This window comes from Salmo salar, chromosome 01 (genome assembly GCF_965601325.2).
Source record: "Salmo salar chromosome 01, fSalSal1, whole genome shotgun sequence".
Taxonomy (NCBI): Eukaryota; Metazoa; Chordata; class Actinopteri; order Salmoniformes; family Salmonidae; genus Salmo; species Salmo salar.
The window spans coordinates 129,804,763-129,874,397 of NC_138291.1; the positions used below are offsets into that span (position 1 = coordinate 129,804,763).

The 69,635-nt window shown below is 52.1% G+C and overlaps 2 protein-coding genes across 3 annotated transcripts; both read right to left on the reverse strand.

Moving 5' to 3' along the window:
- Positions 1–10,475: 10,475 nt before the first annotated feature.
- LOC106591283 (transcription factor A, mitochondrial) lies at positions 10,476–22,273 on the reverse strand. 2 transcript variants are annotated; one of them, XM_045712887.2, is made up of 7 exons: positions 22,029–22,273; positions 17,089–17,216; positions 16,927–16,997; positions 15,549–15,698; positions 15,269–15,364; positions 14,732–14,788; positions 10,476–10,766 (listed from the first exon to the last, which is right to left on the reverse strand). In XM_045712887.2, exons 1-7 carry the CDS (start codon positions 22,106–22,108, stop codon positions 10,545–10,547), a joined length of 804 nt encoding a protein of 267 aa, XP_045568843.1. In that variant the 5' UTR covers positions 22,109–22,273; the 3' UTR covers positions 10,476–10,544. The 2 variants fall into 2 exon arrangements, with proteins under 2 accessions (XP_045568843.1, XP_045568844.1); XM_045712888.2 differs by having other exon boundaries at positions 10,476–10,797.
- Positions 22,274–24,226: 1,953 nt separating this feature from the next.
- Positions 24,227–33,320, reverse strand: LOC106560770 (ubiquitin-conjugating enzyme E2 D4). Its single transcript, XM_045712889.2, has 7 exons — positions 33,125–33,320; positions 32,468–32,531; positions 31,254–31,285; positions 31,032–31,109; positions 30,767–30,872; positions 29,522–29,615; positions 24,227–24,960 (listed from the first exon to the last, which is right to left on the reverse strand). Exons 1-7 carry the CDS (start codon positions 33,146–33,148, stop codon positions 24,915–24,917), a joined length of 444 nt encoding a protein of 147 aa, XP_045568845.1. The 5' UTR covers positions 33,149–33,320; the 3' UTR covers positions 24,227–24,914.
- Positions 33,321–69,635: the final 36,315 nt, after the last annotated feature.

Below are 69,635 nucleotides of genomic sequence, written 5' to 3' on the forward strand. Positions count from 1 at the left end.
AACTCATATGGCAGGCAAAAACCTGAGAAGATTTCATGCAGGAAGTGGCCTGTCTGACAAGGTGTCGTTCTTCTTGTCTCTGTTTATTGAAGAGTGAGGATCTTAGCTGTCCCGTGACACTTCCTACGGCTGCCATAGGTTCTCAGAAGGCGGCAAAACGCTGAATCGTGGCTTTGCAGGCTCTGGCTGAAAAAAAGTAGCGCGTTTGGGTAGTGGCTGGTTACAGTACTGTGAGACTCAGGCTCGTGCCCGCGTCGACCGAAAGCTTTGTTTTCTTTCCTCTGTTTAGCTAAATGGACATTCCCGGTCGGAATATTATCGCTTTTTTACGAGAAAAATGGCATAAAAATGGATTTTAAACAGCGGTTGACATGCTTCGAAGTACGGTAATGGAATATTTAGATTTTTTTTGTCATGAATTGCGCCAAGCGCGCGACCCTGATTTACCATTTCGGATAGTGTCTGGGACGCACGAACAAAACGCCGCTATTCGGATATAACGATGGATTATTTTGGACCAAACCAACATTTGTTATTGAAGTAGCAGTCCTGGGAGTGCATTCTGACGAAGACAACAAAAGGTAATCAAACTTTTATAATAGTAAATCTGATATTGGTGAGTGCTAAACTTGCCGGGTGTCTAAATAGCTAGCCCGTGATGGCTGGGCTATGTACTTGGAATATTGCAAAATGTGCTTTCACCAAAAAGCTATTTTAAAATCGGACATATCGAGTGCATAGAGGAGGTCTGTATCTATAATTCTTAAAATAATTGTTATGCTTTTTGTGAACGTTTATCGTGAGTAATTTAGTAAATTGTTAGTGAATTCGCCGGAAGTTTGCGGGGGTATGCTAGTTCTGAACGTCACATGCTAATGTAAAAAGCTGGTTTTTGATATAAATATGAACTTGATTGAACAAAACATGCATGTATTGTATAACATAATGTCCTAGGGTTGTCATCTGATGAAGATCATCAAAGGTTAGTGCTGCATTTAGCTGTTTTCTGGGTTTTTGTGACATTATATGCTAGCTTGAAAAATGGGTGTCTGATTATTTCTGGCTTGGTACTCTGCTGACATAATCTAATGTTTTGCTTTCATTGTAAAGCCTTTTTGAAATCGGACAGTGTGGTTAGATTAACGAGAGTCTTGTCTTTAAATAGCTGTAAAATAGTCATATGTTTGAGAAATTGAAGTAATAGCATTTCAAAGGTTTTGAAAATCGCGCCACAGGATTCAACTGGCTGTTACGTAGGTGGGACGAATTCGTCCCGCCTGCCCCAGAGAGGTTAACAGTAAAACCTTGAAAATCAGCCTTATCCTTAACAGGAAGCCAGTGTAGAGGCTAGCACTGGAGTAATGATCAAATTTGATGGTTCGAGTCAAGATTTTAGCAGCTGTATTTAGTGCTTGTGGTGGTTTATTTCTGTATTATCAAATTAGGAGACAAACCTTTCACAGCAGTCAGAGTTATACTTAAACTACATCTTTAATAATGAGAGCTTTGCAATAGCAACAACTTTCAACGATTCACCATTTTCTAATGATCCGTTGAGAGTGACGACACAATGGCTACTGAGTCTGCTAGTGGCAGACTCCACTAAGCTGGCCTGCACCCTGCTGCCTGGCCGGCACCCTGCTGCCTGGCCGGCACCCTGCTGCCTGGCCTGCACCCTGCTGCCTGGCCTGCACCCTGCTGCCTGGCCTGCACCCTGCTGCCTGGCCTGCACCCTGCTGCCTGGCCTGCACCCTATCTCATTGTGGAGTTAGAGCCCTGTCTATGTTCGTAAATAAGATGAGAGCACCCCTCCAGCTAGGATGGAGTCCATCACTCCTCAGCAGGTCAGGCTTGGTCCTGTTTGTGGATGAGTCCCAGAAAGAGGGCCAATTATCTACAAATTCTACCTTTTGGGAGGAAACAGGGAACAGTTTAACAAGTGATTGAGTTGTGTGACTGCTGTAGAGCTCATCACTCCGCCTAACTGGGAGGGGGCCAGAGACTCTCTGCTGTAGAGCTCATCACTCCCCCTAACTGGGAGGGGGCCAGAGACTCTCTGCTGTAGAGCTCATCACTCCCCCTAACTGGGAGGGGGCCAGAGGCTCTGCTGTAGAGCTCATCACTCACCCTAACTGGGAGGGGGCCAGAAACTCTGCTGTAGAGCTCATCACTCCCCCTAACTGGGAGGGGGCCAGAGACTCTGCTGTAGAGCTCATCACTCCCCCTAACTGGGAGGGGGCCAGAGACTCTCTGCTGTAGAGCTCATCACTCCCCCTAACTGGGAGGGGGCCAGACACTCTCTGCTATAGAGCTCATCACTCCCCCTAATTGGGAGGGGGCCAGAGACTCTCTGCTGTAGAGCTCATCACTCCCCCTAACTGGGAGGGGGCCAGAGACTCTGCTGTAGAGCTCATCACTCCCCCTAACTGGGAGGGGGCCAGAGACTCTCTGCTGTAGAGCTCATTACTCCCCCTAACTGGGAGGGGGCCAGAGACTCTCTGCTGTAGAGCTCATCACTCCCCCTAACTGGGAGGGGGCCAGAGTCTCTCTGCTGTAGAGCTCATCACTCCCCCTAACTGGGAGGGGGCCAGAGACTCTCTGCTGTAGAGCTCATCACTCCCCCTAACTGGGAGGGGGCCAGAGACTCTGCTGTAGAGCTCATCACTCCCCCTAACTGGGAGGGGGCCAGAGACTCTCTGCTGTAGAGCTCATCACTCCCCCTAACTGGGAGGGGGCCAGACACTCTCTGCTGTAGAGCTCATCACTCCCCCTAACTGGGAGGGGGCCAGAGACTCTCTGCTGTAGAGCTCATCACTCCCCCTAACTGGGAGGGGGCCAGAGACTCTGCTGTAGAGCTCATCACTCACCCTAACTGGGAGGGGGCCAGAAACTCTGCTGTAGAGCTCATCACTCCCCCTAACTGGGAGGGGGCCAGAGACTCTGCTGTAGAGCTCATCACTCCCCCTAACTGGGAGGGGGCCAGAGACAATTACTCGATGCCGACACATCTTTCTAGCTGATTTACACGCTGAAGCTATGTTGCGCTTGGTGACCTCTGACTGTTTCATCCTAACATCGTTGGTGGCAACGTGGATAACAATATCCCTATACTCTCTACACTCCCCAGTTTTAGCTTTAGCCAGCACCATCTTCAGATTAGCCTTAATGTCGGTAGCCCTGCCCCCTGGTAAACAGCGTATGATCGCTGGATGATTCGTTTTTAGTCTAATACTGGGGGTAATGGAGTCGCCAATGGGGTAATGGAGTCACCAATGGGGTAATGGAGTCACCAATGGGGTAATGGAGTCACCAATAACTAGGTCAATTTGTCAGAGCTAATGGTGGGAGGCTTCGGCGGCTCAGACCCCATAACGGTGGAGGAGACACCTGGGAAGGCTCAGACCCCGTAACGGGAGGAGACACCTGGGAAGGCTCAGACCCCGTAACAGTGGAGGAGACACCTGGGAAGGCTCAGACCCCGTAACGGTGGAGGAGACACCAGGGAAGGCTCAGACCCCGTAACAGTGAAGGAGACACCTGGGAAGGCTCAGGCTCTGACTGACTCGTTGCTTAGTGGGGAAAACTGGTTGAAATGTTCCTAACCGGCTGAATGAGCGACCGGTTGAGCATGTGGACAGCATTTCTTTCCAGAGTCCATGTTGTTGCCTGGCTGTGCAGGGGGATTAGCATTAACATTAACTACCTGTATTTCCTGGTGGCACCGACACCAACCTCCTTTCCTACCCTTTAATTGCCCTCGGCCTAACTATCGCATCTGAAGCAGGGGGATTAACATTAACTACCTGTATTTCCTGGTGGCACCGACACCATCCTTTCCTACCCTTTAATTGCCCTCGGCCTAACTATCGCATCTGAAGCAGGGTTCACAACCCAGCGATCCTCCTGTATATTCCGAGGACAGCGACTGCAGTGAGAAGGCATCGCGTTACTCAGCTTTTCCGTCTGGAAGAGGTCCTGCAGATCCACGCCAGATTAAACGTTTCCAACCCGGACGCTTTTGGAAGAAAGTAGAGGGAGGACAAAACTAGGAAGTTGGTAAACTTGTTAAAGCCAGAGTTTGATTAAACTGTTAACAGTAAAAGAGAGAAAATAACAACAAACAGCACATCAGCAGAGACAACGGGGAAGTCCTTTGTTCAGCACATTTTTACTCCTGAACTTATTCAGGCTTGAAAACTTGTTCACTCAAGACATTTCAGCTTTTCATTTTTAATTTGTTAATTTCTACAAACATAATTCCATTTTTGACATTATGGGGTATTGCGTGTAGGCTAGTGACACAATCTCAATGTAATCCATTTTAAATTTAGGCTGTAACAACAAAATGAGGAATAAGTGAAAGGGGTGTTTCCTGAAGGCCCTGGATGCACAACACAGGATGTAGACAGTTAGACATGCACATACATGGGGGATATATGGAGGTGCACAGACTCAATACATAAACACATGATACATGCGTTTCAGTCTTGTCAATCCAAACGGGTTCCCAGGTAGCTGATGGTCCTGTGTTTGTTGCCCTACAGCATTCAGCGCTCCTGCTACTACTAACCCACACCTGGCCCTTCAGCATGGAGCAGGACATCAGTACGGACCAGGCCAGGGGGTCCTGAGCCCAGACCAGATCCCTCAGTATAGACCAGGCCAGGGGGTCCTGAGCCCAGACCAGATCTCTCAGTATAGACCAGGCCAGGGGGTCCTGAGCCCAGACCAGATCCCTCAGTACGGACCAGGCCAGGGGGTCCTGAGCCCAGACCAGATCCCTCAGTATAGACCAGGCCAGGGGGTCCTGAGCCCAGACCAGCCCTCTGTAGCAGAGCTCTTCCACCAGCCGATGGTTTCAGAGACAGAAGAGTTTCTACCTGATACTATCCCTGGCCAGCCAACCACAGCCTCCGTCCCTGGCCAGCCAACCACAGCCGCCGGCCAGCCAATTACAGCCCCAGAAAAAAATTGTAAAAAAGACTCCAAGTCCGACGGCAAGAGCTCCTCTCACAATAAAGCACCAGTGAGTAACGACCACATTCCATCCTTATTTTCTACTGTCCACTTCATTCTAACAGACAAGCATTTCACGCTAAGGTCTACATTTGTTGTATTCCATCTTCTTCCACAGGACCCTGCTAGAGACAGCGTTCCCATCCGGTCAGAGTTCTCCTAACCCCTGACCCTGACCCTAAAGGCCATGATCTTCCTCAGGACCCTGCTAGAGACAGCGTTCCCATCCAGTCAGAGTTCTCCTAACCCCTAACCCTAAAGGCCATGTTCTTCCTCAGGACTCTGCTGGTCAAGATGTTCCTGTCCTGTCAGAGTTCACAGAGGGGTTTCTGGGTAAACTACAGATCAGGAAGTCTGGCAAGGTGCAGCTGGTGCTGGGAGACATCACCATGGACGTCTCAGAGGGAGCTGCCTTCTCTTTCCTACGGGTCCGTTAATATAATAGACATATTACAGGGTTAGATGGTGTTGAGAAACATCACCATGGACGTCTCAGAGGGAACGGCCTTCCCCTTTAGAACAGGTCCGTGTGTTGAGACACATCACCATGGACGTCTCAGAGGGAACGGCCTTCCCCTTTAGAACAGGTCCGTTATTATAATAGACAGGGTTAGATGGTGTTGACACATCACCATGGACGTCCCAGAGGGAACGGTCTTCCCCTTTAGAACAGGTCCGTTAATATAATAGACATATTACAGGGTTAGATGGTGTTGAGAAACATCACTATGGACGTCCCAGAGGGAACGGCCTTCCCCTTTAGAACAGGTCCGTTAATAAAATAGACATATTACAGGGTTAGATGGTGTTGAGAAACATCACCATGGACGTCTCGGAGGGAACGGCCTTCCCCTTTAGAACAGGTCCGTTAATATAATAGACATATTACAGGGTTAGATGGTGTTGAGAAACATCACTATGGACGTCCCAGAGGGAACGGCCTTCCCCTTTAGAACAGGTCCGTTATTATAATAGACATATTACAGGGTTAGATGGTGTTGAGAAACATCACCATGGACGTCTCAGAGGGAACGGCCTTCCCCTTTAGAACAGGTCCGTTAATATAATAGACATATTACAGGGTTAGATGGTGTTGAGACATCACTATGAATGGCCTTCCCCTTTAGAACAGGTTCCTAAAAGTCTAGTTCTCCTGTTTAGTCCTAAAGAACCACGTAGTCCTGATTCACTGTGATCCAGGATGTGTTTAGTCCTGTAGTCCAGGATGTGTTTAGTCCTAAAGAACCATGTAGTCCTGTAGTCCAGGGTGTGTTTAGTCCTAAAGAACCATGTAGTCCTGTATCACTGTGATCCAGGATGTGTTTAGTCCTAAAGAACCACGTAGTCCTGTAGTCCAGGATGTGTTTAGTCCTAAAGAACCATGTAGTCCTGTATCACTGTGATCCAGGATGTGTTTAGTCCTAAAGAACCATGTAGTCCTGTAGTCCAGGGTGTGTTTAGTCCTAAAGAACCACATAGTCCTGTATCACTGTGATCCAGGATGTGTTTAGTCCTAAAGAACCATGTAGTCCTGTAGTCCAGGATGTGTTTAGTCCTAAAGAACCTTGTAGTCCAGGATGTGTTTACCGTAATTTCCGGACTATTAAGCGCACCTGAATATAAGCTGCACCCACTGAATTTAAATACAATTATTATTTGGAACATAAATAAGCCGCACATGTCTATAAGCCGCAGGTGCCTACCGGTACATTGAAACAAATGAACTTTACACAGGCTTTAACGAAACACGGCTTGTAACAAAAATAAATAGGCTTTAACGAAACACGGCTTGTAACAAAAATAAATAGGCTTTAACAAAACAACTTGTAACAAAAATAAATAGGCTTTAATGAAACACGGCTTGTAACAAAAATAAATAGGCTTTAACGAAACACGGCTTGTAACAAAAATAAATAGGCTTTAACGAAACACGGCTTGTAACAAAAATAAATTGGCTTTAACGAAACACGGCTTGTAACAAAAAATAAAACATTTGCAGTAAGCTTTAGTTGTCTTTTTGCACTGAGTCAATTCCTCATGCTGCTGTTTTCAACATCTTATCATCGACTCATTAAGACCAAGCTCCCGTGCAGCAGCTCTATTTCCTTTTCCAACAGCCAGATCAATCGCCTTCAACTTGAAAGCTGCATCATATGCATTTCTCTGTGTCTTTGCCATGATGAGGGTGACAAAATGACTACCGTAATCAGAATGATTGGAAGTTTGAGAGCGTTCGATTTAATCTAAACAGTAAACAAAAAAGTTGTTTGACCTTAACCCGTTCGGCAATTTCATTGGTCTAATGAAAGCTTCATGCCGCCAAAAAACTGAGCACGTCACAGAATGTGTTTTTTTTTTAAGAAATTTTTTTTGAAAGCGGGAAAAATCCATATATTAGCCGCGTCATTGTTTAAGCCGCGAGGATCAAAGCCTGGGAAAAAAATAGCGGCTTATAGTCCGGAAATTACAGTAGTCCTAAAGAACCACGTAGTCCAGATTCACTGTGATCCAGGATGTGCAGACAATGTCTTAGGGTCAGACAATAAGGGGCTAAATCATCTGTTATTTTTCCCACAGCAACTGGTGTCTGTGCGTGTGTCTGAGGGCCCGACTGGAGACATGAGTATCCTGGGGAACGTCAAACACAAGCTGGTCTGCTCTCCAGACTTCAGGGCTCTGCTACAGGAGCCATCACCGAACCACTCTCCCGACTTCCTAACCCTAACCCAAACCCTAACCCCTAACCCAAGCTGGTCTGCTCTCCAGACTTCCAGGCTCTGCTACAGGAGCCATCACCGGACCACTCTCCAGACTTCCTAACTCTAACCCCTAACCCCAAACCCTAACCCCTAACACTTAACCGCAACCCCTAACCCCAACCCCTAACCCAAGCTGGTCTGCTCTCCAGACTTCCAGGCTCTGCTACAGGAGCCATCACCGGACCACTCTCCAGACTTCCTAACTCTAACCCCTAACCCCAAACCCTAACCCCTAACACTTAACCGCAACCCCTAACCCCAACCCCTAACCCAAGCTGGTCTGCTCTCCAGACTTCCAGGCTCTGCTACAGGAGCCATCACCGGACCACTCTCCAGACTTCCTAACTCTAACCCCTAACCCTAACCCCTAACCCTAACCCCTAACACTTAACCGCAACCCCTAACCCAAACCCTAACCCCTAACCCCAACCGGTCTGCTCTCCAGACTTCCAGGCTCTGCTACAGGAGCCATCATCGGACCACTCAGCACATCTGATTTATATACAGTTCACCTTGTTCAGCATTAATGTGTAGATATTGTTCAGTTTTATTATACGATGGGAGCATTAATGTGTAGATATTGTAGTTTTATTATACGATGGGAGCATTAATGTGTAGATATTGTTCAGTTTTAATATACGATGGGAGCATTAATGTGTAGATATTGTTCAGTTTTATTATACGATGGGAGCATTAATGTGTAGATATTGTTCAGTTTTATTATACGATGGGAGCATTAAATGTGTAGATATTGTACATAGTTTACTTTCATCATACAGCGTTTATGTACCTTGTCGATTTCCTCCCAATTTGTTTTCCCTGTATAAACATTGTGCATAATATGAAGTGTTCTTTTTTTATTTTAAATGTACGTAAATGTTTATTTATCCTCTTGACGTTACCCTAGAATAGGGGGCGCCACAGCGCATTTTGGAAAAAATGTGTGCCCATTTTCAACGGCCTACTAATCAAACTCAGAAGCTAGGATATGCATATAATTAATACCTGTGGATAGAAAACACCCTAAAGTTTCTAAAACTGTTTGAATGGTGTCTGTGAGTATAACAGAACTCAAATGGCAGTCAAAACCCCGAGACCGATTGAAACAGGAAGTGGAATTCTGAATTGTGGACTCAACTTCACGTCGTTGCCTATTATTCACACCGTGAGCTATCGTTCATTGAGCACTTCCTATTGCTTCCACAAGATGTCCCCAGTCTTTACAAAGTGTTTTGAGCCTTCTACTGTCGAAACTCAGTGAATGAGACGCGTTGGAAATTGGTCACAGGGGGAGGGCCATCACCATTATGACGCCGGCGGCCCTGTCAACCCCCACCTTTGGAAACGTTTTGAAACACAATGCAATCGTCCCCCTCGAATCTTATTGGCTCTCTTGTTGAAACAGGCCCTGAAGATTTATGTTATACGTTTGACATGTTTGAACGAACCTAAATGGGAACAAAATGTTTTCTTTTCGAAACGGCTGTGCCGCGCCCGGCAGAGTATTTGGATACAGCATTCAGACGCGCTAACAACAGCAAGCTAATGGAACATAAAGGATGGACTTTTTCGACCGAAAATACATCTGTTGTGGACCTGGGATTCCTGGAAGTGCTTTCTGATGAAGACAACTAAAGGTAAGCGATTATTGACAATATTATACAAGATTAGATGTGATATGCGATTGTTCCAAGATGGCGCCGAGCTCGGTTTACTAGCTCATTTTCTGAGTATCGCATCCCCTTTTATCGCTAAGTGTGATTACCCAGTAAAGTTATTTTTAAATCTGGTATGACAGGTGCTTTCAAGAGATATTCATCTATAAATCTTAGAATGACAATATTACATTTTAAAAATGTTTTCGAATAGTAATTCAGTAAATTGTAGCACTGTTTCCCTGGATGCATTTGACCGTAAAATAGTTAGTCAACGTCAGATGCCGATGTAAAATGCTGTTTTCTTTTTATAAATATGAACTTTATTGAACAAAAGAATGCATGCATTGTGTAACATGATGTCCTAGGTGTGTCATCTGATGAAGTTTGTAAAAGGTTAGTGCTGCATTTAGCTGTTTTTTTGGTTATTTGTGATGCATGTGGTTGGTCGGAAAATGGCTATGTTGCTGCTTTTACGATGGACTCCTCTAACATAATCTAATGATTTGCTTTTCCTGTAAAACCTTTTTGAAATCGGACGACGTGGGTCGATTCAGGAGAGGTGTATCTATAAAACGATATGAGACAGTCCTATATTTGAAAAAATATATATATTAAATTTCGTTATGCTAATGTCGCTAGGAGTTTTCCCTGGATTTTGATCCCGCATACGGGATGGGACGCTGGAGAGGTTAATAAAGATTAGATACAAAACATGAGGCAACTTTTTACGCAGGTAAAAACTAATAGTCGACAAACAAAGTAACTGGTATGTCAACACTCAGCCGGCAATTATCTTAACAAAGACTATATCTAGTATAGACTAGCCTGAGACAGTATATACAGAACGTGGCCCTGGTGACAGGAACTTAACTTCGACATAATTCATCTTTTCCTACTAGAAAGAGCACTGCTTTATGATAGTTCACAGTGAATTCTCATTCTGACGGTCAGTTGAGAATGTCTCAAGATCTTTCCCAGACGGATGAAGGTTCTTTCACAGTTTGAGGCGTTTAGGAGCATTGATGAGACTATGAACAACTGATAAACAAAATACATTTTATTTGGGACGGTAACTTTCCTTTATAACAGCACCCTTCTTCTCCAGAACAACTCAGGCCTTTTTCCCGCTCCTCGCTGTCGTAGCTCCTACAGATTTAGTCTTCACCACTTTCACTTTGGATTTCTGTTTGCCTCCTTTAGTAGCCGTTTTATCCTTGTGGGTCTCTTTCCGTCTGATCAGGTCCTCCCGTCCGATATCCATCATGTGTTCCTCCCAGGACTTCATCTCATTCTTATAGCGCACCTTATCATCCTCCGCCAGCTGCACGTAGACCTGCAGAGCACAGAGAGTCAGTCACGTAGACCTGCAGAGCACAGAGAGTCAGTTAGTCACGTAGACCTGCAGAGCACAGAGAGTCAGTTAGTCACGTAGACCTGATACATCAGTCAGTCAGTCATGTAGACCTGAAACAGAGTCAGTTAGTCACGTAGACCTGAAACATCAGAGTCAGTTAGTCACGTAGACCTGAAACAGAGTCAGTCACGTAGACCTGAAACATCAGAGTCAGTTAGTCACGTAGACCTGAAACAGAGTCAGTCACGTAGACCTAAAACAGAGTCAGTCACGTAGACCTGAAACAGAGTCAGTCACGTAGACCTGAAACATCAGAGTCAGTTAGTCACGTAGACCTGAAACAGAGTCAGTCACGTAGACCTGAAACATCAGAGTCAGTTAGTCACGTAGACCTGAAACATCAGAGTCAGTTAGTCACGTAGACCTGAAACATCAGAGTCAGTTAGTCACGTAGACCTGAAACATCAGTCAGTTAGTCACGTAGACCTGAAACATCAGAGTCAGTTAGTCACGTAGACCTGAAACATCAGAGTCAGTTAGTCACGTAGACCTGAAACATCAGAGTCAGTTAGTCACGTAGACCTGAAACATCAGAGTCAGTTAGTCACGTAGACCTGAAACATCAGAGTCAGTTAGTCACGTAGACCTGAAACATCAGAGTCAGTTAGTCACGTAGACCTGAAACATCAGAGTCAGTTAGTCACGTAGACCTGAAACATCAGAGTCAGTTAGTCACGTAGACCTGAAACATCAGAGTCAGTTAGTCACGTAGACCTGAAACATCAGAGTCAGTTAGTCACGTAGACCTGAAACATCAGAGTCAGTTAGTCACGTAGACCTGAAACATCAGAGTCAGTTAGTCACGTAGACCTGAAACATCAGAGTCAGTTAGTCACGTAGACCTGAAACATCAGAGTCAGTTAGTCACGTAGACCTGAAACATCAGAGTCAGTTAGTCACGTAGACCTGAAACATCAGAGTCAGTTAGTCACGTAGACCTGAAACATCAGAGTCAGTTAGTCACGTAGACCTGAAACAGTGTCAGTTAGTCACGTAGACCTGAAACAGTGTCAGTCAGTCACGTAGACCTGAAACATCAAAGTCAGTTAGTCATGTAGACCTGAAACATCAAAGTCAGTTAGTCACGTAGACCTGCAGAGCACAGAGTCAGTTAGTCACGTAGACCTGAAACAGAGTCAGTTAGTCACGTAGACCTGAAACATCAGTCAGTTAGTCACGTAGACCTGAAACATCAGAGTCAGTTAGTCACGTAGACCTGAAACATCAGAGTCAGTTAGTCACGTAGACCTGAAACATCAGAGTCAGTTAGTCACGTAGACCTGAAACATCAGAGTCAGTTAGTCACGTAGACCTGAAACATCAGAGTCAGTTAGTCACGTAGACCTGAAACTTAGTCAGTCATGTAGACCTGAAACTTAGTCAGTCATGTAGACCTGAAACATCAGAGTCAGTCATGTAGACCTGAAACATCGGAGTCAGTTAGTCACGTAGACCTGAAACATCGGAGTCAGTTAGTCACGTAGACCTGAAACATCGGAGTCAGTTAGTCACGTAGACCTGAAACTTAGTCAGTTAGTCACGTAGACCTGAAACTTAGTCAGTTAGTCACGTAGACCTGAAACTTAGTCAGTTAGTCACGTAGACCTGAAACTTAGTCAGTTAGTCACGTAGACCTGAAACTTAGTCAGTTAGTCACGTAGACCTGAAACTTAGTCAGTTAGTCACGTAGACCTGAAACTTAGTCAGTTAGTCACGTAGACCTGAAACTTAGTCAGTTAGTCACGTAGACCTGAAACTTAGTCAGTTAGTCATGTAGACCTGAAACATCAGAGTCAGTCACGTAGACCTGCAGAGCACACAGTCAGTTAGTCACGTAGACCTGAAACATCAGTCAGTTAGTCACGTAGACCTGAAACATCAGTCAGTCATGTAGACCTGAAACATCAGAGTCAGTCATGTAGACCTGAAACATCGGAGTCAGTCATGTAGACCTGAAACATCGGAGTCAGTCACGTAGACCTGAAACATCGGAGTAAGTTAGTCACGTAGACCTGAAACATCGGAGTCAGTTAGTCACGTAGACCTGAAACATCAGTCAGTTAGTCACCTAGACCTGTAACATCAGAGTCAGTTAGTCACGTAGACCTGAAACATCAAAGTCAGTTAGTCACGTAGACCTGCAGAGCACACAGTCAGTTAGTCACGTAGACCTGAAACATCAGAGTCAGTCATGTAGACCTGAAACATCAGTCAGTTAGTCACGTAGACCTGAGACATCAGAGTCAGTTAGTCATGTAGACCTGAAACATCAGTCAGTTAGTCATGTAGACCTGAAACATCAGTCAGTTAGTCATGTAGACCTGAAATAACATCTACCAAAAATAAACCAGGAATTACATTCCACTTAAGTCTTAAGGATCTTAATTGAGCCATTACATCACTTCCTGTTTCACGAGGGTATAAAAATGAGGTAACACGCATGCAATATCTCTTTGTCATCCAACACCATGAAGAAAACAAAAGAACTGGCAGTTCAAGAGACAGATGGTCATAGACCTTCATAAATCTGGTAATGGATACAAGAAGATCCACAAACGATTGAATATACCACTGAGCTCTGTCAGGGCAATTATAAAACATTCAAAAGATATGGAACAGTTGAAAACCTCACGGGTTGAGGACATCCCAAAGGACAGGGAGGAGGATGAGAGACACTCCATCATATGTATAACTACATCTATACCACCACCACCATATGTATATAACTACATCTATACCACCACCCCCACCATATGTATATAACTACATCTATACCACCACCACCATATGTATATAACTACATCTATACCACCACCACCATATGTATATAACTACATCTATACCACCACCACCACCACCATATGTATATAACTACATCTATACCACCACCATATGTATATAACTACATCTATACCACCACCACCACCATATGTATATATCTATACCACCACCACCACCACATGTATATAACTACATCTATACCACCACCACCACCACCATATGTATATAACTACATCTATACCACCACCACCACTATATGTATATAACTACATCTATACCACCACCATATGTATATAACTACATCTATACCACCACCATATGTATATAACTACATCTATACCACCACCATATGTATATAACTACATCTATACCACCACCACCACCATATGTATATAACTACATCTATACCACCACCACCACCACCATATGTATATAACTACATCTATACCACCACCATATGTATATAACTACATCTATACCACCACCATATGTATATAGCTACATCTATACCACCACCACCACCACCACCATATGTATATAACTACATCTATACCACCACCATATGTATATAACTACATCTATACCACCACCACCACCACCATATTTATATAACTACATCTATACCACCACCACCATATGTATATAACTACATCTAAACTGAGCAATCGGGGGAGAATGGCCTTGGTCAGATGATGGTCTCTCTGACAGAGCTCTAGAGTTCCTCTCTGGAGATGAGAGAACCTTCCAGATGGACAACCATCTCTGCAGCACTCCACCAATCAGGCTTTTATGGTAGAGTGGCCAGACGGAAGCCACTCCTCAGTAAAAGGCACATGACAGCCCGCTTGGAGTTTGCCAAAAGGCACCTAAAGGACTCTCAGACCATGAGAAACAAGATTCTCCAGTCTGATGAAACCATGATTGAACTATTTGGCCTAAATGCCAAGCGTCACATCTGGAGGAAACCTGGCACCATCACTACGGTGAAGCATGGTGGTGGCAGCAGTCAGGATCGAGGCAAAGATGAACGGAGGAAACTACAGAGAGATCCTTGATGAAAACGTTACGAATGCACTATATATCAAACACTTCATTCCACCTACTTGTTGCTGTGAGGTTGACAGTTTGGTCCAGTCCTCCCGCAGCATCTTCATCTTGCCCTGAGGGGAAAAAAGGTGACAGTGTTATAGCAGCATTATAACAGGTAACAGTGTTATCCAGCGCCTTCGGAAAGTATTCCGGCCCTTTCACTTTTTAAACATATTGTCCTCAGCACTAACCCGCGTGGTCGTCCCCCTGGACTCCTCAGCACTAACCCGCGTGGTCGTCCCCCTGGACCCCTCAGCACTAACCCGCGTGGTCGTCCCCCTGGACCCCTCAGCACTAACCCGCGTGGTCGTCCCCCTGGACCCCTCAGCACTAACCCGCGTGGTCGTCCCCCTGGACCCCTCAGCACTAACCCGCGTGGTCGTCCCTCTGGACTCCTCAGTACTAACCAGCGTGGTCGTCCCTCTGGACTCCTCAGCACTAACCCGCGTGGTCGTCCCTCTGGACTCCTCAGTACTAACCTGCGTGGTCATCCCTCTGGACTCCTCAGTACTAACCAGCGTGGTCGTCCCTCTGGACTCCTCAGTACTAACCTGCGTGGTCGTCCCTTTGGACTCCTCAAAGTGTTCTGCCATGAAGATGTTAAAGGACGACCGGGGACGTTTGGGTTTGCCCAGACTGTTCAACTCCTAAAAGTGGAAGACGGTGGTCAAGTCAGATGAGTCACCAGGATCATTTCAGTGGCACAACATCAGAACACACCACTACTAACACAAGGCCTTAGTAGTATGCCATTACATTCACTAGGAGGGGCCTGTCATGCCAAATAGTGTCCACAGCACATCACTATGAAGATCAATGAGCTACGCTCACCCTCTTCCTCCTGATGGCTTTCCTCTTGGCCAGCCTCCGTCTCCTCTCCTGTTTCAGAGCAGCAGCCTGTGCAGGTGTAAGCTGTGACTGGTACCTCTGCATGTCCACCTTAAACTGCTCCCTGGCAACCACTGACAACTGTTGAAAAGGCTGTGGGGAAAAGTCAACGTGTATTTAGCTAATTAACCACACAAGTCTGTCCACATTACAACAACATTGATATGTCTTTTCAGGTGGGCTATAAGTCAAACAGCCTATTTTCAGTTATTTAACTACACCGCCAAGTAGATCCATGTTGGTAGGAAGTAGACGCATGACAGTCTGTGTAGTCTTCTCTGACGGAAGGTGCAAACATGGACTACAGAAGTGTCAAATGTATTCTCCGTCACCCAAGGAGACAGGGTCTGGGGGGGGGCCTTGCTGTCCAAGGTGTCAGGGTCTGGGGGCCTCGCTGTCCAAGGTGTCAGGGTCGGGGGGGCCTCACTGTCCAAGGTGTCAGGGTCTGGGGGGGGGGCCTCGCTGTCCAAGGGGTCGGGGGGGGGGGGCCTCGCTGTCCAAGGGGTCGGGGGGGGGGGGGGGGCCTCGCTGTCCAAGGTGTCAGGGTCTGGGCCTTGCTGTCCAAGGTGTCAGGGTCTGGGCCTTGCTGTCCAAGGTGTCAGGGTCTGGGCCTTGCTGTCCAAGGTGTCAGGGTCTGGGCCTTGCTGTCCAAGGTGTCAGGGTCTGGGGGGGCGGGGCCTTGCTGTCCAAGGTGTCAGGGTCTGGGGGGGCGGGGCCTTGCTGTCCAAGGTGTCAGGGTCTGGGGGGGGCCTTGCTGTCCAAGGTGTCAGGGTCTGGGGGGGCGGGGCCTTGCTGTCCAAGGTGTCAGGGTCTGGGGGGGGGGCCTCACTGTCCAAGGTGTCATGGTCTGGGGGGGGGGGGGCCTCACTGTCCAAGGTGTCAGGGTCTGGGGGGGGGGGCCTTGCAGTCCAAGGTGTCAGGGTCTGGGGGGGGGGCCTTGCTGTCCAAGGTGTCAGGGTCTGGGGGGGCCTTGCTGTCCAAGGTGTCAGGGTCTGGGGGGGCCTTGCTGTCCAAGGTGTCAGGGTCTGGGGGGGCCTGGCTGTCCAAGGTGTCAGGGTCTGGGGGGGCCTGGCTGTCCAAGGTGTCAGGGTCTGGGGGGCCTGGCTGTCCAAGGTGTCAGGGTCTGGGGGGGGGGGGGGCTCGCTGTCCAAGATGTCAGGGTCTGGGGGGGGCCTCGCTGTCCAAGGTGTCAGGGTCTGGGGGGGGGCCTCGCTGTCCAAGGTGTCAGGGTCTGGGGGGGGGGCCTTGCTGTCCAAGGTGTCAGGGTCTGGGGGGGGGGCCTTGCTGTCCAAGGTGTCACTACTGAATCAAGACAACCTACCTGTTTCTGGTCTGCTGTCAGAGTTCTCCACTGGTGTGCAATCTTCCTTATCACATCGACAGCTTTGACATCTGAAACTCACATCAACATGAACTCAGTGATGTGTGAAGATAAAGGAATGAGTGAAATTGTAGAGATACAATACATTCTAACACCAGTCACCTGGATACTCCCTGACAACGAGAGGTTGTTGCTGTTTCACAAATCTCATGTATCCGTTCAGGGGCCTCTTAGGGGGAGCGCCGGCACTGGTGGTGAAACTCTTTACAGCTGGGATTACATTGACGACCCTACAACACACCACAATACATTATCCCTACAACACACCACAATACATTATCTCTACAACACACCACAATACATTATCTCTACATCAAACCACAATACATTAGCCGTACAACACACCACAATACATTACTCCTACAACACACCACAATACATTACTCCTACAACACACCACAATACATTACTCCTACAACACACCACAATACATTACTCCTACAACACACCACAATACATTACTCCTACAACACACCACAATACATTATCCCTACTACACACCACAATACATTAGCCCTACAACACACCACAATACATGATCCCCACAACACAATACATTATCCCCGCTGCACGCCACAATACATTATCCCCGCTGCACGCCACAATACATTATCCCCGCTGCACGCCACAATACATTATCCCTACAACACATCAATACATTATCCCTACAACACGCCACAATGCATTATCCCTACAGCACGCCACAATGCATTATCCCTACAGCGCGCCACAATACATTATCCCTACAACCCGCCACAATACATTATCCCTACAACACGCCACAATACATTAGCCCTGCTACACGCCACAATACATGATCCCTAAAACACACCACAATACATTATTCCTACAACACACCACAATACATTACTCCTACTACACACCACAATACATTATCCCTACTACACACCACAATACATTAGCCCTACAACACACCACAATACATGATCCCCACAACACAATACATTATCCCCGCTGCACGCCACAATACATTATCCCTACAACACGCCACAATACATTATCCCTGCTGCACGCCACAATACATTATCCCCGCTGCACGCCACAATACATTATCCCTACAACACATCAATACATTATCCCTACAACACACCACAATACATTATCCCTACTACACACCACAATACATTATCCCTACTACACACCACAATACATTATCCCTACTACACACCACAATACATTATCCCTACAACACACCACAATACATTAGCCCTACTACACACCACAATACATTAGCCCTACTACACACCACAATACATTAGCCCTACTACACACCGCAATACATTATCCCTACTACACACCACAATACATTAGCCCTTCAACACACCACTATGAATGAGGTAGCCCTAACCTTCCAACACACCACTATGAACGGGGTAGCCCTGACCCTCCAACACACCACTATGAATAGGGTAGCCCTAACTTACCCTTCAACACACCACTATGAATGGGGTAGCCCTAACTTACCCTTCAACACACCACTATGAATGGGGTAGCCCTTACCCTTCAACACACCACTATGAATGGGGTAGTCCTTACCCTTCAACACACCACTATGAATGAGGTAGACCTAACCCTTCAACACACCACTATGAACGGGGTAGCCCTAACCCTTCAACACACCACTATGAACGAGGTAGCCCTGACCCTCCAACACACCACTATGAATGGGGTAGCCCTAACCCTTCAACACACCACTATGAATAGGGTAGCCCTAACTTACCCTTCAACACACCACTATGAATGAGGTAGCCCTAACCCTCCAACACACCACTATGAACGAGGTAGCCCTAACCCTCCAACACACCACTATGAACGAGGTAGCCCTAACTTACCCTTCAACACACCACTATGAACGAGGTAGCCCTAACTTACCCTTCAACACACCACTATGAACGAGGTAGCCCTAACTTACCCTTCAACACACCACTATTAACAGGGTAGCCCTAACCCTTCAACACACCACTATGAATGGGGTATCCCTAACCCTTCAACACACCAGTATGAATGGGGTAGCTCTAACCCTCCAACACACCACTATGAATGGGGTAGCTCTAACCTTTCAACACACCACTATGAACAGGGTAGCCCTAACCCTTCAACACACCACTATGAATGGGGTATCCCTAACCCTTCAACACACCACTATGAATGGGGTAGCTCTAACCGTACACACACCATCATTCATCCACCTCATATCACCATAAAGCTTGTCCTATGCAATTTGAATATGTTAATATGACCAATGTAGGCTATATCTAGATAGATAATCAACCACATCAATACATAGTTAGATTTGAGAGTTTAATAGTCACATGTTCAGAGTTGTAGACATAATTACAGGTTAGAGTGAAATTCTTGAGCACCGAAATCCAACGACACAGGACAAAGCAAAACAACACAAAATGATACTTATAAAACTGAATAATACTATATAGATACTAACAATGACGAGTGGTGGCTATTCAACAGCCTGATGGTCTGGGGGTAGAAGCTATTGACCAACTGGTAGTTCTTTTATATGACTAATCTCTACAATAATCCAACACTACATTCAGAAGATCCATCAGATCCTCCTCTCCACCCTCTCCGAGTTGGGCATCTCCGGCGCGGCCCACGCTTGGATTGCGTCCTACCTGACAGGTCGCTCCTACCAGGTGGCGTGGCGAGAATCTGTCTCCGCACCATGCGCTCTCACCACTGGTGTCCCCCAGGGCTCTGTTCTAGGCCCTCTCCTATTCTCGCTATACACCAAGTCACTTGGCTCTGTCATATCCTCACATGGTCTCTCCTATCATTGCTATGCAGACGACACACAATTAATCTTCTCCTTTCCCCCTTCTGATAACCAGGCGGCGAATCGCATCTCTGCATGTCTGTCAGACATATCAGTGTGGATGACGGATCACCAGCTCAAGCTGAACCTCGGCAAGACGGAGCTGCTCTTCCTCCCGGGGAAGGACTGCCCCTTCCATGATCTCGCCATCACGGTTGACAACTCCCTTGTGTCCTCCTCCCAGAGTGCTAAGAACCTTGGCGTGATCCTGGACAACACCCTGTCGTTCTCCACTAACATCAAGGCGGTGACCCGATCCTGTAGGTTCATGCTCTACAACATTCGCAGAGTACGACCCTGCCTCACACAGGAAGCGGCGCAGGTCCTAATCCAGGCACTTGTCATCTCCCGTCTGGATTACTGCAACTCGCTGTTGGCTGGGCTCCCTGCCTGTGCCATTAAACCCCTACAACTCATCCAGAACGCCGCAGCCCGTCTGGTGTTCAACCTTCCCAAGTTCTCTCACGTCACCCCGCTCCTCCGCTCTCTCCACTGGCTTCCAGTTGAAGCTCGCATCCGCTACAAGACCATGGTGATTGCCTACGGAGCTGTGAAGGGAACGGCACCTCCATACCTTCAGGCTCTGATCAGGCCCTACACCCAAACAAGGGCACTGCGTTCATCCACCACTGGCCTGCTGGCCCCCCTACCTCTGAGGAAGCACAGTTCCCGCTCAGCCCAGTCAAAACTGTTCGCTGCTCTGGCACCCCAATGGTGGAACAAGCTCCCTCACGACGCCAGGACAGCGGAGTCAATCACCACCTTCCGGAGACACCTGAAACCCCACCTCTTTAAGGAATACCTAGGATAGGATAAAGTAATCCTTCTAACCCCCCCCCCCCCCCTTAAAAGATTTAGATGCACTATTGTAAAGTGGTTGTTCCACTGGATATCATAAGGTGAATGCACCATTTTGTAAGTCGCTCTGGATAAGAGCGTCTGCTAAATGACTTAAATGTAAATGTAAATGTAGAAGGTCAACATGTTTTATCGTTCCTAGATGGCTAGTTTACCCAAATCTAAGCAATGTGGTCAGTCACACACAGACACCTACTGCAGCCCTCATCCTCCCCATACAACACCCGTTCACTCCCTCCTATCTGAGATATCTACTGCAGCCCTCATCCTCCACATACAGCACCCGTTCACTCCCCCCTATCTGAGATATCTACTGCAGCCCTCGTCCTCCACATACAGCACCTGTTCACTCCCCCATTTCTGAGACACCTACTGCAGCTCTTATCCTCCACATACAGCACCCGTTCACTCCCCCTTATCTGAGACACCTACTGCAGCCCTCATCCTCCACATACAACACCCGTTCACTCCCCCCTATCTGAGATATCTACTGCAGCCCTCATCCTCCCCATACAACACCCGTTCACTCCCCCCTATCTGAGATACCTACTGCAGCCCTCATCCTCCACATACAACACCCGTTCTGCCAGTCACATTCTGTTAAAGGTCCCCAAAGCACACACATCCCTGGGTCGCTCCGCTTTTCAGTTCGCTGCAACTAGTGACTGGAACGAGCTGCAACAAACACTCAAACTGGACGGTTTTATCTCCATCTCTTCATTCAAACACTCAAACTGGACAGTTTTATCTCCATCTCTTCATTCAAAGACTCAATCATGGACACGTACTGACAGTTATGGCTGCTTTGTGTGGTGTATTGTTGTTACTACCTTCTTGCCCTTTGTGCTGTTGTCTGAGCCCAGTAATGTTTTACCATGTTTTGTGCTGCTGCCATGTTGTCTTAGGTCTCTCTTTATGTAGTGTTGTGGTATCTCTTGTTATGTTGTGTTTTGTCCTAGATTTTTTTATTTCAAATCCCAGCCCCCGTCCGAACAAGATGCCTTTTGCCGTCATTGTAAATAATAATAATAAGTTCTTAACTGACTTACCTATTTTTAATAAAGGTTAACATTTTACTAAATAAAACATGTCCTTGGCCACCAGTCAGTGCCAGTCAAGCTAACGTTAGCTAACCCTAGCTAGCTAACTAACTCGGCTCTAATTAAACTAATACTGCCGTGATAGATGGAAATACAGCAATTCCTTTGCAGAATTGGCTTTATGGATGTCCAAACAGCTAAAATACCAATGAGAAATTGTACAGGGTGGTTCACTAACTACCTACCTATCTATCTATCTAGACAACGGGACGTTTTGCTCCTTATGTTACCTTATCAGACTGGAAGCGTCGGAGAAAAGACTCAATGACTTTTTCAAAAGGCCAGAAAACAACAGACCGAAAGGCGCCATGTCTGGTTGAAAACACTAGACGGTCAGAGCTGACAGAGACAACAACGGGACTGACTGACTGGCTCACAACCTCCTCGGTGTTTATTAGCTACCGAATTCAGTCCTGTCCGTTTGCCCCCCGCCATGCACCGATAACGCGCCTTCACCATCCCGCTGCATTGTGGGATAAGGTCATGGCGGTGTTGACGTAGTTTAACATTCACCGCAGCACATTCACGACAAATGGGAGCGTCAACCAATTGAATAAAAAAAATGTGACCAATAAATAATCAAGTGACTTTAGAATTACTCCAATAAATTACCGTGTTCTTGACACATGGATTTCATTTATATAAATTATATATTTTTGCGTTCTTGACCTATGGGTTTCATTTATACAACTTATAATTACTGCGTTCTTGACCCATGGGTTTCATTGCATTAGTTGTACAATTTTAATTTTAATTTTATTTTATTTCACCTTTATTTAACCAGGTAGGCCAGTTGAGAACAAGTTCTCATTTACAATTGCGACCTGGCCAAGATAAAGCAAAGCAGTGCGACAAAAACAACAACACAGAGTTACACATCAACAAACTCAGTCACTAACACAGTAGACAAATCTGTATAGTGTGTGGAAATGAAGGCAATAAATAGGTCAATAGTGGCGAAGTAATTACAATTTAGCAATTTACACTGGAGTGATATATGTGCAGATGAGGATGTGCAAGTAGAAATACTGGTGTGCAAAAGAGCACAAAAACAAAAACAAAAACGGATGGCACTATGATAGACTGCACCCAGTTCGCTGAGTGTTGGAAGCTATTTTGTAAATGACATCGCCGAAGTCGAGGATCGATAGGATAGTCAGTTTAACGAGGGTATGTTTGGCAGCATGAGTGAAGGAGGCTTCGTTGCGAAATAGGAAGCCGATTCTAGATTTAACTTTGTATTGGAGATGCTTAATGTGAGTCTGGAAGGAGAGTTTACAGTCTAGCCAGACACCTAGGTATTTATAGTTGTCCACATATTCACAGTTGTAGGTCGCAGTTGTAAATGACAACTTGTTCTCAACTAGCCTACCTGGTTAAATAAAGGTGAAATAAATAAAATTCTAAGAACCATCCAGAGTAGTGATGCTGGACGTGCGGGCAGCGATCGGTTGAAGAGCATGCATTTCGTTTTACTTGTATTTAAGAGCAGTTGGAGGCCACGGAAGGAGAGTTGTATGGCGTTGAAGCTCGTCTGGAGGTTTGTTAACAGTGTCCAAAGAAGGGCCGGAAGTATACAGAATGGTGTCGTCTGCGTAGAGGTGGATCAAACAATCACCCGCAGCAAGAGCGACATCATTGATGTATACAGAGAAAAGAGTCGGCTCAAGAATTGAACCCTGTGGCACCCACATAGACTGCCAAAGGTCCGGACAACAGGCCCTCCGATTTGACACACTGAACTCTGAGAAGTAGTTAGTGAACCAGGCGAGGCAGTCATTAGAGAAACCAAGGTTGTTGAGTCTGCCGATAAGAATACGGTGATTGACAGAGTCAAAAGCCTTGGCCAGGTCGATGAAGACGGCTGCACAGTACTGTCTTTAATCAATGGAGGTGTAAACAATCAGCTACTGGTGTAAGACAGCCTGATGCCCCTTGGCCATACCAAATAACAGGGGCAGGCATGCCCCCCATCACACTTTCTGTAAGACAGCCTGATGTCCCTTGGCCATACCAAATAACAGGGGCAGGCATGCCCCCATCACACTTTCTGTAAGACAGCCTGATGCCCCTTGGCCATACCAAATAACAGGGGCAGGCATGCCCCCATCACACTTTTTGTAAGACAGCCTGATGCCCCTTGGCCATACCAAATAACAGGGGCAGGCATGCCCCCATCACACTTTGTTGGATCAGAAGAGTAACCATCTGAATCTCCATCCAGTGGCCTGCACTCATTTCCCTGGGAGTGCCTTTCAGGAGTCAGCATTTACAACTCAACTCACTGTGAGCATCATTCACTCCACTGAACATGTTGAGCCTTTAAACCAGTGGAATATTTAACCCATAATAAAACGAACTCATGCTTACCTCAGGACAATTTCCCATGCTTTCAACAGCAGTGAATTAGAACACATGAACATTAATAAAAAGTGTACAATTCTTTATTAATTATACAAAAGTGCTAAACAGCATAAGCCATAATTGAAGACCCTAAATCACTGTTATTTGCAGAGTATGTATTTCAATGTTTTAATGTTACAAGTTCTGACTTAATGCTAAAACAACTAAAGTAGTTCCAGAATAGTTTGATACAATAAAATAAAAATAAAAAAACAGTAAAATTGGTTTGATTCCTCAATTTCCCTCTTTATGGGTGACAGTCAACAGAGCCATGAGTATGTTGTACTGTAGCAGTAGGACACAGTATTCTGATGACTGGAACAGCAGGCTACAGTATTCTGATGACTGGAACAGCAGGCTACAGTATTCTGATGACTGGAACAGCAGGCAACAGTATTCTGAATGTAACCGTGGGCTACAGTATTCTAATGACTTCCTCTTCCATTCATGAGACGAGAAACAAATGTTCCCAAAACCAGGAAGTAGGGATAACAACAATGTACAGTTGTTGTTCCCCATATCTGTCACCCTATGTCACCCTTAATGTACATATGTGCAGTGTATACCCCCTGTAAACACAAAATCATCTATAGTTCATGGGTTCACATGATAAATGTTGACAGTACAATGTGTTCCATATCACCTAAGTTTACTTTCTATTACCAGAATGTACAGTGTTTTGTGACTTTAAAAAAAAATCTTCAGGAGGGCCTTTACATTGCATACTTCTGGGTCCAATCTCTTGCTAGTCTGTTGTATCTGGAAACAAAATAAATACGGTTATCTCACAATAACAAAGACAGAAATAACATGAAACAAAGTTTAAGTGTCATCTCTGTTGATTTGCTATAGAATGTTGAAATATACTGCAACCATCTAAATAAGTCCTCTTTGTGGGCTATACTCGGCCTTGTCTCAGGATGGTAAGTTGGTGGTTGAAGATATCCCTCTAGTGGTGTGGGGGCTATGCTTTGGCAAAGTGGGTGGGGTTATATCCTGCCTGTTTGGCCCTGTCCGGGGGTTTCATCGGATGGGGCCACAGTGTCTCCTGACCCCTCCCGTCTCAGCCTCCAGTATTTATGCTGCAGTAGTTTATGTGTCGGGGGGCTAGGGTCAGTCTGTTATATCTGGAGTATTTCTCCTGTCTTATCCGGTGTCCTGTGTGAATTTAAGTATGCTCTCTCTAATTCGCTCTTTCGGAGGACCTGAGCCCTAGGACCATGCCTCAGGACTACCTGGCATGATGACTCCTTGCTGTCCCCAGTCCACCTGGCCGTGCTGCTGCTCCAGTTTCAACTGTTCTGCCTGCGGCTGTGGAACCCTGACCTGTCCACCGGACGTGCTACCTGTCCCAGACCTGCTGTTTTCAACTCTCTAGAGACAGCAGGAGCGGTAGAGATACTCTGAATGATCGGCTATGAAAAGCCAACTGACATTTACTCTTGAGGTGCCGACTTGTTGCACCCTCGACAACTACTGTGATTATTATTATTTGACCATGCTGGTCCTTTATGAACATTTGAACATAACAGGGCCTGAGTTACAGGCAGTGGAGCAGCAGCAGCTGAAAAATGAGCTCCTACAAATATTGAAATTTAGAGTGAAGTACATCGGAAAAAAGCAAAAGAAAACTGCAAGACTGAATAGGAGAAAAAACAAGCAACAAACAAAGATAGGCTTTTGAAAAATAACTATTTTTTAACTATTTTTCATAAAATTGTAGTTATCTTAGCTAGCTGAATTGTTTACCAGTTGCTAAGCAGTTGCTAGGGACTCTTTTGGAAGAAGCGAGCTAGCTAACGAAGAACAACAAAGAATATCTAGTTAACAGAAGAAAAGAGAAAATCAGGACAGAAGAAAAAGGATATCAAAGTGAAACAGTTCTCTAAAGACACAAGAGACAATAATACAAGAAACAACACTTCTGTAGCTTGTCAACTATGTGTCTGTCTATCCCTGTTCTCTCCCCTCTGCACAGGCCATACAAACGCTTCACACCGCGTGGCCGCTGCCACTCTAACCTGGTGGTCCCAGCGCGCACGACCCACGTGGAGTTCCAGGTCTCCGGCAGCCTCTGGAACTGCCGGTCTGCGGCCAACAAGGCTGAGTTCATCTCAGCCTAAGCTACCCTCCAGTCCCTAGACTTCCTGGCGCTGACGGAAACATGGATTACCACAGATAACACTGCTACTCCTACTGCTCTCTCCTCGTCTGCCCACGTGTTCTCGCATACCCCTAGAGCATCGAGCCAGCGGGGTGGTGGCACTGGAATCCTCATCTCTCCCAAGTGGACATTCTCTCTTTCTCCCCTGACCCATCTGTCTATCTCCTCATTTGAATTCCATGCTGTTACAGTTACCAGCCCTTTCAAGCTTAACATCCTTATCATTTATCGCCCTCCAGGTTCCCTTGGAGAGTTCATCAATGAGCTTGACGCCTTGATAAGTTCCTTTCCTGAGGATGGCTCACCTCTCACAGTTCTGGGTGACTTTAACCTCCCCACGTCTACCTTTGACTCATTCCTCTCTGCCTCCTTCTTTCCACTCCTCTCCTCTTTTGACCTCACCCTCTCACCTTCCCCCCCTACTCACAAGGCAGGCAATACGCTTGACCTCATCTTTACTAGATGTTGTTCTTCCACTAATCTCATTGCAACTCCCCTCCAAATCTCCGACCACTACCTTGTATCCTTTTCCCTCTCGCTCTCATCCAACACTTCTCACTCTGCCCCTACTCGGATGGTATTGCGCCGTCCCAACCTTCGCTCTCTCTCTCCCACTACTATCTCCTCTTCCATCCTATCATCTCTTCCCTCTACTCAAACCTTCTCCAACCTATCTCCTGATTCTGCCTCCTCAACCCTCCTCTCCTCCCTTTCTGCATCCTTTGATTTTCTCTGTCCCCTATCCTCCAGGCCGGCTCGGTCCTCCCCTCCTGCGCCGTGGCTCGACTACTCACTGCTAGCTCACAGAACAGGGCTCCGGGCAGCCGAGTGGAAATGGAGGAAAACTCGCCTCCCTGCGGACCTGGCATCCTTTCACTCCCTCCTCTCTACATTCTCCTCTTCTGTCTCTGCTGCTAAAGCCACTTTCTACCACTCTAAATTCCAAGCATCTGCCTCTTACCCTAGGAAGCTCTTTGCTACCTTCTCCTCCCTCCTGAATCCTCCTCCCTCTCTGCGGATGACTTCGTCAACCATTTTGAAAAGAAGGTTGACGATATCCGATCCTCGTTTGCTAAGTCAAACGACACCGCTGGTCCTGCTCACACTGCCCTACCCTGTGCTTTGACCTCTTTCTCCCCTCTCTCTCCAGATGAAATCTCGCGTCTTGTGACGGCCGGCCGCCCAACAACCTGCCCACTTGACCCTATCCCCTCCTCTCTTCTCCAGACCATTTCCGGAGACCTTCTCCCCTACCTCACCTCGCTCATCAACTCATCCTTGACCGCTGGCTACGTCCCTTCCGTCTTCAAGAGAGCGAGAGTTGCAACCCTTCTGAAAAAACCTACACTCGATCCCTCCGATGTCAACAACTACAGACCAGTATCCCTTCTTTCTTTTCTCTCCAAAATTCTTGAACGTGCCGTCCTTGGCCAGCTCTCCTGCTATCTCTCTCAGAAAGACCTTCTTGATCCTAATCAGTCAGGTTTCAAGACTGGTCATTCAACTGAGACTGCTCTTCTCTGTGTCACGGAGGCTCTCCGCACTGCTAAAGCTAACTCTCTCTCCTCTCATCCTTCTAGATCTATCTGCTGCCTTTGATACTGTGAACCATCAGATCCTCCTCTCCACCCTCTCCGAGTTGGGCATCTCCGGCGCGGCCCACGCTTGGATTGCGTCCTACCTGACAAGTTGCTCCTACCAGGTGGCGTGGCGAGAATCTGTCTCCGCACCACGCGCTCTCACCACTGGTGTCCCCCAGGGCTCTGTTCTAGGCCCTCTCCTATTCTCGCTATACACCAAGTCACTTGGCTCTGTCATATCCTCACATGGTCTCTCCTATCATTGCTATGCAGACGACACACAATTAATCTTCTCCTTTCCCCCTTCTGATAACCAGGCGGCGAATCGCATCTCTGCATGTCTGTCAGACATATCAGTGTGGATGACGGATCACCACCTCAAGCTGAACCTCGGCAAGACGGAGCTGCTCTTCCTCCCGGGGAAGGACTGCCCGTTCCATGATCTCGCCATCACGGTTGACAACTCCCTTGTGTCCTCCTCCCAGAGTGCTAAGAACGTTGGCGTGATCCTGGACAACACCCTGTCGTTCTCCACTAACATCAAGGCGGTGACCCGATCCTGTAGGTTCATGCTCTACAACATTCGCAGAGTACGACCCTGCATCACACAGGAAGCGGCGCAGGTCCTAATCCAGGCACTTGTCATCTCCCGTCTGGATTACTGCAACTCGCTGTTGGCTGGGCTCCCTGCCTGTGCCATTAAACCCCTAACTCATCCAGAACGCCGCAGCCCGTCTGGTGTTCAACCTTCCCAAGTTCTCTCACGTCACCCCGCTCCTCCGCTCTCTCCACTGGCTTCCAGTTGAAGCTCGCATCCGCTATAAGACCATGGTGCTTGCCTACGGAGCTGTGAGGGGAACGGCACCTCCATACCTTCAGGCTCTGATCAGGCCCTACACCCAAACAAGGGCACTGCGTTCATCCACCTCTGGCCTGCTGGCCCCCCTACCTCTGAGGAAGCACAGTTCCCGCTCAGCCCAGTCAAAACTGTTCGCTGCTCTGGCACCCCAATGGTGGAACAAGCTCCCTCACGACGCCAGGACAGCGGAGTCAATCACCACCTTCCGGAGACACCTGAAACCCCACCTCTTTAAGGAATACCTGGGATAGGATAAAGTAATCCTTCTAACCCCCCCCCTCCCCCTTAAAAGATTTAGATGCATTATTGTAAAGTGGTTGTTCCACTGGATATCATAAGGTGAATGCACCAATTTGTAAGTCGCTCTGGATAAGAGCGTCTGCTAAATGACTTAAATGTAATGTAAATGTAAATGTAAACATCTTGGCCATGTTCTGTTATAATCACCACCCGGCACAGTCAGAAGAGGACTGGCCACCCCTCATAGCCTGGTTCCTCTCTAGGTTCCTTTCTAGGTTTTTGCCTTTCTAGGGAGTTTTTCCTAGCCACCGTGCTTCTACACCGGTTTTAGGCTGGGTTTCTGTACAGCACTTTGAGATATCAGCTGATGTAAGAAGGGCTATATAAATACATTTGATTTTGATTTGATATTCAAAGCATTTGGTTCCAATAGCTCATTGGAGAAATAGGCCCTTCACACAGTAACAATATACTCACTTCTCTTTGTCTAGTTTGTAGATCTGTGCTATGTCTGGAACTAGGGGGTCGTCTGGGTTCGGGTCACAAAGCAACGAACATATGGACAAAAGAACTGGGAAACAGATGAAGCAACAGATGAAGTTCATCTTAAATGGTCATCGACATTTCACATTCTATTCACAATCAGTGAGATCGTTCATTGTGATTTAACCGGTCAGGTTAAAGTTACAGGAGGGCTGTGATATTGTGATTTAACCGGTCAGGTTAAAGTTACAGGAGGGCTGTGATATTGTGATTTAACCGGTCAGGTTAAAGTTACAGGAGGGCTGTGATATTGTGATTTAACCGGTCAGGTTAAAGTTACAGGAGGGCTGTGATATTGTGATTTAACCGGTCAGGTTAAAGTTACAGGAGGGCTGTGATATTGTGATTTAACCGGTCAGGTTAAAGTTACAGGAGGGCTGTGATATTGTGATTTAACCGGTCAGGTTAAAGTTACAGGAGGGCTGTGATATTGTGATTTAACCGGTCAGGTTAAAGTTACAGGAGGGCTGTGATATTGTGATTTAACCGGTCAGGTTAAAGTTACAGGAGGGCTGTGATATTGTGATTTAACCGGTCAGGTTAAAGTTACAGGAGGGCTGTGATATTGTGATTTAACCGGTCAGGTTAAAGTTACAGGAGGGCTGTGATATTGTGATTTAACCGGTCAGGTTAAAGTTACAGGAGGGCTGTGATATTGTGATTTAACCGGTCAGGTTAAAGTTACAGGAGGGTTGTGATATTGTGATTTAACCGGTCAGGTTAAAGTTACAGGAGGGTTGTGATATTGTGATTTAACCGGTCAGGTTAAAGTTACAGGAGGGTTGTAATATTGTGATTTAAACGATCAGGTTAAAGTTACAGGAGGGTTGTAATATTGTGATTTAATGATCAGGTTAAAGTTATAGGAGGGTTGTAATAGAACATTCTACAAGTGTTGGATGGAAATGGATGGAACAATGTTTTAACATGGAAGGGACCAGGGCTGAGCTACAGCCTTCCCTGTAGCTCAGTTGGTAGAGCATGGTGTTTGCAACACCAGGGTTGTGGGTTCAATTCCCACGGGGGGCCAGCACAGGAAAAAAAAAAAAATTAAAAGGATAAAAGCGTCTGCTAAATGACTAAGTTGTAAATGTAATGGAACCAGGTGTGTCATTTCTACCAGTTAGCCAGCTACATTGTGGCAGCATGTGTAGTAAAGTACTAACCCAATTCTCTCACCTTTTGATACAGTCAATGCTGGAGACCACTGGGATCGCAAGATGTCCAAGCAAATGCTGCCGTTACTGTTGATGTTCGGATGATAAATCTTCGTTGTGAACGCTACCTGTAGAAAGATGGACATGTGTTTATGTTCAGTTTATCCACGAGGACCATGCTACCTGTAGAAAGATGGACATGTGTTTATGTTCAATTTATCCATGAAGGACCGTTCCTTAGCAACAGTTTAACGATGTAATGACTTCCATAACAAATCAATTCTTACCTTTGGTGGCTTGAAGGGATAGTCGGTGGGGAAGTGGATTGTGAGAAAGAAGACCCCACTTTGGTATGGACTATCACCCTAGGAATAACAGGAACAGATATACATTGTTATAAATGATAAAAATGTACAATAAAATTATTTCAATACCCATTCATACTTATTGTTCAGATGACCCATGTTGCAATCATTAAACCACACACATCCTTTTGAAGTCATACTCACTGGCCCCATTATTGTTGCTTGCCAATGGAACACTGGAATATAGAAAGAGAACATGTATTAGGCCTATAGAGCATCACTTCACCAGGTAGGGCCTATACAACCAGCCCTAGTCCCTCTAGGTAGGGCCTATAGAACCAGCCCTAGTCCCTCTAGGTAGGGCCTATACAACCAGCCCTAGTCCCTCTAGGTAGGGCCTATACAACCAGCCCTAGTCCCTCTAGGTAGGGCCTATACAACCAGCCCTAGTCCCTCCAGGTAGGGCCTATACAACCAGCCCTAGTCCCTCCAGGTAGGGCCTATACAACCAGCCCCAGTCCCTCCGGGTAGGGCCTATACAACCAGCCCCAGTCCCTCCGGGTAGGGCCTATACAACCAGCCCCTCCGGGTAGGGCCTATACAACCAGCCCCAGTCCCTCCGGGTAGGGCCTATACAACCAGCCCCAGTCCCTCCAGGTAGGGCCTATACAACCAGCCCCAGTCCCTCTAGGTAGGGCCTATACAACCAGCCCCAGTCCCTCTAGGTAGGGCCTATACAACCAGCCCCAGTCCCTCTAGGTAGGGCCTATACAACCAGCCCCAGTCCCTCCAGGTAGGGCCTATACAACCAGCCCCAGTCCCTCCAGGTAGGACCTATACAACCAGCCCCAGTCCCTCCGGGTAGGGCCTATACAACCAGCCCCAGTCCCTCCAGGTAGGGACTGGGGCAACCAGCCCCAGTCCCTCCAGGTAGGGCCTATACAACCAGCCCCAGTCCCTCCAGGTAGGGCCTATACAACCAGCCCCAGTCCCTCTAGGTAGGGCCTATACAACCAGCCCCAGTCCCTCTAGGTAGGGCCTATACAACCAGCCCCAGTCCCTCTAGGTAGGGCCTATACAACCAGCCCCAGTCCCTCCAGGTAGGGCATATACAACCAGCCCCAGTCCCTCCAGGTAGGACCTATACAACCAGCCCCAGTCCCTCCAGGTAGGGCCTATACAACCAGCCCTAGTCCCTCCAGGTAGGGCCTATACAACCAGCCCTAGTCCCTCTAGGTAGGGCCTATACAACCAGCCCTAGTCCCTCTAGGTAGGGCCTATACAACCAGCCCTAGTCCCTCTAGGTAGGGCCTATACAACCAGCCCTAGTCCCTCTAGGTAGGGCCTATACAACCAGCCCTAGTCCCTCTCCCCTTCAGCGGATATAGACTACATTACCCTCAGAGTCCTAAACTTACAGTCCTCTCCCACGGGTCCAGCAGAGCACTGTGCTGGCGGGTCCCTCTGCAGGTCATGAAGCTCCTAGGGGACAAAACAAGTCAGACAAGTAGTGTTATGGGTTACACATGAAACTGAAAGTTGTCTTTGAGGACTAGGTCAGATACATTTTACATCCACGAAAAAGCTGGGTTTCTTAACATGTCCCTAGTCATAGCTTTATTCGTAGATATATTTGACTGTGGTGATGATGGGCCTACTTCATAATGCCCTGCCTTAGCTACAACCTCAAGTCAAATTAGCCTAGCTAGTTATCATTATGAACAGGTGCTGCACCTAAATAAGTGTATTTAGCATGAATAGCTGTGTCCTGGAGAGGGGTTGAATGGCTGACAAAGAAAATTACAATCTAGTTCAGACGTGGTGCCATACCACGATATCATGTCATGTTAAACATTAAGATGGTGGGCCGTGTTAATTAATTGTTAACTAGCCTCCTCGTATGTGTGAAGTCTAGCTCGATAGCTAGCTACGTGGTTAGGATTAGTTTTGAAATGAACCAATTATCTAGTTAGCGTAACATTAACAAACAATAACTTCCGATAGATGACTGATGCTAACGTTAGTCAGCTAGCTAGCCTGGCACCGCTAGCCACAATGCTAGCTAACCATCTTACCTTCTGTATTCTTTTCAGCGCCATGGTGACCAACTTAGTCAAATGCCCCTAAGTACTCGTCGACTTGGTATTTTCTTAGATGTCTACTTTAATAGTATTGCTTAAAAGGTAAAGGTATTTTATTTCCCCGAGTAGATCGCCAAGACAAGGGTGTGTGTTTGCGGTTCTCTATTGTTTCCGCTTTCTGTTTACGGTCGGCTTTAAACAAGGGGGTTTGGGGATTGTAGTTCCTCTTAGGAAAATATTTTTTTTCCCCCCAGCTCCCAATAGCATTATGCACCATGTATTTCTACCTTTCAACAATGATTGGATTATTGAAATAACATATTTATTTCCCACTATCAATTCATTGATTATTGTATTTTTAAATAGTTTGCTCAACTGAGTGGGTATGTGTTTATTACTTTTAAATAAGAATAAACCTACTTGACAAAACACATTTCATAATTTTATTCTCTATATCCTATTGTGTTGAGAGCTTCAAGTTCATTGGTGTCCACATCACTGACTAACATGGTCCAAGCACACATAGACAGTCGTGAAGAGGGCACGACAAAACCAATTCCCCTCAGGAGACGATTTGGCATGGGTCCTCAGATCCTCAAAAGGTTATACAGCTGCACCATCGAGAGCATCCTGACTGGTTGCATCACTGCCTGGTACAGAGGGTAGTGTGTACGGCCCAGTACATCACTGGGGCCAAGCTTCCTGCCATCCAGGACCTCTATAACAGAGGAAGGCCCTAAAAATGTCAAAGACTCCAGCCACCCTAGTCATGAACTGTTCTCTCTGCAACCGCATGGCAAGCGGTACCGGAGCGCCAAGTCTAGGTGCAAGAGGCTTCTAAACAGCTTCTACCCCGAAGCCATAAGACTCCTGAACATCTAATGAAATGGTTACCCAGACTTTTTGCATTGCCCCCTCCCCCCCTCTTTTACGCTGATGATACTCTCTGTTATTATCTATGCACAGTCACTTTAATAACTCTACCTACATGTACTTACAGTTGAAGTCAGAAGTTTACATTCACTTAGGTTGAAGTCATTAAAACTCGTTTTTTCAATCACTTCACAAATTTCTTGTTAACAAAGTATAGTTTTGGCAAGTCGGTTAGGACATCAACTTTGTGCATGACACAAGTCATTTTTCCAACAATTGTTTACAGACAGATTATTTCACTTTTAATTCACTGTATCACAATTCCAGTGGGTCAGAAGTTTACATACACTAAGTTGACTGTGCCTTTAAACAGCTTGGAAAATTCCAGAAAATGATGTCATGGCTTTAGAAGCTTCTGATAGGCTAATTGACATCATTTGAGTCAATTGGAGGTGTACCTGTGGATGTATTTCAAGGCCTACCTTCAAACTCAGTGCCTCTTTGCTTGACATCATGGGAAAATCAAAAGAAATCAGCCAAGACCTCAGAAAAATTGTAGAACTCCACAAGTCTGGTTCATCCTTGGGAGCAATTTCCAAATGCCTGAAGGTACCACGTTCATCTGTATAAACAATAGTACACAAGTATAAACACCATGGGACCACGCAGCCGTCATACCGCTCAGGAAGGAGACGTGTTCTGTCTCCTAGAGATGAATGTGCTTTGGTACTAAAGGTGCAAATCAATCCCAGAACAACAGCAAAGGACCTTGTCAAGATGCTGGAGGAAACAAGTACAAAAGTATCTATATCCACAGTAAAACTAGTCCTATGTCGTAATAACCTGAAAGGCTGCTCAGCAAGGAAGAAGCCACTGCTCCAACACCGCCATAAAAAAGCCAGACTACGGTTTGCAACTGCACATGGGGACAAAGATTGTACTTTTTGGAGAAATGTCCTCTGGTCTGATGAAACAGAAATAGAACTGTTTGGCCATAATGACCATCGTTATGTTTGGAGGAAAAAGGGGCAGTCTTGCAAGCCGAAGAACACCATCCCAACCGTGAAGCACGGGGGTGGCAGCATCATGTTGTGGGGGTGCTTTGCTGCAGGAGGGACTGGTGCACTGCACAAAATAGATGGAATCATGAGGCTGGAAAATTATGTGGATATATTGAAGCAACATCTCAAGACATCAGTCAGGAAGAAGCATGCTTCCAAAGTTGTGGCAAAATGGCTTAAGGACAACAAAGTCAAGGTATTGGAGTGGACATCACTGAAAAATGGTGGCCACTGAAAAAGCGTGTGCGAGCAAGGAGGCTTGTAAACCTGACTCAGTTGCACCAGCTCTGTCAGGAGGAATGGGCCAAAATTCACCCAACTTATTGTGGGAAGCTTGCGGAAGGCTACCTGAAACGTTTGACCCAAGTTAATCAATTTAAAGGCAATGCTACCAAATACTAATTGAGTTTATGTAAACTTCTGACCCACTGGGAATGTGATGAAAGAAATAAAAGCTGAAATTAATCATTCTCTCTACTATTATTCTGACATTTCATATTCTTAAAATAAAGTGGTGATCCTAACTGACCTAAAACAGGGAATTCTTACTAGGATTAAATGTCAAGGAATTTTTACTAGGATTTAATGTCAGGAATTGTGAAAAACTGAGTAAATGTATTTGGCTATGTAAACTTCCGACTTCAACTTGTAACGCCCTGGCCACAGAGAGGGTTTTTTGTTCTCTATTTTTGGTTAGGCCAGGGTGTGACATGGGTGGGCGTCCTAGGTTTCTTTTTCTATGTTGGTGGTTTTCTTTGTTTCGGACGTGTATGGCTCTCAATCAGGAACAGGTGTAGATCGTTGTTGCTGATTGAGAGTCATACATAGGCAGCCTGTTTTTCCTTTGGGGTTTGTGGGTGAATGTTTTCTGTCTAGTGTTTTGTTATTCCTGACAGAACTGTTTGGCTGTCATTTTCGTGTTTTCTTTTGCAAGTGTTCATTCGGTCATTAAAATCATTTAAGATGAATACATCCTTCGCTGCACCTTGGTCTCATTCTGACGACGGCCGTTACAGATTCACCCACCAACAACGGACCAAGCAGCGGAGGAAGGAGCAGCACCAGGAGAGGAGCTATCTGGAATCGTGTACATGGGAGGAAATACTGGACGGGGCAGGACCATGGGCTCAAGCTGGGGAGTATCGCCACCCGCAGTGGGAGATCGAGGCAGCGAGAGCGGAGAGGCGATGGTATGAGGCAAGGGAGCGCAACAGGCACGAGAGGCAGCGGCACACGGGGAGTGTGGCAGAGCCAGGATCAAATTCTGGGACAACTCCCCGTGCTTACCGGAAGCAGCGTGGTACTGGTCAGGCACCGTGTTATGCTGTGAAGCGCACGGTGTCTCCAGTGCGCGCTCATAGCCCGGTGCGCTATAGGCCAGCCCCCCGCAAGTGCCATGCAAGTGTGGGCATCGAGCCAGGGCGGATTGTGCCAGCTCAGCGCGTCTGGTCTCCAGTGCATCGTTTCGGTCCAGGTTATCCTGCGCCGGCTCAGCGCACTGTGTCTCCGGGGCGCTGGGAGGGCTCAGTTCGTCCTATGCCTGCGCTCCGCCCGTGCCGGGCAAGAGTGGGCATTCAGCCTGGAGTATGGGTGGCAAGCCTACGCACCAGAACTCCAGTGGTCCCCCACAGCCCGGTTTATCCTGTGCCTCCTCCTCAGACCAGGCCTCCAGTGGGTCTCCCCAGCCTGGTATATCCTGTGCCTCCTCCTCCGACCAGGCCTCCTGTGGGTCTCCCCAGCCTGGTGAGTCCTGTGCCTGCGCCCAGAGCCAGGCCTCCTGCATGTCTCCCCAGCCTGGTGAATCCTGGGCCAGAGCCGCCAGAGCAGCCCGCCAGTCCGGAGCCACCAGAGCCGCCCGCCAGTCTGGAGCCGCCAGAGCCGCCCGCCAGTCCGAAGCCGCCAGAGCCGCCCGCCTGTCCGGAACCGCCCGCCTGTCCGGAGCCGCCGGAGCCTGTCCGCCTGTCCGGAGCCGCCAGAGACGCCCGCCAGCCGGGCGCCGCCAGAGTCGCCCGCCAGCCGGGCGCCGCCAGGGTCGCACGCCAGTCCTCTGGCGCAGCCAGGAACTCCACCTAAGTGGGCTAAGCCGAGGGTGGAGCGGGGTCCACGTCCCGCACCAGAGCCGCCGCCGTAGGAAGGCCCACCCGGACCCTCCCCTTTAGAGTCAGGTTTTGCGGCCGGAGTACGCACCTTTGGGGGGGGGGGGGGGGTACTGTAACACCCTGGCTATAGAGAGGGTTATTTGTTCTCTATTTTTGGTTAGGCCAGGGTGCGACATGGGTGGGCGTTCTAGGTTTCTTTTTCTATGTTGGTGGTTTTCTTTGTTTCGGCTGTGTATGGCTCTCAATCAGGAACAGGTGTAGATCGTTGTTGCTGATTGAGATTCATACATAGGCAGCCTGTTTTTCCTTTGGGGTTTGTGGATGAATGTTTTCTGTCTAGTGTTTTGTTATTCCTGACAGAACTGTTTGGCTGTCATTTTCGTGTTTTCTTTTGCAAGTGTTCATTCAGTCATTAAAATCATTTAAGATGAACACATCCTCCGCTGCACCTTGGTCTCATTCTGACGACGGCCGTTACACAACTGTCCATTTTACCTCGACTAACTGGTGTCCCCGCACATTGACTCTGTACCGGTACCCCCTGTATATAGCCTCGCTATTGTTATTTTACTGCTGCTCTTTAATTACTTGTTCACTTTTGTTTATTATTCGTATTTTTTAAACTGCATTGTTGGTTAAGGGCTTGTAAGAAGGATTTCACTGTAAGGTCTACACCTGTTGTATTCGGCGCATGTGACTAATAAAATTATTTTTGATTCCAGATGTTGGCCCTCAGACCTCTAATATAGATGTCCTCAGATTTGTCTTCTGTCCTTCTCTCTGCTGGCCAGTTCTCCCTTTGTCAGTGTAGCTTCCAAACAGCATGCACAGCGTCTTATTGGATGCTAGCCTATCCAGCGCAGCGTCTCATTGGCTGCTAGCCTATTCAGCACAGTGTCTCATTGGCTGCTAGCCTATTCAGCACAGCGTCTCATTGGCTGCTAGCCTATTCAGCACAGCGTCTCATTGGCTGCTAGCCTATCCTCCTCTGATTTAGTTATCGTACAGTTGCGCCGCTGCTAATTTCCATAAACCTGGGACTTTCCGAGCTCTTCGCCGCCAATCGTCACTGAATGTCTCCCTGTGTCTCCTGCTATTGGCAGTGATTGGTCTCTGGTAGTTTTATTGGTAAAGGTCGTGCCTGGTTTAACTTGGCTTCTCGCTCTCTCTCTCCTCTCTCTCAGGGTTGTGTCTGGGGCGTGGCATATAAGCTGCCGTCTGGCCGAGAGCAGGAAGTGAAGTGTTACCTTGGCCACCGGGAGAAGGGCGGTTACCGCGTCATCGCAGTGAACTTTCACCCCCGACCCTCTGTGACCCCCACACGACACGCTGACACTCCTCCTGCACCCAGCCAGGCTCTGCTCTACATCGGTTCTAATGACAACCCTGACTACCTGGGTCCCGCCCCCCTGGAGCTGATAGCCAATCAGATTGTAGATGCAGTCGGACCGAGCGGACGGAACACTGAATACCTGTTTTCATTGGCTGAGGCGCTGAGGACCCTCCTCCCTGAAGACTCAGACACACACCTCTTCTCTCTCGAAGACCTGGTTAGAGAGAGACTAACACACACACTTACTAAATGTGTGTCAGTAAACCATCGCAGGGATGCTGTTGATTGTCAGTCATGTGATTGTCTCCAGGACCATTCAGAGCTGGGTCAGGGTTAGGGTTGGGACCGTTCAGAGCTGGGTTAGTGTCGGGACTGTTCAGAGCTGGGTTAAGGTTAGGGTTGGGACCAGAGCTGGGTCAGGGTTAGGACCGTTCAGAGCTGGGTCAGGGTTAGGACCGTTCAGAGCTGGATCAGGGTTGGGACCGTTCAGAACTGGGTCAGGGTTGGGACCGTTCAGAGCTGGGTTAGGGATGGGACCGTTCAGAGCTGGGTCAGGGTTAGGGTTGGGACCGTTCAGAGCTGGGTTAGGTTTGGGACCGTTCAGAGCTGGGTCAGGGTTGGGACCGTTCAGAGCTGGGTCAGGGTTGGGACCGTTCAGAGGTGGGTCAGGGTTAGGACCGTTCAGAGCTGGGTTCATGGTTAGGGTTGGGACCGTTCACAGCTGGGTTAGGGTTGGGACCGTTCAGAGCTGAGTTAGGGTTGGGACCATTCAGAGCTGGGTCAGGGTAAGGGTTGGCACCGTTCAGAGCTGGGTCAGGGATGGGACCGTTCAGAGCTGGGTCAGGGTTGGGACTGTTCAGAGCTGGGTTAGGGTTGGGACCGTTCAGAGCTGGTTCAGGGTTAGGGTTGGGACCGTTCAGAGCTGGGTTAGGGTTGGGACCGTTCAGAGCTGGGTCAGGGTTGGAACCGTTCAGAGCTGGGTCAGGGTTGGGACCGTTCAGAGCTGGGTCAGGGTTAGGTTTGGGAAGGTTCAGAGCTGGGTCAGGGTTGGGACCGTTCAGAGCTGGGTCAGGGTTAGGGTTGGGAACGTTCAGAGCTGGGTTAGGGTTGGGACCGTTCAGAGCTGGGTCAGGGTTGGGACCGTTCAGAGCTGGGTCAGGGTTAGGGTTGGGACAGTTTAGAGCTGGGTAAGGGTTGGGACCGTTCAGAGCTGGGTTAGGGTTGGGACCGTTCAGAGCTGGGTCAGGGTTGGAACCGTTCAGAGCTGGGTCAGTGTTAGGGTTGGGACCGTTCAGAGCTGGGTTAGGGTTGGGACCGTTCAGAGCTCAGTCAGGGTTGGGACCGTTCAGAGCTGGGTCAGGGTTGGGACCGTTCAGAGCTGGGTTAGGGTTGGGACCGTTCAGAGATGGGTCAGGGTTGGGACCGTTCAGAGCAGGGTCAGGGTTAGGGTTGGGACCGTTCAGAGCTGGGTCAGGGTTGGGACTATTCAGAGCTGGGTTAGGGTTGGGACCATTCAGAGCTGGGTTAGGGTTGGGACTGTTCAGAGCTGGGTCAGGGTTAGGGTTGGGACCGTTCAGAGCTGGGTTAGGGTTGAGACCGTTCAGAGCTGGGCTAGGGTTAGGGTTGGGACCGTTCAGAGCTGGGTCAGGGTTAGGACCGTTCAGAGCTGGGTCAGGGTTGGGAACGTTCAGAGCTGGGTCAGGGTTGGGACCGTTCAGAGCTGGGTTAGGGTTGGGACCGTTCAGAGCTGGGTCAGGGTTGGGACCGTTCAGAGCTGGGTCAGGGTTAGGGTTGGGACCGTTCAGAGCTGGGTCAAGGTTAGGGTTGGGACCGTTCAGAGCTGGGTTAGGGTTGGGACCGTTCAGAGCTGGGTTAGGGTTGGGACCGTTCAGAGCTGGGTTAGGGTTGGGACCGTTCAAAGCTGGGATAGGGTTGGGACCGTTCAGAGCTGGGTCAGGGTTAGGACCGTTCAGAGCTGGGTTCATGGTTAGGGTTGGGACCGTTCAGAGCTGGGTTAGGGTTGGGACCGTTCAGAGCTGGGTTAGGGTTGGGACCGTTCAGAGCTGGGTCAGGGTTAAGGTTGGGACCGTTCAGAGCTGGGTTAGGGTTAGGGTTGGGACCGTTCAGAGCTGGGCTAGGGTAGGGTTGGGACCGTTCAGAGCTGGGTCAGGGTTGGGACCGTTCAGAGCTGGGTCAGGGTTGGGACCGTTCAGAGCTGGGTCAGGGTTGGGACCGTTCAGAGCTGGGTCAGGATTGGGACTGTTCAGATCCTCAGATTTGTCTTTTGTCTTTCTCTCTGCTGGCCAGTTCTCCCTTTGTCAGTGTAGCTTCCAAACAGCATGCACAGCCTATCCAGCGCAGCGTCTCATTGGCTGCTAGCCTATTCAGCACAGCGTCTCATTGGCTGCTAGCCTATTCTGCACAGCGTCTCATTGGCTGCTAGCCTATTCAGCACAGCGTCTCATTGGCTTCTAGCCTATTCAGCACAGCGTCTCATTGGCTGCTAGCCTATTCAGCACAGCGTCTCATTGGCTGCTAGCCTATCCATCGCAGTGTCAAAGCTAGCTAGCAAGACCCTCCCTCCTCTGATTTAGTTATCGCACAGTTGCGCCGCTGCTAATTTCCATAAACCTGGGACTTTCCGAGCTCTTTGCAGCCAATCGTCACTGAATGTCTCCCTGTGTCTCCTGCTATAGGCAGTGATTGGTCTCTGGTAGTTTTATTGGTAAAGGGCGTGCCTGGTTTGACTTGGCTTCTCTCTCTCTCTCTCTCCTCTCTCTCAGGGTTGTGTCTGGGGCGTGGCAATTTAGCTGCCGTCTGGCCGAGAGCAGGAAGTGAAGTGTTACCTTGACCACCGGGATAAGGGCGGTTACCGCGTCATCGCAGTGAACTTTCACCCCCGACCCTCCGTCACCCCCACACGACACGCTGACACTCCCCCTGCACCCAGCCAGGCTCTGCTCTACATCGGTTCTAATGACAACCCTGACTACCTGGGTCCCGCTCCCCTGGAGCTGATAGCCAATCAGATTGTAGATGCAGTCGGACCGAGCGGACGGAACACTGAATACCTGTTTTCATTGGCTGAGGCGCTGAGGACCCTCCTCCCTGAAGACTCAGACACACACCTCTTCTCTCTCTCGAGGACCTGGTTAGAGAGAGACTAACACACACACTTACTAAATGTGTGTCAGTAAACCATCGCAGGGATGCTGTTGATTGTCAGTCATGTGATTGTCTCCAGGACCATTCAGAGCTGGGTCAGGGTTAGGGTTGGGACCGTTCAGAGCTGGGTTAGAGTCGGGACTGTTCAGAGCTGGGTTAAGGTTATGGTTGGGAACAGAGCTGGGTCAGGGTTAGGACCGTTCAGAGCTGGGTCAGGGTTAGGACCGTTCAGAGCTGGGTCAGAGTTGGGACCGTTCAGAGCTGGGTCAGGGTTGGGACCGTTCAGAGCTGGGTTAGGGTTGGGACCGTTAAGAGCTGGGTCAGGGTTAGGGTTGGGACCATTCAGAGCTGGGTTAGGGTTGGGACCGTTCAGAGCTGGGTCAGGGTTGGGACCGTTCAGAGCTGGGTCAGGGTTGGGACCGTTCAGAGCTGGGTCAGGGTTAGGGTTGGGAACGTTCAGAGCTGGGTTAGGGTTGGGACCGTTCAGAGCTCGGTCAGGGTTGGGACCGTTCAGAGCTGGGTCAGGGTTAGGGTTGGGACCGTTCAGAGCTGGGTAAGGGTTGGGACCGTTCAGAGCTGGGTTAGCGTTGGGACCATTCAGAGCTGGGTTAGGGTTGGGACCGTTCAGAGCTGGGTCAGTGTTAGGGTTGGGACCGTTCAGAGCTGGGCTAGGGTTAGGGTTGGGACCGTTCAGAGCTGGGTCAGGGTTAGGACCGTTCAGAGCTGGGTCAGGGTTGGGACCGTTCAGAGCAGGATTAGGGTTGGGACCGTTCAGAGCTGGGTCAGGGTTAGGACCATTCAGAGCTGGGCTAGGGTTAGGGTTGGGACCGTTCAGAGCTGGGTCAGGGTTAGGACCGTTCAGAGCTGGGTCAGGGTTGGGACCGTTCAGGGCTGGGTCAGGGTTGGGACCGTTCAGAGCTGGGTCAGGGTTGGGACCGTTCAGAGCTGGGTCAGGGTTGGGACCGTTCAGAGCTGGGTCAGGGTTGGGACCGTTCAGAGCTGGGATAGGGTTGGGATCGTTCAGAGCTGGGTTAGGGTTGGGACCGTTCAGAGGTGGGTCAGGGTTGGGACCGTTCAGAGCTGGGTCAGGGTTAGGGTTGGGACCGTTCAGAGCTGGGCTAGGGTTAGGGTTGGGACCGTTCAGAGCTGGGTCAGGGTTAGGACCGTTCAGAGCTGGGTCAGGGTTGGGACCGTTCAGAGCTGGGTTAGGGTTGGGACCGTTCAGAGCTGGGTCAGGGTTAGGACCGTTCAGAGCTGGGCTAGGGTTAGGGTTGGGACCGTTCAGAGCTGGGTCAGGGTTAGGACCGTTCAGAGCTGGGTCAGGGTTGGGACCGTTCAGAGCTGGCTCAGGGTTGGGACCGTTCAGAGCTGGGTCAGGGTTGGGACCGTTCAGAGCTGGGTCAGGGTATGGACCGTTCAGAGCTGGGATAGGGATGGGATCGTTCAGAGCTGGGTTAGGGTTGGGACCGTTCAGAGCTGGGTCAGGGTTGGGACCGTTCAGAGGTGGGTCAGGGTTAGGTTTGGGACCGTTCAGAGCTGGGTTAGGGTTGGGACCGTTCAGAGCTGGGTTAGGGTTGGGACAGTTCAGAGCTGGGTTAGGGTTGGGACCGTTCAGAGCTGGGTTAGGGTTAGGTTTGGGAAGGTTCAGAGCTGGCCTAGCCTATTCAGCACAGCGTCTCATTGGCTGCTAGCCTATCCAGCACAGCGTCTCATTGGCTGCTAGCCTATTCAGCACAGCGTCTCATTGGCTGCTAGCCTATCCAGTGCAGTGTCAAAGCTAGCTAGCAAGACCCTCCCTCCTCTGATTTAGTTATCGCACAGTTGCGCCGCTGCTAATTTCCATAAACCTGGGACTTTCCGTGCTCTTCGCCGCCAATCGTCACTGAATGTCTCCCTGTGTCTCCTGCTCTTGGCAGTAATTGGTCTCTGGTAGTTTTATTGGAAAAGGTCGTGCCTGGTATAACTTGGCTTCTCTCTCTCTCTCCTCTCTCTCAGGGTTGTGTCTGGGGCGTGGCAATTTAGCTGCCGTCTGGCCGAGAGCAGGAAGTGAAGTGTTACCTTGACCACCGGGATAAGGGCGGTTACCGCGTCATCGCAGTGAACTTTCACCCCCGACCCTCCGTGACCCCCACACGACACGCTGACACTCCCCCTGCACCCAGCCAGGCTCTGCTCTACATCGGTTCTAATGACAACCCTGACTACCTGGGTCCCGCTCCCCTGGAGCTGATAGCCAATCAGATTGTAGATGCAGTCGGACCGAGCGGACGGAACACTGAATACCTGTTTTCATTGGCTGAGGCGCTGAGGACCCTCCTCCCTGAAGACTCAGACACACACCTCTTCTCCCTCGAAGACCTGGTTAGAGAGAGACTAACACACACACTTACTAAATGTGTGTCAGTAAACCATCGCAGGGATGCTGTTGATTGTCAGTCATGTGATTGTCTCCAGGACCATTCAGAGCTGGGTCAGGGTTAGGGTTGGGACCGTTCAGAGCTGGGTTAGAGTCGGGACTGTTCAGAGCTGGGTTAAGGTTATGGTTGGGACCAGAGCTGGGTCAGGGTTAGGACCGTTCAGAGCTGGGTCAGGGTTAGGACCGTTCAGAGCTGGGTCAGAGTTGGGACCGTTCAGAGCTGGGTCAGGGTTGGGACCGTTCAGAGCTGGGTTAGGGTTGGGACCGTTCAGAGCTGGGTCAGGGTTAGGGTTGGGACCATTCAGAGCTGTGTTAGGGTTGGGACCGTTCAGAGCTGGGTCAGGGTTGGGACCGTTCAGAGCTGGGTCAGGGTTGGGACCGTTCAGAGCTGGGTCAGGGTTAGGGTTGGGAACGTTCAGAGCTGGGTTAGGGTTGGGACCGTTCAGAGCTCGGTCAGGGTTGGGACCGTTCAGAGCTGGGTCAGGGTTAGGGTTGGGACCGTTCAGAGCTGGGTAAGTGTTGGGACCGTTCAGAGCTGGGTTAGCGTTGGGACCATTCAGAGCTGGGTTAGGGTTGGGACCGTTCAGAGCTGGGTCAGTGTTAGGGTTGGGACCGTTCAGAGCTGGGCTAGGGTTAGGTTTGGGACCGTTCAGAGCTGGGTCAGGGTTAGGACCGTTCAGAGCTGGGTCAGGGTTGGGACCGTTCAGAGCTGGATTAGGGTTGGGACCGTTCAGAGCTGGGTCAGGGTTAGGACCATTCAGAGCTGGGCTAGGGTTAGGGTTGGGACCGTTCAGAGCTGGGTCAGGGTTAGGACCGTTCAGAGCTGGGTCAGGGTTGGGACCGTTCAGGGCTGGGTCAGGGTTGGGACCGTTCAGAGCTGGGTCAGGGTTGGGACCGTTCAGAGCTGGGTCAGGGTTGGGACCGTTCAGAGCTGGGTCAGGGTTGGGACCGTTCAGAGCTGGGATAGGGTTGGGATCGTTCAGAGCTGGGTTAGGGTTGGGACCGTTCAGAGGTGGGTCAGGGTTGGGACCGTTCAGAGCTGGGTCAGGGTTAGGGTTGGGACCGTTCAGAGCTGGGCTAGGGTTAGGGTTGGGACCGTTCAGAGCTTGGTCAGGGTTAGGACCGTTCAGAGCTGGGTCAGGGTTGGGACCGTTCAGAGCTGGGTTAGGGTTGGGACCGTTCAGAGCTGGGTCAGGGTTACGACCGTTCAGAGCTGGGCTAGGGTTAGGGTTGGAACCGTTCAGAGCTGGGTCAGGGTTAGGACCGTTCAGAGCTGGGTCAGGGTTGGGACCGTTCAGAGCTGGGTCAGGGTTGGGACCGATCAGAGCTGGGTCAGGGTTGGGACCGTTCAGAGCTGGGTCAGGGTATGGACCGTTCAGAGCTGGGATAGGGTTGGGATCGTTCAGAGCTGGGTTAGGGTTGGGACCGTTCAGAGGTGGGTCAGGGTTGGGACCGTTCAGAGCTGGGTTAGAGTCGGGACTGTTCAGAGCTGGGTTAAGGTTATGGTTGGGACCAGAGCTGGGTCAGGGTTAGGACCGTTCAGAGCTGGGTCAGGGTTAGGACCGTTCAGAGCTGGGTCAGAGTTGGGACCGTTCAGAGCTGGGTCAGGGTTGGGACCCTTCAGAGCTGGGTTAGGGTTGGGACCGTTCAGAGCTGGGTCAGGGTTAGGGTTGGGACCATTCAGAGCTGTGTTAGGGTTGGGACCGTTCAGAGCTGGGTCAGGGTTGGGACCGTTCAGAGCTGGGTCAGGGTTGGGACCGTTCAGAGCTGGGTCAGGGTTAGGGTTGGGAACGTTCAGAGCTGGGTTAGGGTTGGGACCGTTTAGAGCTCGGTCAAGGTTGGGACCGTTCAGAGCTGGGTCAGGGTTAGGGTTGGGACCGTTCAGAGCTGGGTAAGGGTTGGGACCGTTCAGAGCTGGGTTAGCGTTGGGACCATTCAGAGCTGGGTTAGGGTTGGGACCGTTCAGAGCTGGGTCAGTGTTAGGGTTGGGACCGTTCAGAGCTGGGCTAGGGTTAGGTTTGGGACCGTTCAGAGCTGGGTCAGGGTTAGGACCGTTCAGAGCTGGGTCAGGGTTGGGACCGTTCAGAGCTGGATTAGGGTTGGGACCGTTCAGAGCTGGGTCAGGGTTAGGACCATTCAGAGCTGGGCTAGGGTTAGGGTTGGGACCGTTCAGAGCTGGGTCAGGGTTAGGACCGTTCAGAGCTGGGTCAGGGTTGGGACCGTTCAGGGCTGGGTCAGGGTTGGGACCGTTCAGAGCTGGGTCAGGGTTGGGACCGTTCAGAGCTGGGTCAGGGTTGGGACCGTTCAGAGCTGGGTCAGGGTTGGGACCGTTCAGAGCTGGGATAGGGTTGGGATCGTTCAGAGCTGGGTTAGGGTTGGGACCGTTCAGAGGTGGGTCAGGGTTGGGACCGTTCAGAGCTGGGTCAGGGTTAGGGTTGGGACCGTTCAGAGCTGGGCTAGGGTTAGGGTTGGGACCGTTCAGAGCTTGGTCAGGGTTAGGACCGTTCAGAGCTGGGTCAGGGTTGGGACCGTTCAGAGCTGGGTTAGGGTTGGGACCGTTCAGAGCTGGGTCAGGGTTACGACCGTTCAGAGCTGGGCTAGGGTTAGGGTTGGGACCGTTCAGAGCTGGGTCAGGGTTAGGACCGTTCAGAGCTGGGTCAGGGTTGGGACCGTTCAGAGCTGGGTCAGGGTTGGGACCGTTCAGAGCTGGGTCAGGGTATGGACCGTTCAGAGCTGGGATAGGGTTGGGATCGTTCAGAGCTGGGTTAGGGTTGGGACCGTTCAGAGGTGGGTCAGGGTTGGGACCGTTCAGAGCTGGGTCAGTGTTGGGACTGTTCAGATCCTCAGATTTGTCTTCTGTCTTTCTCTCTGCTGGCCAGTTCTCCCTTTGTCAGTGTAGCTTCCAAACAGCATGCACAGCGTCTCATTGGCTGCTAGCCTATTCAGCACAGTGTCTCATTGGCTGCTAGCCTATTCAGCACAGCGTCTCATTGGCTGCTAGCCTATTCAGCACAGCGTCTCATTGGCTGCTAACCTATTCAGCACAGCGTCTCATTGGCTGCTAGCCTATTCAGCACAGCGTCTCATTGGCTGCTACCCTATCCAGCGCAGTGTCAAAGCTAGCTAGCAAGACCCTCCCTCCTCTGATTTAGTTATCGCACAGTTGCGCCGCTGCTAATTTCCATAAACCTGGGACTTTCCGAGCTCTTCGCCGCCAATCGTCACTGAATGTCTCCCTGTGTCTCCTGCTCTTGACAGTGATTGGTCTCTGGTAGTTTTATTGGTAAAGGTCGTGCCTGGTATAACTTGGCTTCTCTCTCTCTCTCCTCTCTCTCAGGGTTGTGTCTGGGGCGTGGCATTTTAGCTGCCGTCTGGCCGAGAGCAGGAAGTGAAGTGTTACCTTGACCACCGGGAGAAGGGCGGTTACCGCTTCATCGCAGTGAACTTTCACCCCCGACCCTCCGTGACCCCCACACGACATGCTGACACTCCCCCTGCACCCAGCCAGGCTCTGCTCCACATCGGTTCTAATGACAACCCTGACTACCTGGGTCCCTCCCCCCTGGAGCTGATAGCCAATCAGATTGTAGATGCAGTCGGACCGAGCGGACGGAACACTGAATACCTGTTTTCATTGGCTGAGGCGCTGAGGACCCTCCTCCCTGAAGACTCAGACACACACCTCTTCTCTTTCGAAGACCTGGTTAGAGAGAGACTAACACACACACTTACTAAATGTGTGTCAGTAAACCATCGCAGGGATGCTGTTGATTGTCAGTCATGTGATTGTCTCCAGGACCATTCAGAGCTGGGTCAGGGTTAGGGTTGGGACTGTTCAGAGCTGGGCTAGGGTCGGGACTGTTCAGAGATTGGTTAAGGTTAGGGTTGGGACCAGAGCTGGGTCAGGGTTAGGACCGTTCAGAGCTGGGTCAGGGTTAGGACCGTTCAGAGCTGGGTCAGGGTTGGGACCGTTCAGAGCTGGGTCAGGGTTGGGACCGTTCAGAGCTGGGTTAGGGTTGGGACCGTTTAGAGCCTGGTCAGGCTTAGGGTTGGGACCGTTCAGAGCTGTGTCAGGGTTGGGACCGTTCAGAGGTGGGACAGAGTTAGGACCGTTCAGAGCTGGGTTCATGGTTAGGGTTGGGACCGTTCAGAGCTGGGTTAGGGTTGGGACCGTTCAGAGCTGGGTTAGGGTTGGGACCGTTCAGAGCTGGGTCAGGGTTAGGGTTGGGACCGTTCAGAGCTGGGTTAGGGTTAGGGTTGGGACCGTTCAGAGCTGGATCAGGGTTAAGGTTGGGACCGTTCAGAGCTGGGCTAGGGTTAGGGTTGGGACCGTTCAGAGCTGGGTCAGGGTTGGGACCGTTCAGAGCTGGGTCAGGGTTGGGACCGTTCAGAGCTGGGTCAGGGTTGGGACCGTTCAGAGCTGGGCTAGGGTTGGGACCATTCAGAGCTGGGTCAGTGTTAGGGCCGTTCAGAGCTGGGTTAGGGTTGGGACCGTTCAGAGCTGGGTCAGGGTTAGGACTGTTCAGAGCTGGGTTAGGGTTGGGACCATTCAGAGCTGGGTTAGGGTTGGGACCGTTCAGAGCTGGGTCAGGGTTAGGGTTGGGACCGTTCAGAGATGGGTCAGGGTTAGGACCGTTCAGAGCTGGGTCAGGGTTAGGACCGTTCAGAGCTGGGTCAGGGTTGGGACCGTTCAGAGCTGGGTCAGGGTTGGGACCATTCAGAGCTGGGTCAGGGTTGGGACCGTTCAGAGCTGGGTCAGGGTTTGGACCGTTCAGAGCTGGGTCAGGGTTGGGACCGTTCAGAGCTGGGTCAGGGTTGGGACCGTTCAGAGCTGGGTCAGGGTTGGGAACGTTCAGAGCTGGGTCAGGGTTAGGGTTGGGACCGTTCAGAGCTGGGTTAGGGTTGGGACCGTTCAGAGCTGGGTTAGGGTTGGGACCGTTCAGAGCTGGGTTAGGGTTGGGACCGTTCAGAGCTGGGTTAGGGTTGGGACCGTTCAGAGCTGGGTCAGGGTTAGGACCGTTCAGAGCTGGTTTCATGGTTAGGGTTGGGACCGTTCAGAGCTGGGTTAGGGTTGGGACCGTTCAGAGCTGGGTTAGGGTTGGGACCGTTCAGAGCTGGGTCAGGGTTCAGGTTGGGACCGTTCAGAGCTGGGTTAGGGTTAGGGTTGGGACCGTTCAGAGCTGGGCTAGGGTTAGGGTTGGGACCGTTCAGAGCTGGGTCAGGGTTGGGACCGTTCAGAGCTGGGTCAGGGTTGGGACAGTTCAGAGCTGGGTCAGGGTTGGGACTGTTCAGAGCTGGGATAGGGTTGGGATCGTTCAGAGCTGGGTTAGGGTTGGGACCGTTCAGAGCTGGGTCAGGGTTGGAACCTTTCAGAGCTGGGTCAGGGTTGGTACCGTTCAGAGCTGGGTCAGGGTTGGGACCGTTCAGAGCTGGGTCAGGGTTGGGACCGTTCAGAGCTGGGTCAGGGTTGGGACAGTTCAGAGCTGGGTCAGGGTTAGGGTTGGGACCGTTCAGAGCTGGGTTAGGGTTGAGACCGTTCAGAGCTGGGTTAGGGTTGGGACCGTTCAGAGCTGGGTCAGGGTTGGGACCATTCAGAGCTGGGTTAGGGTTGGGACCGTTCAGAGCTGGGTCAGGGTTGGGACCGTTCAGAGCTGGGTCAGGGTTGGGACCATTCAGAGCTGGGTCAGGTTTGGGACCGTTCAGAGCTGGGTCAGGGTTGGGACCGTTCAGAGCTGGGTCAGGGTTGGGAACGTTCAGAGCTGTGTCAGGGTTAGGGTTGGGACCGTTCAGAGCTGGGTTAGGGTTGGGACTGTTCAGAGCTGGGTTAGGGTTGGGACCGTTCAGAGCTGGGTTAGGTTTGGGACCGTTCAGAGCTGGGTCAGGGTTAGGACCGTTCAGAACTGGGTTAGGGTTGGGACCGTTCAGAGATGGGTGAAGGTTAAGGTTGGGACCGTTCAGAGCTGGGTTCATGGTTAGGGTTGGGACCGTTCAGAGCTGGGTTAGGGTTGGGACCGTTCAGAGCTGGGTTAGGGTTGGGACCGTTCAGAGATGGGTGAAGGTTAAGGTTGGGACCGTTCAGAGCTGGGTTAGGGTTAGGGTTGGGACCGTGCAGAGCTGGGTCAGGGTTAGGACTGTTCAGAGCTGGGTTAGGGTTGGGACCATTCAGAGCTGGGTTAGGGTTGGGACCGTTCAGAGCTTGGTCAGGGTTAGGGTTGGGACCGTTCAGAGCTGGGTTAGGGTTGAGACCGTTCAGAGCCGGGCTAGGGTTAGGGTTGGGACCGTTCAGAGCTGTGTCAGGGTTAGGACCGTTCAGAGCTGGGTCAGGGTTAGGACCGTTCAGAGCTGGGTCAGGGTTGGGACCGTTCAGAGCTGGGTCATGGTTGGGACCGTTCAGAGCTGGGTCAGGGTTGGGACCGTTCAGAGCTCGGTCAAGGTTGGGACCGTTCAGAGCTGGGTCAGGGTTAGGACCGTTCAGAGCTGGGTTCATGGTTAGGGTTGGGACCGTTCAGAGCTGGGTTAGGGTTGGGACCGTTCAGAGCTGGGTCAGGGTTCAGGTTGGGACCGTTCAGAGCTGGGCTAGGGTTAGGGTTGGGACCGTTCAGAGCTGGGTCAGGGTTGGGACCGTTCAGAGCTGGGTCAGGGTTGGGACTGTTCAGAGCTGGGTCAGGGTCAGGGTTGGGACCGTTCAGAGCTGGGTCAGGGTTAGGACCGTTCAGAGCTGGGTCAGGGTTGGTACCGTTCAGAGCTGGGTCAGGGTTGGGACCATTCAGAGCTGGGTCAGGGTTTGGACCGTTCAGAGGTGGGTCAGAGTTAGGACCGTTCAGAGCTGGGTTCATGGTTAGGGTTGGGACCGTTCAGAGCTGGGTTAGGGTTGGGACCGTTCAGAGCTGGGTTAGGGTTGGGACCGTTCAGAGCTGGGTCAGGGTTAGGGTTGGGACCGTTCAGAGCTGGATCAGGGTTAAGGTTGGGACCGTTCAGAGCTGGGCTAGGGTTAGGGTTGGGACCGTTCAGAGCTGGGTCAGGGTTGGGACCGTTCAGAGCTGGGTCAGGGTTGGGACCGTTCAGAGCTGGGTCAGGGTTGGGACCGTTCAGAGCTGGGCTAGGGTTGGGACCATTCAGAGCTGGGTCAGTGTTAGGGCCGTTCAGAGCTGGGTTAGGGTTGGGACCGTTCAGAGCTGGGTCAGGGTTAGGACTGTTCAGAGCTGGGTTAGGGTTGGGACCAATCAGAGCTGGGTTAGGGTTGGGACCGTTCAGAGCTGGGTCAGGGTTAGGGTTGGGACCGTTCAGAGATGGGTCAGGGTTAGGACCGTTCAGAGCTGGGTCAGGGTTAGGACCGTTCAGAGCTGGGTCAGGGTTGGGACCGTTCAGAGCTGGGTCAGGGTTGGGACCATTCAGAGCTGGGTTAGGGTTGGGACCGTTCAGAGCTGGGTCAGGGTTGGGACCGTTCAGAGCTGGGTCAGGGTTGGGACCGTTCAGAGCTGGGTCAGGGTTGGGACTGTTCAGAGCTGGGTCAGGGTTGGGACCGTTCAGAGCTGGGTCAGGGTTGGGAACGTTCAGAGCTGGGTCAGGGTTAGGGTTGGGACCGTTCAGAGCTGGGTTAGGGTTGGGACCGTTCAGAGCTGGGTTAGGGTTGGGACCGTTCAGAGCTGGGTTAGGGTTGGGACCATTCAGAGCTGGGTTAGGGTTGGGACCGTTCAGAGCTGGGTCAGGGTTAGGACCGTTCAGAGCTGGGTTCATGGTTAGGGTTGGGACCGTTCAGTGCTGGGTTAGGGTTGGGACCGTTCAGAGCTGGGTTAGGGTTGGGACCGTTCAGAGCTGGGTCAGGGTTGGGACCTTTCAGAGCTGGGTCAGGGTTGGTACCGTTCAGAGCTGGGTCAGGGTTGGGACCGTTCAGAGCTGGGTCAGGGTTGGGACCGTTCAGAGCTGGGTCAGGGTTGGGACAGTTAAGAGCTGGGTCAGGGTTAGGGTTGGGACCGTTCAGAGCTGGGTTAGGGTTGAGACCGTTCAGAGCTGGGTTAGGGTTGGGACCGTTCAGAGCTGGGTCAGGGTTGGGACCATTCAGAGCTGGGTTAGGGTTGGGACCGTTCAGAGCTGGGTCAGGGTTGGGACCGTTCAGAGCTGGGTCAGGGTTGGGACCATTCAGAGCTGGGTCAGGTTTGGGACCGTTCAGAGCTGGGTCAGGGTTGGGACCGTTCAGAGCTGGGTCAGGGTTGGGAACGTTCAGAGCTGTGTCAGGGTTAGGGTTGGGACCGTTCAGAGCTGGGTTAGGGTTGGGACTGTTCAGAGCTGGGTTAGGGTTGGGACCGTTCAGAGCTGGGTTAGGTTTGGGACCGTTCAGAGCTGGGTCAGGGTTAGGACCGTTCAGAACTGGGTTAGGGTTGGGACAGTTCAGAGATGGGTGAAGGTTAAGGTTGGGACCGTTCAGAGCTGGGTTCATGGTTAGGGTTGGGACCGTTCAGAGCTGGGTTAGGGTTGGGACCGTTCAGAGCTGGGTTAGGGTTGGGACCGTTCAGAGATGGGTGAAGGTTAAGGTTGGGACCGTTCAGAGCTGGGTTAGGGTTAGGGTTGGGACCGTGCAGAGCTGGGTCAGGGTTAGGACTGTTCAGAGCTGGGTTAGGGTTGGGACCATTCAGAGCTGGGTTAGGGTTGGGACCGTTCAGAGCTTGGTCAGTGTTAGGGTTGGGACCGTTCAGAGCTGGGTTAGGGTTGGGACCGTTCAGAGCCGGGCTAGGGTTAGGGTTGGGACCGTTCAGAGCTGTGTCAGTGTTAGGACCGTTCAGAGCTGGGTCAGGGTTAGGACCGTTCAGAGCTGGGTCAGGGTTGGGACCGTTCAGAGCTGGGTCATGGTTGGGACCGTTCAGAGCTGGGTCAGGGTTGGGACCGTTCAGAGCTGGGTCAAGGTTGGGACCGTTCAGAGCTGGGTCAGGGTTAGGACCGTTCAGAGCTGGGTTCATGGTTAGGGTTGGGACCGTTCAGAGCTGGGTTAGGGTTGGGACCGTTCAGAGCTGGGTTAGGGTTGGGACCGTTCAGAGCTGGGTCAGGGTTCAGGTTGGGACCGTTCAGAGCTGGGCTAGGGTTAGGGTTGGGACCGTTCAGAGCTGGGTCAGGGTTGGGACCGTTCAGAGCTGGGTCAGCGTTGGGACTGTTCAGAGCTGGGTCAGGGTTAGGGTTGGGACCGTTCAGAGCTGGGATTGAGTCGGGACTGTTCAGAGCTGGGTTATGGTTAGGGTTGGGACCAGAGCTGGGTCAGGGTTAGGACCGTTCAGAGCTGGGTCAGGGTTAGGACCGTTCAGAGCTGGGTCAGGGTTGGTACCGTTCAGAGCTGGGTCAGGGTTGGGACCATTCAGAGCTGGGTCAGGGTTTGGACCGTTCAGAGGTGGGTCAGAGTTAGGACCGTTCAGAGCTGGGTTCATGGTTAGGGTTGGGACCGTTCAGAGCTGGGTTAGGGTTGGGACCGTTCAGAGCTGGGTTAGGGTTGGGACCGTTCAGAGCTGGGTCAGGGTTAGGGTTGGGACCGTTCAGAGCTGGATCAGGGTTAAGGTTGGGACCGTTCAGAGCTGGGCTAGGGTTAGGGTTGGGACCGTTCAGAGCTGGGTCAGGGTTGGGACCGTTCAGAGCTGGGTCAGGGTTGGGACCGTTCAGAGCTGGGTCAGGGTTGGGACCGTTCAGAGCTGGGCAAGGGTTGGGACCATTCAGAGCTGGGTCAGTGTTAGGGCCGTTCAGAGCTGGGTTAGGGTTGGGACCGTTCAGAGCTGGGTCAGGGTTAGGACTGTTCAGAGCTGGGTTAGGGTTGGGACCATTCAGAGCTGGGTTAGGGTTGGGACCGTTCAGAGCTGGGTCAGGGTTAGGGTTGGGACCGTTCAGAGATGGGTCAGGGTTAGGACCGTTCAGAGCTGGGTCAGGGTTAGGACCGTTCAGAGCTGGGTCAGGGTTGGGACCGTTCAGAGCTGGGTCAGGGTTGGGACCATTCAGAGCTGGGTTAGGGTTGGGACCGTTCAGAGCTGGGTCAGGGTTGGGACCGTTCAGAGCTGGGTCAGGGTTGGGACCGTTCAGAGCTGGGTCAGGGTTGGGACTGTTCAGAGCTGGGTCAGGGTTGGGACCGTTCAGAGCTGGGTCAGGGTTGGGAACGTTCAGAGCTGGGTCAGGGTTAGGGTTGGGACCGTTCAGAGCTGGGTTAGGGTTGGGACCGTTCAGAGCTGGGTTAGGGTTGGGACCGTTCAGAGCTGGGTTAGGGTTGGGACCGTTCAGAGCTGGGTTAGGGTTGGGACCGTTCAGAGCTGGGTCAGGGTTAGGACCGTTCAGAGCTGGGTTCATGGTTAGGGTTGGGACCGTTCAGTGCTGGGTTAGGGTTGGGACCGTTCAGAGCTGGGTTAGGGTTGGGACCGTTCAGAGCTGGGTCAGGGTTGGGACCTTTCAGAGCTGGGTCAGGGTTGGTACCGTTCAGAGCTGGGTCAGGGTTGGGACCGTTCAGAGCTGGGTCAGGGTTGGGACCGTTCAGAGCTGGGTCAGGGTTGGGACAGTTCAGAGCTGGGTCAGGGTTAGGGTTGGGACCGTTCAGAGCTGGGTTAGGGTTGAGACCGTTCAGAGCTGGGTTAGGGTTGGGACCGTTCAGAGCTGGGTCAGGGTTGGGACCATTCAGAGCTGGGTTAGGGTTGGGACCGTTCAGAGCTGGGTCAGGGTTGGGACCGTTCAGAGCTGGGTCAGGGTTGGGACCATTCAGAGCTGGGTCAGGTTTGGGACCGTTCAGAGCTGGGTCAGGGTTGGGAACGTTCAGAGCTGTGTCAGGGTTAGGGTTGGGACCGTTCAGAGCTGGGTTAGGGTTGGGACTGTTCAGAGCTGGGTTAGGGTTGGGACCGTTCAGAGCTGGGTTAGGTTTGGGACCGTTCAGAGCTGGGTCAGGGTTAGGACCGTTCAGAACTGGGTTAGGGTTGGGACCGTTCAGAGATGGGTGAAGGTTAAGGTTGGGACCGTTCAGAGCTGGGTTCATGGTTAGGGTTGGGACCGTTCAGAGCTGGGTTAGGGTTGGGACCGTTCAGAGCTGGGTTAGGGTTGGGACCGTTCAGAGATGGGTGAAGGTTAAGGTTGGGACCGTTCAGAGCTGGGTTAGGGTTAGGGTTGGGACCGTGCAGAGCTGGGTCAGGGTTAGGACTGTTCAGAGCTGGGTTAGGGTTGGGACCATTCAGAGCTGGGTTAGGGTTGGGACCGTTCAGAGCTTGGTCAGGGTTAGGGTTGGGACCGTTCAGAGCTGGGTTAGGGTTGGGACCGTTCAGAGCCGGGCTAGGGTTAGGGTTGGGACCGTTCAGAGCTGTGTCAGGGTTAGGACCGTTCAGAGCTGGGTCAGGGTTAGGACCGTTCAGAGCTGGGTCAGGGTTGGGACCGTTCAGAGCTGGGTCATGGTTGGGACCGTTCAGAGCTGGGTCAGGGTTGGGACCGTTCAGAGCTGGGTCAAGGTTGGGACCGTTCAGAGCTGGGTCAGGGTTAGGACCGTTCAGAGCTGGGTTCATGGTTAGGGTTGGGACCGTTCAGAGCTGGGTTAGGGTTGGGACCGTTCAGAGCTGGGTTAGGGTTGGGACCGTTCAGAGCTGGGTCAGGGTTCAGGTTGGGACCGTTCAGAGCTGGGCTAGGGTTAGGGTTGGGACCGTTCAGAGCTGGGTCAGGGTTGGGACCGTTCAGAGCTGGGTCAGGGTTGGGACTGTTCAGAGCTGGGTCAGGGTTAGGGTTGGGACCGTTCAGAGCTGGGATTGAGTCGGGACTGTTCAGAGCTGGGTTATGGTTAGGGTTGGGACCAGAGCTGGGTCAGGGTTAGGACCGTTCAGAGCTGGGTCAGGGTTAGGACCGTTCAGAGCTGGGTCATTGTTGGTACCGTTCAGAGCTGGGTCAGGGTTGGGACCATTCAGAGCTGGGTCAGGGTTTGGACCGTTCAGAGGTGGGTCAGAGTTAGGACCGTTCAGAGCTGGGTTCATGGTTAGGTTTGGGACCGTTCAGAGCTGGGTTAGGGTTGGGACCGTTCAGAGCTGGGTTAGGGTTGGGACCGTTCAGAGCTGGGTCAGGGTTAGGGTTGCTACCGTTCAGAGCTGGATCAGGGTTAAGGTTGGGACCGTTCAGAGCTGGGCTAGGGTTAGGGTTGGGACCGTTCAGAGCTGGGTCAGGGTTGGGACCGTTCAGAGCTGGGTCAGGGTTGGGACCGTTCAGAGCTGGGTCAGGGTTGGGACCGTTCAGAGCTGGGCTAGGGTTGGGACCATTCAGAGCTGGGTCAGTGTTAGGGCCGTTCAGAGCTGGGTTAGGGTTGGGACCGTTCAGAGCTGGGTCAGGGTTAGGACTGTTCAGAGCTGGGTTAGGGTTGGGACCATTCAGAGCTGGGTTAGGGTTGGGACCGTTCAGAGCTGGGTCAGGGTTAGGGTTGGGACCGTTCAGAGATGGGTCAGGGTTATGACCGTTCAGAGCTGGGTCAGGGTTAGGACCGTTCAGAGCTGGGTCAGGGTTGGGACCGTTCAGAGCTGGGTCAGGGTTGGGACCATTCAGAGCTGGGTTAGGGTTGGGACCGTTCAGAGCTGGGTCAGGGTTGGGACCGTTCAGAGCTGGGTCAGGGTTGGGACCGTTCAGAGCTGGGTCAGGGTTGGGACTGTTCAGAGCTGGGTCAGGGTTGGGACCGTTCAGAGCTGGGTCAGGGTTGGGAACGTTCAGAGCTGGGTCAGGGTTAGGGTTGGGACCGTTCAGAGCTGGGTTAGGGTTGGGACCGTTCAGAGCTGGGTTAGGGTTGGGACCGTTCAGAGCTGGGTTAGGGTTGGGACCGTTCAGAGCTGGGTTAGGGTTGGGACCGTTCAGAGCTGGGTCAGGGTTAGGACCGTTCAGAGCTGGGTTCATGGTTAGGGTTGGGACCGTTCAGTGCTGGGTTAGGGTTGGGACCGTTCAGAGCTGGGTTAGGGTTGGGACCGTTCAGAGCTGGGTCAGGGTTCAGGTTGGGACCGTTCAGAGCTGGGTTAGGGTTAGGGTTGGGACCGTTCAGAGCTGGGCTAGGGTTAGGGTTGGGACCGTTCAGAGCTGGGTCAGGGTTGGGACCGTTCAGAGCTGGGTCAGGGTTGGGACCGTTCAGAGCTGGGTCAGGGTTGGGACTGTTCAGAGCTGGGATAGGGCTGGGATCGTTCAGAGCTGGGTTAGGGTTGGGACCGTTCAGAGCTGGGTCAGGGTTGGGACCTTTCAGAGCTGGGTCAGTGTTGGTACCGTTCAGAGCTGGGTCAGGGTTGGGACCGTTCAGAGCTGGGTCAGGGTTGGGACCGTTCAGAGCTGGGTCAGGGTTGGGACAGTTAAGAGCTGGGTCAGGGTTAGGGTTGGGACCGTTCAGAGCTGGGTTAGGGTTGAGACCGTTCAGAGCTGGGTTAGGGTAGGAACCGTTCAGAGCTGGGTTAGGGTTGAGACCGTTCAGAGCTGGGTTAGGGTTGGGACCGTACAGAGCTGGGTCAGGGTTAGGACCGTTCAGAGCTGGGTTCATGGTTAGGGTTGGGACCGTTCAGAGCTGGGTTAGGGTTGGGACCGTTCAGAGCTGGGTGAGGGTTGGGACCGTTCAGAGCTGGGTCAGGGTTCAGGTTGGGACCGTTCAGAGCTGGGCTAGGGTTAGGGTTGGGACCGTTCAGATCTGGGTCAGGGTTGGGACCGTTCAGAGCTGGGTCAGGGTTGGGACTGTTCAGAGCTGGGTCAGGGTTAGGGTTGGGACCGTTCAGAGCTGGGATTGAGTCGGGACTGTTCAGAGCTGGGTTATGGTTAGGGTTGGGACCAGAGCTGGGTCAGGGTTAGGACCGTTCAGAGCTGGGTCAGGGTTAGGACCGTTCAGAGCTGGGTCAGGGTTGGTACCGTTCAGAGCTGGGTCAGGGTTGGGACCATTCAGAGCTGGGTCAGGGTTTGGACCGTTCAGAGGTGGGTCAGATTTAGGACCGTTCAGAGCTGGGTTCATGGTTAGGGTTGGGACCGTTCAGAGCTGGGTTAGGGTTGGGACCGTTCAGAGCTGGGTTAGGGTTGGGACCGTCAGAGCTGGGTCAGGGTTAGGGTTGGGACCGTTCAGAGATGGGTTAGGGTTAGGGTTGGGACCGTTCAGAGCTGGATCAGGGTTAAGGTTGGGACCGTTCAGAGCTGGGCTAGGGTTAGGGATGGGACCGTTCAGATCTGGGTCAGGGTTGGGACCGTTCAGAGCTGGGTCAGGGTTGGGACCGTTCAGAGCTGGGTCAGGGTTGGGACCGTTCAGAGCTGGGCTAGGGTTGGGACCATTCAGAGCTGGGTCAGTGTTAGGGCCGTTCAGAGCTGGGTTAGGGTTGGGACCGTTCAGAGCTGGGTCAGGGTTAGGACTGTTCAGAGCTGGGTTAGGGTTGGGACCGTTCAGAGCTGGGTTAGGGTTGGGACCGTTCAGAGCTGGGTCAGGGTTAGGGTTGGGACCGTTCAGAGATGGGTCAGGGTTAGGGTTGGGACCGTTCAGAGCTGGGTCAGGGTTAGGACTGTTCAGAGCTGGGTTAGGGTTGGGACCATTCAGAGCTGGGTCAGGTTTGGGACCGTTCAGAGCTGGGTCAGGGTTGATACCGTTCAGAGCTGGGTCAGGGTTGGGAACGTTCAGAGCTGGGTCAGGGTTAGGGTTGGGACCGTTCAGAGCTGGGTTAGTGTTGGGACTGTTCAGAGCTGGGTTAGGGTTGGGACCGTTCAGAGCTGGGTTAGGTTTGGGACCGTTCAGAGCTGGGTCAGGGTTAGGACCGTTCAGAGCTGGGTTCATGGTTAGGGTTGGGACCGTTCAGAGCTGGGTTAGGGTTGGGACCGTTCAGAGCTGGGTTAGGGTTGGGACCGTTCAGAGATGGGTGAAGGTTAAGGTTGGGACCGTTCAGAGCTGGGTTAGGGTTAGGGTTGGGACCATTCAGAGCTGGGTCAGGGTTAGGACTGTTCAGAGCTGGGTTAGGGTTGGGAACATTCAGAGCTGGGTTAGGGTTGGGACCGTTCAGAGCTTTGTCAGGGTTAGGGTTGGGACCGTTCAGAGCTGGGTTAGGGTTGGGACCATTCAGAGCTGGGCTAGGGTTAGGGTTGGGACCGTTCAGAGCTGGGTCAGGGTTAGGACCGTTCAGAGCTGGGTCAGGGTTAGGACCGTTCAGAGCTGGGTCAGGGTTGGGACCGTTCAGAGCTGGGTCAGGGTTGGGACCATTCAGAGCTGGGTTAGGGTTGGGACCGTTCAGAGCTGGGTCAGGGTTAGGACCGTTCAGAGCTGGGTCAGGGTTGGGACTGTTCAGAGCTGGGTCAGGGTTGGGACCGTTCAGAGCTGGGTCAGGGTTGGGAACGTTCAGAGCTGGGTCAGGGTTAGGGTTGGGACCGTTCAGAGCTGGGTTAGGGTTGGGACCGTTCAGAGCTGGGTTAGGGTTGGGACCGTTCAGAGCTGGGTTAGGGTTGGGACCGTTCAGAGCTGGGTCAGGGTTAGGACCGTTCAGAGCTGGGTTCATGGTTAGGGTTGGGACCGTTCAGAGCTGGGTTAGGGTTGGGACCGTTCAGAGCTGGGTTAGGGTTGGGACCGTTCAGAGCTGGGTCAGGGTTCAGGTTGGGACCGTTCAGAGCTGGGTTAGGGTTAGGGTTGGGACCATTCAGAGCTGGGCTAGGGTTAGGGTTGGGACCGTTCAGAGCTGGGTCAGGGTTGGGACCGTTCAGAGCTGGGTCAGGGTTGGGACCGTTCAGAGCTGGGTCATGGTTGGGACAGATATGAGCTGGGTCATAGTTAGGGTTGGGACCGTTCAGAGCTGGGTCAGGGTTAGGACTGTTCAGAGCTGGGTTAGGGTCGGGACAATTCAGAGCTGGGTTAGGGTTGGGACCGTTCAGAGCTGGGTCAGGGTTAGGGTTGGGACCGTTCAGAGCTGGGTTAGGGTTGGGACCGTTCAGAGCTGGGCTAGGGTTAGGGTTGGCACCGTTCAGAGCTGGGTCAGGGTTAGGAATGTTCAGAGCTGGGTCAGGGTTAGGACCGTTCAGAGCTTGGTCAGGGTTGGGACCGTTCAGAGCTGGGTCAGGGTTGGGACCATTCAGAGCTGGGTTAGGGTTGGGACCGTTCAGAGCTGGGTCAGGGTTGGGACCGTTCAGAGCTGGGTCAGGGTTGGGACCGTTCAGAGCTGGGTCAGGGTTGGGACCGTTCAGTGCTGGGTCAGGGTTGGGACCTTTCAGAGCTGGGTCAGGGTTGGGACCGTTCAGAGCTGGGTCAGGGTTAGGGTTGGGACCGTTCAGAGCTGGGTTAGAGTTGGGACCGTTCAGAGCTGGGTCAGGGTTAGGACCGTTCAGAGCTGGGTTCATGGTTAGGGTTGGGACCGTTCAGAGCTGGGTTAGGGTTGGGACCGTTCAGAGCTGGGTCAGGGTTCAGGTTGGGACCGTTCAGAGCTGATTTGGGTTAGGGTTGGGACTGTTCAGAGCTGGGCTAGGGTTAGGGTTGGGACCGTTCAGAGCTGGGTCAGGGTTGGGACCGTTCAGAGCTGGGTAAGGGTTAGGGTTGGGACCGTTCAGAGCTGGGTTAGGGTTGGGACCGTTCAGAGCTGGGTCAGGGTTGGGACCGTTCAGAGCTGGCTCTGGGTTGGGACCGTTCAGAGCTGGGACAGGGTTGGGACCGTTCAGAGCTTGGTCAGGGTTAGGGTTGGGACCATTCAGAGCTGGGTTAGGGTTGGGACCGTTCAGAGCTGGGTCAGGGTTGGGACCGTTCAGAGCTGGGTCAGGGTTAGGGTTGGGACCGTTCAGAGCTGGGTCAGGTTTGGGACTGTTCAGAGCTGGGTTAGGGTTGGGACCATTCAGAGCTGGGTTAGGGTTGGGAATGTTCAGAGCTGGGTCAGGGTTAGGGTTGGGACCGTTCAGAGCTGGGTTAGGGTTGGAACCGTTCAGAGCTGGGTAAGGGTTAGGGTTGGGACCGTTCAGAGCTGGGTTAGGGTTGGGACCGTTCAGAGCTGGGTCAGTGCCGGGACCGTTCAGAGCTGGGTCAGGGTTGGGACCTTTCAGAGCTGGGTCAGGGTTGGGACCGTTCAGAGCTGGGTCAGGGTTAGCGTTGGGACAGTTCAGAGCTGGGTTAGGGTTGGGACCGTTCAGAGGTGGGTCAGGGTTAGGACCGTTCAGAGCTGGGTTCATGGATAGGGTTGGGACCGTTCAGAGCTGGGTTAGGGTTGGGACCGTTCAGAGCTGTGTTAGGGTTGGGACCGTTCAGAGCTAGGTTAGGGTTGGGACCGTTCAGAGCTGGGTCAGGGTTAGGTTTGGGACCGTTCAGAGCTGGGTTAGGGTTAGGGTTGGGACCGTTCAGAGCTGGGTCAGGGTTAGGGTTGGAACCGTTCAGAGCTGGGCTAGGGTTAGGCTTGGAACCGTTCAGAGCTGGGTCAGGGTTGGGACATTTCAGAGCTGGGTCAGGGTTGGGTCCGTTCAGAGCTGGGTCAGGGTTGTGACCGTTCAGAGCTGGGTTAGGGTTGGAACCGTTCAGAGCTGGGTCAGGGTTGGGACCGTTCAGAGCTGGGTCAGGGTTAGGGTTGGGACCGTTCAGAGCTGGGTCAGGTTTGGGACTGTTCAGAGCTGGGTTAGGGTTGGGACCATTCAGAGCTGGGTTAGGGTTGGGACCGTTCAGAGCTGGGTCAGGGTTAGGGTTGGGACCGTTCAGAGCTGGGTTAGGGTTGGGACCATTCAGAGCTGGGCCAGGGTTAGGGTTGGGACCGTTCAGAGCTGGGTCAGGGTTGGGACCGTTCAGAGCTGGGTCAGGGTTGGGACTGTTCAGAGCTGGGTCAGGGTTGGGACCGTTCAGAGCTGGGTCAGGGTTGGGAACGTTCAGAGCTGGGTCAGGGTTAGGGTTGGGACCGTTCAGAGCTGGGTTAGGGTTGGGACCGTTCAGAGCTGGGTTAGGGTTGGGACCGTTCAGAGCTGGGTTAGGGTTGGGACCGTTCAGAGCTGGGTCAGGGTTAGGACCGTTCAGAGCTGGGTTCATGGTTAGGGTTGGGACCGTTCAGAGCTGGGTTAGGGTTGGGACCGTTCAGAGCTGGGTCAGGGTTCAGGTTGGGACCGTTCAGAGCTGGGTTAGGGTTAGGGTTGGGACCGTTCAGAGCTGGGCTAGGGTTAGGGTTGGGACCGTTCAGAGCTGGGTCAGGGTTGGGACCGTTCAGAGCTGGGTCAGGGTTGGGACCGTTCAGAGCTGGGTCATGGTTGGGACAGTTATGAGCTGGGTCATAGTTAGGGTTGGGACCGTTCAGAGCTGGGTCAGGGTTAGGACTGTTCAGAGCTGGGTTAGGGTCGGGACAATTCAGAGCTGGGTTAGGGTTGGGACCGTTCAGAGCTGGGTCAGGGTTAGGGTTGGGACCGTTCAGAGCTGGGTTAGGGTTGGGACCGTTCAGAGCTGGGCTAGGGTTAGGTTTGGCACCGTTCAGAGCTGGGTCAGGGTTAGGAATGTTCAGAGCTGGGTCAGGGTTAGGACCGTTCAGAGCTTGGTCAGGGTTGGGACCGTTCAGAGCTGGGTCAGAGTTGGGACCATTCAGAGCTGGGTTAGGGTTGGGACCGTTCAGAGCTGGGTCAGGGTTGGGACCGTTCAGAGCTGGGTCAGGGTTGGGACCGTTCAGAGCTGGGTCAGGGTTGGGACCGTTCAGTGCTGGGTCAGGGTTGGGACCGTTCAGAGCTGGGTCAGGGTTGGGACCGTTCAGAGCTGGGTCAGGGTTAGGGTTGGGACCGTTCAGAGCTGGGTTAGAGTTGGGACCGTTCAGAGCTGGGTCAGGGTTAGGACCGTTCAGAGCTGGGTTCATGGTTAGGGTTGGGACCGTTCAGAGCTGGGTTAGGGTTGGGACCGTTCAGAGCTGGGTCAGGGTTCAGGTTGGGACCGTTCAGAGCTGATTTGGGTTAGGGTTGGGACTGTTCAGAGCTGGGCTAGGGTTAGGGTTGGGACCGTTCAGAGCTGGGTCAGGGTTGGGACAGTTCAGAGCTGGGTCAGGGTTGGGACCGTTCAGAGCTGGGTCAGGGTTGGGACTGTTCAGAGCTGGGATAGTGTTGGGATCGTTCAGAGCTGGGTTAGGGTTGGGACCGTTCAGAGCTGGGTCAGGGTTGGGACCGTTCAGAGCTGGGTCAGGGTTGGGACCGTTCAGAGCTGGGTTAGGGTTGGGACCGTTCAGAGCTGGGTAAGGGTTAGGGTTGGGACCGTTCAGAGCTGGGTTAGGGTTGGGACCGTTCAGAGCTGGGTCAGGGTTTGGACCGTTCAGAGCTGGCTCTGGGTTGGGACCGTTCAGAGCTGGGACAGGGTTGGGACCGTTCAGAGCTTGGTCAGGGTTGGGGTTGGGACCATTCAGAGCTGGGTTAGGGTTGGGACCGTTCAGAGCTGGGTCAGGGTTGGGACCGTTCAGAGCTGGGTCAGGGTTAGGGTTGGGACCGTTCAGAGCTGGGTCAGGTTTGGGACTGTTCAGAGCTGGGTTAGGGTTGGGACCATTCAGAGCTGGGTTAGGGTTGGGAATGTTCAGAGCTGGGTCAGGGTTAGGGTTGGGACCGTTCAGAGCTGGGTTAGGGTTGGAACCGTTCAGAGCTGGGTAAGGGTTAGGGTTGGGACCGTTCAGAGCTGGGTTAGGGTTGGGACCGTTCAGAGCTGGGTCAGGGCCGGGACCGTTCAGAGCTGGGTCAGGGTTGGGACCTTTCAGAGCTGGGTCAGGGTTGGGACCGTTCAGAGCTGGGTCAGGGTTAGGGTTGGGACAGTTCAGAGCTGGGTTAGGGTTGGGACCGTTCAGAGGTGGGTCAGGGTTAGGACCGTTCAGAGCTGGGTTCATGGTTAGGGTTGGGACCGTTCAGAGCTGGGTTAGGGTTGGGACCGTTCAGAGCTGTGTTAGGGTTGGGACCGTTCAGAGCTAGGTTAGGGTTGGGACCGTTCAGAGCTGGGTCAGGGTTAGGGTTGGGACCGTTCAGAGCTGGGTTAGGGTTAGGGTTGGGACCGTTCAGAGCTGGGTCAGGGTTAGGGTTGGAACCGTTCAGAGCTGGGCTAGGGTTAGGCTTGGAACCGTTCAGAGCTGGGTCAGGGTTGGGACATTTCAGAGCTGGGTCAGGGTTGGGTCCGTTCAGAGCTGGGTCAGGGTTGTGACCGTTCAGAGCTGGGTTAGGGTTGGAACCGTTCAGAGCTGGGTCAGGGTTGGGACCGTTCAGAGCTGGGTCAGGGTTAGGGTTGGGACCGTTCAGAGCTGGGTCAGGTTTGGGACTGTTCAGAGCTGGGTTAGGGTTGGGACCATTCAGAGCTGGGTTAGGGTTGGGACCGTTCAGAGCTGGGTCAGGGTTAGGGTTGGGACCGTTCAGAGCTGGGTTAGGGTTGGGACCGTTCAGAGCTGGGTTTGGGTTGGGACCGTTCAGAGCTGGGTCAGGGTTGGGACCGTTCAGAGCTGGGTCAGGGTTAGGGTTGGGACCGTTCAGAGCTGGGTTAGAGTTGGGACCGTTCAGAGCTGGGTCAGGGTTAGGACCGTTCAGAGCTGGGTTCATGGTTAGGGTTGGGACCGTTCAGAGCTGGGTTAGGGTTGGGACCGTTCAGAGCTGGGTCAGGGTTCAGGTTGGGACCGTTCAGAGCTGATTTGGGTTAGGGTTGGGACTGTTCAGAGCTGGGCTAGGGTTAGGGTTGGGACCGTTCAGAGCTGGGTCAGGGTTGGGACAGTTCAGAGCTGGGTCAGGGTTGGGACCGTTCAGAGCTGGGTCAGGGTTGGGACTGTTCAGAGCTGGGATAGTGTTGGGATCGTTCAGAGCTGGGTTAGGGTTGGGACCGTTCAGAGCTGGGTCAGGGTTGGGACCGTTCAGAGCTGGGTCAGGGTTGGGACCGTTCAGAGCTGGGTTAGGGTTGGGACCGTTCAGAGCTGGGTAAGGGTTAGGGTTGGGACCGTTCAGAGCTGGGTTAGGGTTGGGACCGTTCAGAGCTGGGTCAGGGTTTGGACCGTTCAGAGCTGGCTCTGGGTTGGGACCGTTCAGAGCTGGGACAGGGTTGGGACCGTTCAGAGCTTGGTCAGGGTTGGGGTTGGGACCATTCAGAGCTGGGTTAGGGTTGGGACCGTTCAGAGCTGGGTCAGGGTTGGGACCGTTCAGAGCTGGGTCAGGGTTAGGGTTGGGACCGTTCAGAGCTGGGTCAGGTTTGGGACTGTTCAGAGCTGGGTTAGGGTTGGGACCATTCAGAGCTGGGTTAGGGTTGGGAATGTTCAGAGCTGGGTCAGGGTTAGGGTTGGGACCGTTCAGAGCTGGGTTAGGGTTGGAACCGTTCAGAGCTGGGTAAGGGTTAGGGTTGGGACCGTTCAGAGCTGGGTTAGGGTTGGGACCGTTCAGAGCTGGGTCAGGGCCGGGACCGTTCAGAGCTGGGTCAGGGTTGGGACCTTTCAGAGCTGGGTCAGGGTTGGGACCGTTCAGAGCTGGGTCAGGGTTAGGGTTGGGACAGTTCAGAGCTGGGTTAGGGTTGGGACCGTTCAGAGGTGGGTCAGGGTTAGGACCGTTCAGAGCTGGGTTCATGGTTAGGGTTGGGACCGTTCAGAGCTGGGTTAGGGTTGGGACCGTTCAGAGCTGTGTTAGGGTTGGGACCGTTCAGAGCTAGGTTAGGGTTGGGACCGTTCAGAGCTGGGTCAGGGTTAGGGTTGGGACCGTTCAGAGCTGGGTTAGGGTTAGGGTTGGGACCGTTCAGAGCTGGGTCAGGGTTAGGGTTGGAACCGTTCAGAGCTGGGCTAGGGTTAGGCTTGGAACCGTTCAGAGCTGGGTCAGGGTTGGGACATTTCAGAGCTGGGTCAGGGTTGGGTCCGTTCAGAGCTGGGTCAGGGTTGTGACCGTTCAGAGCTGGGTTAGGGTTGGAACCGTTCAGAGCTGGGTCAGGGTTGGGACCGTTCAGAGCTGGGTCAGGGTTAGGGTTGGGACCGTTCAGAGCTGGGTCAGGTTTGGGACTGTTCAGAGCTGGGTTAGGGTTGGGACCATTCAGAGCTGGGTTAGGGTTGGGACCGTTCAGAGCTGGGTCAGGGTTAGGGTTGGGACCGTTCAGAGCTGGGTTAGGGTTGGGACCGTTCAGAGCTGGGTTTGGGTTGGGACCGTTCAGAGCTGGGTCAGGGTTGGGACCGTTCAGAGCTGGGTCAGGGTTGGGACAGTTCAGAGCTGGGTTAGGGTTGGGACCGTTCAGAGCTGGGTCAGGGTAGGGACCGTTCAGAGCTGGGTCAGGGTTGGGACCGTTCAGAGCTGGGTCAGGGTTGGGACCGTTCAGATCTGGGTCAGGGTTAGGGTTGGGATCGTTCAGAGCTGGGTTAGGGTTGGGACCGTTCAGAGCTGGGTCAGGGTTAGGGTTGGGATCGTTCAGAGCTGGGTTAGGGTTGGGACCGTTCAGAGCTGGGTCAGGGTTAGGGTTGGGACCGTTCAGAGCTGGGTTAGGGTTGGGACCGTTCAGAGCTGGGTCAGGGTTGAGACCGTTCAGAGCTGGGTCAGGGTTGGGACAGTTCAGAGCTGGGTCAGGGTTGGGACCGTTCAGAGCTGGGTTAGGGTTGGGACCGTTCAGAGCTGGGTCAGTGTTGGGACCGTTCAGACCTGGGTCAGGGTTGGGACCGTTCAGAGCTGGGTCAGGGTTGGGACCGTTCAGAGCTGGGTTAGGGTTGGGACCGTTCAGAGATGGGTGAAGGTTAAGGTTGGGACCGTTCAGAGCTGGGTTAGGGTTAGGGTTGGGACCGTTCAGAGCTGGGCTAGGGTTAGGGTTGGGACCGTTCAGAGCTGGGTCAGGGTTGGGACCGTTCAGAGCTGGGTCAGGGTTGGGACCGTTCAGAGCTGGGTCAGGGTTGGGACCGTTCAGAGCTGGGTCAGGGTTGGGACCGTTCAGAGCTGGGTTAGGGTTGGGACCGTTCAGAGCTGGGTCAGGGTTGGGACCGTTCAGAGCTGGGTTAGGGTTGGGACCGTTCAGAGCTGGGTCAGGGTAGGGACCGTTCAGAGCTGGGTCAGGGTTGGGACCGTTCACAGCTGGGTCACTGTTGGGACCGTTCAGAGCTGGGTCAGGGTTAGGGTTGGGATCGTTCAGAGCTGGGTTAGGGTTAGGGTTGGGACCGTTCAGAGCTGGGTTAGGGTTGGGACAGTTCAGAGCTGGGTCAGGGTTGGGACCGTTCAGAGCTGGGTCAGGGTTGGGACCATTCAGAGCTGGGTCAGGGTTGGGACCATTCAGAGCTGGGTCAGGGTTAGGGTTGGGACCGTTCAGAGCTGGGTTAGGGTTGGGACCGTTCAGAGGTGGGTCAGGGTTAGGACCGTTCAGAGCTGTGTTATTGGTTAGGGTTGGGACCGTTCAGAGCTGGTTTAGGTTTGGGACCGTTCAGAGCTGGGTTAGGGTTGGGACCGTTCAGAGCTGGGTCAGGGTTGGGACCGTTGAGAGCTGGGTCAGGGTTGGGAACGTTCAGAGCTGGGTCAGGGTTAGGGTTGGGACCGTTCAGAGCTGGGTCAGGGTTAGGGTTGGGACCGTTCAGAGCTGGGCTAGGGTTAGGCTTGGAACCGTTCAGACCTGGGTCAGGGTTGGGACCGTTCATAGCTGGGTCAGGGTTGGGTCCGTTCAGAGCTGGGTCAGGGTTGGGACCGTTCAGAGCTGGGTTAGGGTTGGGACCGTTCAGAGCTGGGTTAGGGTTGGGACCGTTCAGAGCTGGGTTAGGGTTGGGACCGTTCAGAGCTTGGTCAGGGTTGGGACCGTTCAGACCTGGGTCAGGGTTGGGACCGTTCAGAGCTGGGTCAGGGTTGGGACCGTTCAGAGCTGGGTTAGGGTTGGGACCGTTCAGAGCTGGGTTAGGGTTGGGACCGTTAAGAGCTGGGTTAGGTTTGGGACTGTTCAGAGCTGGGTCAGGGTTAGGACCTTTCAGAGCTGGGTTCATGGTTAGGGTTGGGACCGTTCAGAGATGGGTGAAGGTTAAGGTTGGGACCGTTCAGAGCTGGGTTAGGGTTAGGGTTGGGACCGTTCAGAGCTGGGCTAGGGTTAGGGTTGGGACCGTTCAGAGCTGGGTCAGGGTTGGGACCGTTCAGAGCTGGGTCAGGGTTGGGACCGTTCAGAGCTGGGTCAGGGTTGGGACCGTTCAGAGCTGGGTCAGGGTTAGGGTTGTGACCGTTCAGAGCTGGGTCAGGGTTAGGACTGTTCAGAGCTGGGTTAGGGTTGGGACCATTAAGAGCTGGGTTAGGGTTGGGACCGTTCAGAGCTGGGTCAGGGTTAGGGTTGGGACCGTTCAGAGCTGGGTTAGGGTTGGGACCGTTCAGAGCTGTGCTAGGGTTAGGGTTGGGACAGTTCAGAGCTGGGTCAGGGTTAGGACCGTTCAGAGCTGGGTCAGGGTTAGGACCGTTCAGAGCTGGGTCAGGGTTGGGACCTTTCAGAGCTGGGTCAGGTTTGGGACCATTCAGAGCTGGGTTAGGGTTGGGACCGTTCAGAGCTGGGTCAGGGTTGGGACCGTTCAGAGCTGGGTCAGGATTGGGACCGTTCAGAGCTGGGTCAGGGTTTGGACCGTTCAGAGCTGGGTCAGGGTTGGGACCGTTCAGAGCTGGGTCAGGGTTGGGAACGTTCAGAGCTGGGTCAGGGTTAGGGTTGGGACCGTTCAGAGCTGGCTTAGGGTTGGGACCGTTCAGAGCTGGGTTAGGGTTGGGACCGTTCAGAGCTGGGTTATTGTTGGGACCGTTCAGAGCTGGGTTAGTGTTGGGACCGTTCAGAGCTGGGTCAGGGTTAGGACCGTTCAGAGCTTGGTTCATGGTTAGGGTTGGGACCGTTAAGAGCTGGGTTAGGATTGGGACCGTTCAGAGCTGAGTTAGGGTTGGGACCGTTCAGAGCTGGGTCAGGGTTCAGGTTGGGACCGTTCAGAGCTGGGTTAGGGTTAGGGTTGCGACCGTTCAGAGCTGGGCTAGGGTTAGGGTTGGGACCGTTCAGAGCTGGGTCAGGGTTGGGACCGTTCAGAGCTGGGTCAGAGTTGGGACAGTTCAGAGCTGGGTCAGGGTTGGGACTGTTCAGAGCTGGGATAGGGTTGGGATCGTTCAGAGCTGGGTTAGGGTTGGGACCGTTCAGAGCTGGGTCAGGTTTGGGACCGTTCAGAGCTGGGTCAGGGTTAGGGTTGGGACCGTTCAGAGCTGTGTCAGGGTTAGGACTGTTCAGAGCTGGGTTAGGGTCGGGACAATTCAGAGCTGGGTTAGGGTTGGGACCGTTCAGAGCTGGGTCAGGGTTAGGGTTGGGACCGTTCAGAGCTGGGTTAGGGTTGGGACCGTTCAGAGCTGGGCTAGGGTTAGGGTTGGGACCGTTCAGAGCTGGGTCAGGGTTAGGAACGTTCAGAGCTGGGTCAGGGTTAGGACAGTTCAGAGCTGGGTCAGGGTTGGGACCGTTCAGAGCTGGGTCAGGGTTGGGACCATTCAGAGCTGGGTTAGGGTTGGGACCGTTCAGAGCTTGGTCAGGGTTGGGACCGTTCAGAGCTGTGTCAGGGTTGGGACCGTTCAGAGCTGGGTCAGGGTTGGGACCGTTCAGAGCTGGGTCAGGGTTGGGACCGTTCAGAGCTGTGTTAGGGTTGGGACCGTTCAGAGCTGGGTCAGGGTTAGGGTTGGGACCGTTCAGACCTGGGTTAGGGTTGGGACCGTTCAG

Bases quoted from the DNA above. Each gene is read 5' to 3' on its own strand.
- LOC106591283 (XM_045712887.2), bottom strand. From the start codon at position 22,108: ATGGCGCCTTTCGGTCTGTTGTTTTCTGGCCTTTTGAAAAAGTCATTG. The intron at 16,998-17,088 runs GTGACTGGTGTT...TGTGAGTTTCAG, and splicing joins CGTTGTCAGGGAGTATCCAG to ATGTCAAAGCTGTCGATGTG. The intron at 10,767-14,731 runs GTAGGTGGAATG...TGTGCTCTGCAG, and splicing joins TGTCAACCTCACAGCAACAA to GTCTACGTGCAGCTGGCGGA.
- LOC106560770 (XM_045712889.2), bottom strand. From the start codon at position 33,148: ATGGCGCTGAAAAGAATACAGAAG. The intron at 32,532-33,124 runs GTAAGATGGTTA...TTTGTCCCCTAG, and splicing joins CGCTGAAAAGAATACAGAAG to GAGCTTCATGACCTGCAGAG. The intron at 31,286-32,467 runs GTAAGTTTAGGA...TCTATATTCCAG, and splicing joins TGGACCCGTGGGAGAGGACT to TGTTCCATTGGCAAGCAACA.